This window comes from Pimephales promelas, chromosome 25 (assembly GCF_988280905.1).
Source record: "Pimephales promelas chromosome 25, fPimPro1.hap1.1, whole genome shotgun sequence".
Lineage (NCBI taxonomy): Eukaryota > Metazoa > Chordata > Actinopteri > Cypriniformes > Leuciscidae > Pimephales > Pimephales promelas.
In genome coordinates this window covers 17,820,827-17,880,575 of record NC_142793.1, presented here as the reverse complement: position 1 = coordinate 17,880,575, position 59,749 = coordinate 17,820,827, and the positions used below count along the sequence as shown (strand labels likewise).

General features: G+C 37.9%; 1 protein-coding gene across 1 annotated transcript; it reads left to right on the top strand.

Moving 5' to 3' along the window:
• Window positions 1-32,833: 32,833 nt before the first annotated feature.
• On the top strand, window positions 32,834-58,855 carry LOC120495531 (solute carrier family 23 member 2). The gene is made up of 12 exons (XM_039695157.2): window positions 32,834-33,033; window positions 38,850-39,005; window positions 42,513-42,670; window positions 44,225-44,396; window positions 46,466-46,647; window positions 47,884-48,001; window positions 48,830-48,986; window positions 50,838-51,091; window positions 52,852-53,016; window positions 53,137-53,245; window positions 56,585-56,680; window positions 57,376-58,855. Exons 1-12 carry the CDS (start codon window positions 32,959-32,961, stop codon window positions 57,558-57,560), a joined length of 1,827 nt encoding a protein of 608 aa, XP_039551091.2. The 5' UTR covers window positions 32,834-32,958; the 3' UTR covers window positions 57,561-58,855.
• Window positions 58,856-59,749: the final 894 nt, after the last annotated feature.

The window sequence follows — 59,749 nt, the reverse complement described above, 5'->3', positions numbered from 1 at the left end:
CACGGATACACACCTACAGTACAGATTGTGATGCAGATTTACATTCTCGCCACGTCTTTGTCTTTCTAATTCTTTTTCCAGTGCTGTGACACAGTCATTTCAGCTCGCCCACTCAGCACACAAACTCAGCCAGACACAGGAAGTGAGTTAAGACTCACTCAGATCACAGGAGCTCAGACCTGCCTTGTGAGTGGCTGCAATCCAGGAAATGATTAATATGTCTCATGGTTCAGAAACAAGAACAGTGGAGTGAGGGAGAGAACTGGGTTAAAGAAGAAGTGTGAAGTGAAGAAACCTGCAAAACAGTTCAAGGTGCCTGCAAATGAGGACACTGTACTCCAAAGTACACCAAAAAGGACACTGATCCGGTAGGAAACTCAAGTTGTTCATCTGACCCTCTGTGACCTTTAACAGCACACATTCATTTTAACACAACTGAATGTGACCAATTTAGATTAAATTCACATCACTTCAGTCTGACAGCATCTCTAGCTTATATCATCTGTCCTCCGTCTCTCGCTAGTACGACAGCAGGTTGACTCACCGCTGCAGTGCTTCACTTTGCGACGCGGTTGCTAAGCAAACCCGGGAGATAAATAAATAAAGGAAGTGAGTGAGTGAGTGAGTGAATGAGTGAATGAGAGAGAGAGCGAGAGCGAAGGCAGGGCTTGTGCTGCGCATGAATGAGTGTGCACTCCGGGTTTCTGAATGGATCGGCCTCTGTTTGAATGAACGCTGCCAGATAGGTAGAGCATGTCATTTAGCCTACAGAGAGGACTGCGTTTAGACGTGTAGAGGCAGGGTTTATTGTCTTTACAAATATGTTATTATACAGGCAAAGGTACAACCGTGATATTTATGATTACATATCACTACGCACATACCTGACCTGGATGAAACCTGGGTCATATTTCACACTAAACTCAAAAAGAAGAATAAATATATATAATTAAATTTTTTTGCACCATATTTGTGACAATTAAGTACATTTTACTATAAATTTTTTGATTAATATAATTAATATGATTAATATAATGTAAATATTTAAATATATTACCAGAATTTTATTTAGATTACAAAATAAATTTAAATTTCATAAATTACTAATTATATAATTAATATAAAAATATATAATTATAATTATATAATAAAAATATATAATAAATATTAGGGCTGTGCAAAGATTAATTGCGAATAATCGTATCCAAAATAAAAGTTTGCGTTTACATAGTATATGTGTGTGTGCTGTGTATAACTATTTTGTATATATAAATACACACACATGCATGTATATATTTAAAAAAAAATGTGTTATTCATATATAAAATATTTATATATAATATAAATTATCTATTTATATAGAGTAACATGCAAATACATGCCTGCATACGTGTATACGAAATAATTATACACAGCACACACACATATATTTTGTAAACACAAACTTTTATTTTGGATGCGATTAATCGCAATTAATTTTTTGCACAGCCCTAAGAAATATATAATATTAAAAAAATGAAATAAATATTAATGTATTAAAAGGCAAAATAAATAAAGTTGGTCCTAATACCAGAACTAATTTTCTTTATCCTAATACTATTGATTTTGTGATGACATTTAGTCTCAGTTTAGAGATGTGTGTTACATATACAGTCTGTTAGAACACTGTGTTCTCTCTGAAGATTGACACCAGAGTGAAAGCTAAGAACAGGAAACACATTGCAATCGATATTTCCTTTTAGCCCTGTCCTTTCTACCTTTAATGGAGACTCGGCAAACACCAAAACGGATACACTTCTGTATAATTTAAGGCACTTCAGCAATGCTTCGTCTACGTAGCCCACGACTCTTATTGGACTTGATGCGCAAAACCATATTTTAAAAAAATGACATCCTCAATGACATAAAAACATGCAAGCGGAGGTGAAGTAACAACAGACATAAATTCAAACAAACACCAAACAAACTAGTTTTGCAACACACACACACGCACAAACTAAGAATGAAACTTCACACTGGCCCTAAATGACTCACTCACATCCTAGTCATAGTAACATCCTCATAAACAAACTCAAACAAACACATGTAGAGACACTGAGCCGCAACAGGAAGCTAGCTAGCGCTGAGAACAACCACCACTTTTTCTCCTTTCAGGACGCCAGCAATTGTGAAACCCAACACTGCACAAACCTCCTCCCCTCCACATGCCAAAACACTGAGATTATAGCAGGCCTATTTCTGTTTCAACTAAAGCACCACCAGCCCGTATCTCCGACGTTCCAGCTTCCCATCGAGTCAGATGCCTGTGTGCTGGTATTTACTAGCGTAACAGTTCTGCTTCCTGTCTTGCACAAACACACACACAGAGAAGGCAGACACTCTTGTGCTAAACTGACCACCACCTGCCCAAGCATGACCTTACCCTTTGAGCGAAGTGGTGTTAAATTGCTCTGACCTCTCATTCAACCAGTCTGAAATTCACTTGGGGCAAAGGCGAGCCTAACGTCCTTCTCCATTGTTTTTCCTCTCAGGTTTATTGCTGCCGTCAGGATATTGCCATCATAATACTCTGATGGGTTTGTCCCATTGCCCATCAGCTCATTCCCAAAAAAGTAGCTTGATTGTAGTTGAACTACTTTAAATTAGGATTATCTTAGTTCGCCAAGTGAAACATTCAAAGTCCCCAACAAAATGTAGACACTGATCTATAAATGATATTATTTAGATCAGTGGTTACATTTATTTGGGATGTTACTTTGAAAGTGTCACTTGTCAAACTAAGCTAATCCTTATTTAAAGTAGTTCAACTAAAATCAAGCTAGGTTTTCTAATACGCAAGTCACAAAAAGTAGCTAACATTGAAGCTATTATTGGGGCAATGTGTTCTTAAACACTATAGGCTAACTATATACACTATTATTGTGTATTAAGTAGTGTATTAATATATAGCGTATGTAGTATATATACACAATTTTTGGTCTCTTATGCAAGGTTGCCTTCATTTGATCATAAATTTCAGTGAAATATGCCTATATAATAGGCGAAAATAGTATGTGAGTCGAGTATAAATTCATAGTATTCATAAAACAGTTGGCGAAAAAGTACCTGGGTGACCTACTACTTCTGGTGAGATTTTGAAATGCGCATTCGATCGACACGTGGAGAGAGGATTTGTGAATGACAGAGAAGCGATGTATGTAGTAAGTCCGAATTACATTCATACTTGACACGTTCATACTAGTACTTTTTTAACGGTCGCAGAGTAAGTTTCAAACTAAATGTTGTATTAATATAGTAGGTCTATAGGATTTCGGATGCAGCACAAGTGTCGACCAATTCATGGTTTTGCCTCACACAGAGTGAGAGAACGTCCGCTCTTCTGTTTGATCCAATCCTCTAATCCCTTTAACAGAGCCCTGACTTCCTCTCCTCAGGGACACAGGATGAGATGGGCTCTGGAGAGTGGGGGTTTTGCACCTGTTCAGTTCCCCCAACATTCCCTCCCTCTTTAAAATAATGTCAAACTCTTGGGTTCTACTACTTTCCCCTTTGTGCTTTGGTTAGAAATTCAAGACCACTTAAGCTATTAAAATGCATAAACATTGTCCGCATCCAAAATCGCATTCCCTACTATATAGCTGGCAAAAAACGATCTCACAGCTGTGATGTCATTTCCGAGACGCGAAACAATTTATTTTCGAAGTTGAGTGAATAAAATGCAAGGTAATGTGAAAAAAATCAAGGTAAATATCACAATTATTTATTGTATGTATTTCGAATGCATACAATTTTAGCTTTGAAATTAGCTTTAGCAAGATTTTGCTATTTCTTACCAAAAAATTTAAAAATGTCATTTCCGCAACCTTCATTTCCAGGTTAGGTTGCCTTTAGACATAATACATGGCGGAAATGACACTCAAAGTGGGAATTTTGATTACTTTCAGAAAGTTCACGGTTGAACTATAGTGTTTAGTCACTTACACAATGAAAACTTTGCAGTAAAACACGTTTGCTCTCAAGAAAGGCTGTCATTTGGGAAATGTCCAAGGGCGTCACAAGTCGGCCTCACTGCCGATAATGTCCATGTATGCTTGTTTGAGCAGTGTGTTGGTTTCTCGCTCAACAGCAGGCCATCAATCTCAACAAAGGGGGTTATGGGGCCCCTGAGTCAAGCTGTGGAAAATAGATGAAGTTGGGGTCAAAAAACGGCCGGGCGCCCCCCCAAAATCACCATACTTGTCACCCCACCCAACACCCTGCCCCCCCACCTGCACGACACAGGCTGAATAACAAATTTCACGCTGTCTGAGGAGGGAGGTTGAGAGCAGATTGTGTGTGAGGAGGAGGCTGGGAAGTGGGGGCCACCATTGAAAGGTGTTAAATGATAGTAAAATGGTGGGATTAAGGTAGGACAATGCCAAGCAGTAATCCCCTTTTCCACAATAACCCCCCTCTATCCATTTCCCTTGTTCCAGTCCTCTGCTCTCTTTCTTTCTCTCACCCTTTGCTCCTCTCGGGGGTCTCTTATAATGCATAGGGAGAGAACGATGAAAAAGAGAAAGAGCGACACGGAACAAAGACCAAAGACATCGAATCAGGAGAGCGTTCCCGAATTTACAGAGTGTGTCATGTTTGCAAGTGGGCTTTAGTCTGAGAACTTGAATATCCATAAATGTTTACACACGCAATTGCGGATTTTGAAGGCCACGGTGACTTGAAAGAGTGACTCTTGATTATTGTGATGAATGCAGGAAGGTCAAGGGTTGGGAATTCCTAAGTGATGAGCACAGTTGTTGTTCTTGTCAAGTCCCTTTCAAAGAAGCAGTGGAAGGGTTTGGAGGGCAGCGAGGTTGACAGCCGGGTCAAAAGGTCACCTTTGAGTTTCAAGTTAAAAAATCCAAAGAGAGATTCGAAGAGATAAGGGCAAACCGTTCCTGCGGAACATCCAGCATTACAGATCTGATGAGAACGTGACCGTGGAAGAGGAATAAACGCTTGAACTTTGAGTCATTTACATCTTTGACAAATATTCCAATGATCCTTCATACAAAAAAGACTAAAATAGCTGATTGAGCAATACAGATCTTAAAATATTTAAATAATGCTCTTACTCCTTACCTAAATGAATGACTGAATTTATTTATTTACCAACTAAATAAATAAATAAATATTATCTCCCACATAACAACATATTCCAAAGTCTTGGGCTGCCATGAAAAATGGCCTAATTTCATTTATTTGGCCTCATTTATTTTTATTTGTTTGTTTGCTTTTTGGAAATTTATTTCCTCGAAAAATAACTATATATTCTAAAGCCTTTGGATAACATAAAATAGCATAAATTTTTTTTATAAGCAAACAAACACAAATAAAAATAAATAATTAAAAATGTAAAATTCCAAAAGAGTATAACTCTAAGGATGCCCTGAAAATAACCTACATTTATTTATTTTTTTAAATAAAAATAATAAAATTTCCAAATAATATATCACTAACCTTGGCTTGCCAACATAAGTCTTGGTTTAATTTGCCAGTTAGCCCACATGAGCATCTTTCAAAATGTCATAAATGACTGAATCATATTTTCAAGTTGTTTTGCATGTTATGTATTTAAACCCTTTTAGTGCATGTCTTTGCGTTTGTACACTTGTATGTTTTGTGTTTATTGCTCGGTGCAAAGGAGTGGAATGAATTGGCAGACATGTTGTAAACCTGTTGCTGAAAGGTATGCCAGCTGCTCACCAAATCGCACTCCTATCTGGGGTTCATGAAGGGGGCATGGATGAGAGAAGTGTAACAGAGGACAGATATGAGAACACACCTTCATCTACCCTCTGAGCGGCGCTGACAACCCTGGTCACTGGGTCATTTGACTGGAACATTTTATTAAGTGTTTTTCTTTTACAGACAGAGTCCCGGTAAACATCAGATAGGTGTCAATGCATTAGTGCTGATCCTTTCACAAACTTCCTGATTGAACATACAGTGACCAGAAAAATATCTGTAAAACATACTTTTACTTACACGTTTGTTTGTTAGGTTTTGGAATCATAAAACAATATTTACACAACCATTCATAAGTTTGGGGTCAGTATTTTTTTTTAAGAGAAAGAAATAAGGCCTGGTTTCAAAGACAGGATTAGGCCTTAGTTATATTAGGACATTTAAGTAGCTTTTATAAATGTGCCCTAGTAGTTATACAGGTGTGCATCTTGAGACAACACAATGGCAGACCAATTTTAAGATGTCAGTTGATTTAAAGGGGTGAAGAACTAAGAAATCAAATTTTCCTTGAGCTTTTGACATCTAAGAGGTCATCAGATAAGAATATCCTGTAAGTTTCAGAACTGAAAACGTCCTTGTTAGTCCAATAAAACCTTTTATTGACACCAGCCTCCGTTTTTGAAAGTGGGGAACTATCAAAGAGGGTAAAACACCACCCCCCGCAGAAGAAGAAGATCAACGCGGCCGGTTTAGCCCCGCCCACGATTCGCGCATTACACGCATAGCAAAATAACATAGATGCCTACCTCGTGATGACAACATCGAGCTTCCGAGCAATACAAAATATTGTGCAGTGCCTGGTTGTGGAAGAAGATAGTCACTGGATAAGCTTCCTCTGGATTCCAATATGACTACATGGATAAACTTTATTTTTAATGACGTTCCAGCTGATGAAGGTAAAACATCGTCGTCTGTTCGCTTCATTACACTGAGGATTGTTTTGTTAACAAGACTGGATTTGCAGACCGATTAAGATTAAAGAACGGTGCTGTGCCGTCTATATTCAATCTGACAGGAATGGAGCAACACACGGACTTTGGGTCGAACATGTATGGGCGAATCATTCCGGTTGCCATTTTACGACATTGGACGTCTTCAAAACAGTTTCCCCAAAGTGCATCGACGGGTGAGTTGAAACTCATTATAATAGGCAAAACTGTTCTCTACTCACAGCAGTGGGCGTTTACTTCCAAGTCTTCAGTGCGAGAGACGCCCATAAAAACCTAGCGTTTTTCTGTTAGGCTCAAAACTAGGGTACAAAATAGCCTATTACTTATTCATGTTGATGTTTTTGAATGCAAAAACGAAGCGAACGACCTCAGACAACAATATAATCAAATTTAAAAAGCCAGTTCATGACCCCTTTAAGTTAAAACTAAGTTAAACATGCATTTTAGTCTGAGGCTAGCTTAAGCCTTGTCTGTGAAACTGAGGGTAACTCAATTCAGGAAGTCAATTGAAACAGTAAAGACATTTATAATCGTACAAAAGATTTATATTTCATATGTTTCATATATGTTTGTCTTTTGAACTTTCATGGTCCTACATCAACTGTTTTTAACATTGATAACTGAGCATCAAATCAGCATGATTTCTGTTCATGTGACACTGAAGACTACAGCAATGATGCATCACAGGAAAAAAAATGCATTTTAAAATACATTAAAACAGTTTTCACAATTTTCTTTTTTTTTTTTCTTTTTTTTTTACAATATTCAAATTAACAAATAGAAATAAATGCAGCCTAAGTGAGCATAAGGGACTTTATATTAAATTTACCCACCCCAATTTTTTTTAACATTCATGCATTGGCAGATACTTTTATCCAAAGCGACTTGAATTGCATTGAAGTGACACATTTACATTCTTATCAGTTCTTGCTTTCACTGGGAATTGAACCCATGAACACTTCACTCTGTTTGAGCCCTGCTGAAAAAAACAATAGAAACCATTACAGAAATTGTAATGGTTTCCACTACAAAACCATTACAAACCATCAGCCGTTAACCATTAAAACCATTACAAAATGGTGTCCATTACGTAGTGTGTTTTGGGCCATATTCTATTAGGATGTATTGGTTTGTTTAGGTTTCCATTACACATTTGTATTGGTAATGATATATTTAATGGTTTCCTTTAGAGTTTATATTGGTTCTGATTTGTAATGGTTTCCATTACAAACATGTATTGGTCATGATCTGAACATATTTAATGGATTCCATTACAAATTTGTATTGGTCATGATTTGAACATATTTAATGGTTTCCATTACAAATTTGTATTGGTCATGATTTTAACATATTTAATGGTTTCCATTACAAATTTGTATTGGTCATGATTTGAACTTATTTAATGGTTTCCATTACAAATGTGTATTGGTCATGATTTGAATATATTTAATGGTTAGGACAACCTATGTGTGTGGGTCAGGTTTTGACCTGATCACTCCCGACAAGAGCTGTTAAACCTGAAATCACATGGGACCAATGTTTTGACCAATGGCTATGACCAGTTTTTAAAAACTGTATCTAGCCTATTAATCATGTGTAGCCTACATTAAATCATTATTATCAAACCAAAGGAAACACTAAATTTATTGGAATCCTAATGGCTCATAATGGTGTCCAGTAGATGCCAACATGTAACCTATAATTTTCAAAGGTGTTCTATTGGTCCTTAATGGTATCCAACAGAAAACATATACCACCAATAGAAGAAAGCAAATTACCAATAGAGAATTACTTGGACCATCACAGTTTCAATTAAAACCAATACAGAGAAAAAGACAAAACATGCCACCAATAGAAGAAAGCAAATTACCAATAGAGACCTACTAGGACCATTACAGTTTCCATTAAAACCAATACATTTCCCTTTATAACCATTAAAACCATTAGGAATTCTGTAATGGTTTCTATTGTTTTTTTCAGCAGGGAGCTGCAGGAAAGCTTCTAGTTGTCAAATTGACCCCATACATTCAGTAACATCCACAAAACCAGTCATATTTTATAAAACGTTTTCTACATTACTTAAAGGCTTTGAACAGAAACACTTCTTGTAGTGCAAAGAGCACTGAAAGGTGGTAAGGAAGTGGAAAGACTGAAGGCTGGGGGTGTTGAGAGGGTGGCAACAACACTGTAGCTGTCACCACAGCATCTGTGAGCCAGTTCCATGTTGTGTGTGTGTGTGTGTGTGTGTGTGTGTGAGCCCACAGTCACGAGCTCGTTGCAAAGAAAATCCAGCTGTCTCACAAATCTAATACACAGGCAATACTTACACAATACACACACACTTTTGCTATAAACTTCCCATCAGCACAAAGTAAAACAGTGCTCAACTCTCCACTATATAACCAGTACTGCCACCACATTAACAGATTAACAGGCGTTCACCTACATTTATTTGGGGCCTCTATGAGCCCTCATGACCTTAGAGACAGAACAAATACGAAGCAAAATGAGGCTTTTTACGACACTCCAGACAGGATACAGCCACACCACCTCCTCCGGATATCATAAAACTACGAGAACAGGCAACTAAAAGTTGACTGGCGTTTATGTTTGTGCATTGTGCGGTTTATTTAGTCCGACCTTGTGGAAAATGTGTATATGACGTGGGCACTAATGAGAAGGAGAGGTGCCGTTGTCTGGCATATAGCTGTGAGGTCAATAAAAGCGAGTGTCCAGTGCTAATCATCTAAGGCAGGAAGGAAGGACAGAGGGGACGCATTAGTGTGGTATAGGCCCTCTTGGACGGAGTGTTTTGACTGTTTAATGAAGTAGAGGAGGGTTGGGTGAAGCTGTTACAAGGCAAAAACCACAGGAGCCTCTACAAAGACCTCCACATAAACGCCACTACAGTCTTTATGGCAGTTAATGGACATACAAGAATGTTTTCGCCGGAGATGAGGGGAGTGGGACGGGTTTCCTCTGTAATAAACAACTGTTAGCCAACAATTTCCAGTCTGGTGGCAATAACAGACCTGCTACACAGGAACAAAGACAGAGTGAATAATTCGAAAGAGTGTATGATTAAAAGAACAAGTGCGGTTGCCGTCTTTAGCTGCAGTTTTAATTTCAAGCTATTGATCAGGTGACCAGAAGCTGAAGTAGTAACTGATAGTGACACACACACACACACACTCAAAAGAGTCGTTATTTATAAGAAATGAATACTTGAATTTAATAAGAATGCATTCAATTGATCAGAAGTGACAGTAAAGACTTTTATAATGTTACACAGCATTTCAAATTCAAATAGATGATGTTGTTGAACTTTCAATTCACCAAAGATGCCTGAAAAAGAAAGTTTCGACAAAAAATATGAAGCTGCAAACATTGATAATAATAAGAAATGTTTCTTGAGTACCAAATCAGTATGTAGAGGAGGGCGAATGATCATGTATTTTAATTATAATAATAATACGTTATAATATAAACAAAATATTTCATTTCCAGTACTGAAATGTATGGCAGCCTCAGTGTTGCCAATGCCAAGTCTGCAGTTTTCCAGCAGAATTAGGCTACTTTTACACTGTTACCCTGCCCGGATCACGACCGGCTAGTTTTGGTCACGATTCGGCTAGTTTTGATTAGCATTTAGGCAGGTTTTGTTGTGCAGACCTGGCAACCCAGGTTTAACACTGTTTTTATGTACCATGGTAGTACAGCTGATTTTTTTGTGTGTACTTTTTCATATTTACTTTACAAAAATTACATAGCAAAAATACATAGCTTCCTACTTTTACCAAACTTGTCCAGTACTATGTCCTTGTCCAGTCAGCATGCCCCACACTGTTTGCTAATAGGTTTGAACATGTTACTGGGAAGGTAAACTTTAAAATACCTTTTCCGTGTGCCTGATCTGAGCCAGCTTTTGTTTTCTCAACCAAACATCTCAACCTATATTTATAAAATCACAAAATGAACTTCCGATCAACTCCAGTGGGCAACGTCACACTTGGCCAAAACGAAAACAGTAGCTCCCAAGCATATCAATTATGCCCAAACACAAGTCTCAGATGTTTTGGCGGAGGTCACAGGCAGTCCAGGCAGGCTTCTGTAGAGTGATTGATGACAGAAAACCAGCCATCGGTTGCATAAGCTGGACACACAGCCCTTACCCCCATTAACAAAGAAAACAGGGATCCAATTTCCACATTAACACCAGAGTGCATTTGAGATGGAGCCTGGAGTTGTTAAAAGCCAGATCTGCTTGAATTAGATTAGATCATTGCCACAATGCTGTTTTTTGTTTTAGGAAATGACCATGACTCAGTTTTATTTGTCTAAATATTAAGATGAAGTTGATCACTTATATACATCCGCTCAAAAACATCAGATGATTACATATGTTTGAATAAGGTATTTGTTTAACAGGGAGTGGTGACAGGTTTGGTCTTGTAGGTGTTGGTTCTAAGCCCACAATCACAACAATCAGGTTTTCCAGAGAAGCATTGGCACACCTTCACAAACAGGTGCTGTCACGTTTTTTTTCCGCAATGGCGGTTTGGTCACATGACGGAGGTCTTTTCAGGTCTAATCATCTGAGCCGGATTCCTTCACGGAGGAAATGACCCTGCAGTGTGTTATGGGAAAACCTTGACTTGACTTGCTGATTCCACATCTTCAACATCATGTTATACAGTAAATCTTTTTAAAAATGATTAAAATAACATAATCTGGATTTTATACATCAATATGCATTTGCTTTCTTTTTTTATATTTCATGCTGATCTCATGAAATTGCGAATGTATGACACGCCAATTCGTATTTCCATTTTTGGCATGCCTATCAAAACGCATAATCGCTTTTCAGCGTTTGTTTATGAACGCCGTTGACTTAACGTTACATTACTGTATATATAAATATATGACCTACCTCAACCCCGTCCCTAAACCTACCCGTCACTGGGGTTAATACCATTTATGAGTCTCCCCCTACCATCCTAGGAAAAAAAATATCGCTCCCCAGATGTAGATCCACATTTTGCTTCGTTTCGCTCGGACATTTAACGGCATGTACATTCACGCGGAATCACTCGGACATTTAACGGCGTAGACATACACGCGGGTAGCTCAAAATGCGTATAGATAACATGCCACTTGACTACACTGGTTCCTCTATTTGTTTTTGCTTCACTAATAGAAGCGACGTTATTAGTTCTAAGGTAAAAAAATTTTTTTTCATGATTTGTTATCACAACTTTTTTTTCTTTTGTCAAATCAACTTAAATAGTTAATGTGGTTCAGATAACATATTTGGATTTTCTGTTGATTAAATCAATCTCCTTCAATCAATTTCAATGAACTTAAAATTTTGAGGTAACTAACTACCGTTTTTAAGTTGAACCAACAATTTTTTTACAGTGTCGATTACACCATTTGCACTCAATGTTTTTGAACCAGAAAAGAGTTATTTTCTTTGAGAATCAGTCTACAATAAACGCACTGCCTAATTCGCCCTTAGACTCAGTAGCGTTGTTGCACGAAACTCTAGAGTAAAGTATTTTCATCAGAAGAATGCAAGAACCATTAACACAATGAACCGAATGACACAAACCGCATTTTCGAATTCATTGTGGGCAGATATATTTCTGGTCACATTGCTCCTAGTTTGGACACCAATGTAAAAAGAAATATCTGTTCATCAGGGTTTTTTTTTTGTGTGTGTGTGTGTGTGTATCAAGGCCTGCAGGACACAACCATACAGTCATAGCACTGCTACATTTTTCCCCGTTCGTCCTTGTGAGAGCTATCGTTTCAGGCAACAAAATGAGAGCATGAACAGTTTGACATGATCTAAAAATAAAACCTCCTAGAGAATGTTTCTCTCTCACGCTTCTCTCTGCTTCCTCATCATCTGTACAAATGGCATCATGAGATATAAAGAGGAGGCCAGATATAACTGCTAATGTTTTGTGTCGAGGTCCACATGACCACCCGATAAATGGCGCTATTCATTAGCTTTCACAGTGAGGGAAGATCCTACTTTACAACTGCAGACAGGCTTTTACTGCTTCAGAGGGTTTGGTCTTGGATGACCCCTATTTAGGTTTCATTGTGTTACATCAATGCTTAACAGTGAGCTGATCTTTTGTGAGAGGTGATTCATTGGTTTAGAGATTATTAATGAATTACTGTGAACATCTTACACATTAAGTCATTTGTCAACAAGTTACAAATGAAGAGAGTCGCAATGAATGAATTCAGCAACCCCGACTGAGGCAATTTCCTTCTAAATAACAAAACAAATGGCACACCTAATCTTCCTGTCAGGGCGTCATTTGACCCTTCATTCAAGGGTCAAACCTTCGGCTCCTCCCATAAACGCGGACGGACACATACTTCTCCCTCAGCATAGGCTAATTATATCCTGTTGTAAAAATTCCACTGTGTTCTGGTTGCACCTTGTTGGCTGAGAGTCCTCAAGACGGGCGTATTAAAGACAAGTTCAAAAGGTTGCTCCTGAGGGGAAGCGTCACACCTGATAAGGAATAGATGCAGGGCACACAGGTCACTTTGAACCTTTTCATCTGGGTAGGAGGTAAAGAGGTTTGAACTTGACGACCACACAAGTGACAGTACAGCGCATTCTTTCAGTCGGTGCCAGTCTAATTGGTGACAATATAATTAGCCATTCAAAACTGAATGTTTTCGTCAGTTGATACTTCTGTTTTTTTCCGCTTTAACTCTTCTATCTTCCTGTTGCTGAGCTAAGAATGCATTAAAGTCAAATTATGCAAGAATTACCTTCACTCAACCATGAGAGAGGGAAGCAGTAAGCCGAGCTGTTTAAATATTAATGAGTTTAAAACAGCCGTGCCGTGCTCAGTAAACTGTTCAGGTCTTTTCCTTTCAGTGTTGCACAAAGGGTGTCGAATCATCCACCCTGCCCCCTGCACAAGATAAAGCAGATCACAGATACCTCGTTGACCAAATGATACAAATAATAAGAACATACTGAGAATTTATAAGTGGTTTAAAACAGAAAACTAACTAAATAAATAAATGTACATGAATTCATCAATTTTGATCAATTATTAGTAATACATTTGTCTTACGCTCCAATTGATTGAAATTGGTTTTGTAGACACATGAATGTGCTTGAAATCAAAATGTCACAAATACTATACTAAAATACTAAAAAAAAAGTAGGGCTGTCAAACGATTAATCACGATTAATCGCATCCAAAATAAAAGTTTGTGTTTACATAATATATGTGAGTGCACTGTGTATAATTATTTTATTTATATAAATACACACACATGCTTGTATATATATAAGAAATATTTTCATGTATATACTGTATATAGATATATTTTATATATAAATAATTTTTTTTCTAAATATACATGCATGTGTGTGCATTTATATATATACAAAATAATTATACATAGTGCACCCACATATATTATGTAAGCACAAACTTTTATTTTGGATGCGATTAATCGTGATTAATCGTTTGACAGCTCTAAAAAAAGTAATCCAAAAACTAAAATGTATTACTTTTTCACTTTTCTTATATAGTATATGTATATATATATAATCATAAAAACAAAACATGTTCACTTTTTAATAATGCATTTGTGTTTTATATATATATGTGTGTGTTTATTTTATTTAGCTATGTTTTGTTGCTGTATTACATTTATTTATGATCATTTGAGCCCATTTCCCCTTCAATTATTATTACTGTAAGTGCATATATATCGGTTACAGTAATAATAATTTAAGTGCTCAAATTTGGGGGATTTATGGGCTAAATATGACCCTGAAATTTCTGTGAGAAAGACTGCCTTGGTTAATGAGTTACTTTTGGCGTGTAAAGCAGTTGTATAGTCCTCTAATGCGATTTTGATATAGCGCATAAGGTTACAGCGCATAACATGGGTGTCTACAGTGGATTAGCAGTCATATCAGTAGGAAGAGTGCTAAACCAGAGTTCAGGATGTGGTCTGTGGCTGTTGGTGACGAAGGGAGGGCTTGGGTTGAACTGTTTGACAAGGAGGAAGGAACTCATGCTCAGATGACACCATAACAAAACTTATGACACCATGTGGCTACTGCCAGTCACTGCTCCACTGGGAGCCGTTTACTCCCTTTCATGCTAAACAAAACTCCCTCAGCCTTGATCCAACAACGGTTTCCCATTACCCACCAGCTTCTATACCCATATTGGACAAAAAAGAAGGTTTACTTCTAAAAGGGACACCACAAAAAGTTTAATGGTTCATCTTGTGTGCAGAAATTGAACATTTGTCACCGCAGAGCAGAACATCCTGTTCCTTCACACAAGAGTCACTGGATTATCGTGTTACGTTTATTAAAAGTGGCACATTTGGGACACGAATAGGGATTTGGGAAGATGTTTACACTCTCAGGAAAAAAGGTACAAATCTGTCACTGGGGCTCAGTGGCGGTTCTACTTTGAATTACACCCAGGGCGAGACCCCCTTCGAGCGCCGCCCCCCCCCCCCCCCCAAACCAACCAACCAACCAAAAAAAAAAAAAAACCACCCCAAAAATAAAATCTCATTCCGTTCATTATTCACAGTGAATAGAATCCAGTTCTTTTGCTAGATTAATCTAACTTTAAAGGGAGGAAGTAACCATTAGCGCATTGGTTATTGCCTTGAATTATGTGCATGGCACACTTTTAGTTATGACTTGTTAAAGTATACTTTGTCACTAAATGGAGTTTTTAAAAGTAAAATCGTCAGAGAGACACTTAGGCCTATTTTGTAACACAATACTTATCTCTTAAATAATTTTGAACAGCTATCATATTAACAACTATCCAAACTGTTATAGACCTAAAATAGCTTTTGTAGCCCATATGTCACTCTTAAAATGTCAGAGAAAAGGACAGAATCAGAGATTATTTAGAAAATAGAAAATTGTACTTTGCATATTATAGGCTACTATAAAAACACATAAAGTTGATCATTATGTAAATTATTTTCATTTCATGAATATAGTGACCAACATGATCACAGAATCTTGTTCAAAAAGCCTAATACACAATGAAATCAATTCACCAAGTTAATAACATTAAAGATTTGTTTTTAAGGAGTGTCTTTTATCTTACCTACTAAACTTAAAAAAAAGGTTAACACAAAAGATTTTAAAAAAATATAAACCTCATATTTCAGCATTCAATCATCTCTATAAAAAGAATGAGTCAATAAAGATATATTCCTGACATTTATAATGCACAGTAGCTGATCTTTTAATAGTAAAATTCAGTCCGATTTTCCCATGGCTGTCGTTGCTATACAACCATGCACTCGCGCTCTCCACAATGGCAAAGAAGTTTTAGTAGCTAATGTATTTCCACCACAGAAAAACGCTTGCTGAAGCTCTGCTAAAAGAGTTATTTACGGAGAAGAGAAAAAAAAACAAGTGTTTGGGTGCACGTGCACTCCCATACTGAAAAGATTATGAGCGCGCCTCCCGCGAGCGCGTAATGAGCGCGTTTCCCGTGCGCCTAATCGCCTATTTGAAATAACGACCTCAAGCGCGCAAAAGACGCGATACGTGAACTAATCAAGAGACCCCCTTGATATCGCTTCTGTGCACGGCACCTTCTCCGCAAGCAGGGGCGCCATTGCCAATAATTGAATTGAAATGATAAAAAATAGAAAACCTTCGCGGGACAGAGGATTTTTTTTAACTGCTCGTGCCGCCCCCCATGTGACATGAAGAGATGCCGCCCCGGGCGACTGCCCGGTTCGCCCGTGCCTAGAACCGCTACTGCTGGGGCTGTACCTTTTCAAAAGGTATGCCTTTGTATCTAAAGGGTGCATATTGGTACCTTAATGGTACTTATTAGCACATAAATGTCCATATTAGCACCTAAAATGTACGTATTAGCACCTAAAATGTACATATTAGCAAATAAATGTCCATATTAGCACCTAAATGTACATGTTGACACCTAAAATGTACATATTAGCACCTAAAATGTACATATTAGAACCTACATATTGGCACCTAAAATGTACATATTAGCAAATAAATGTCCATATTAGCACCTAAAATGTACATATTGGCACCTACAATGTACATATTGGCACCTAAATGTACATATTAGCGCCTAAAATGTACATATTAGCACCTAAAATGTACATATTAGCAAATAAATGTCCATATTAGCACCTAAATGTACATGTTGACACCTAAAATGTACATATTAGCACCTAAAATGTACATATTAGCACCTAAAATGTACATATTAGAACCTAGATATTGGCACCAAAAATGTACATATTAGCAAATAAATGTCCATATTAGCACCTAAAATGTACATATTAGCACCTACAATGTACATATTGGCACCTAAATGTACATATTAGCACCTAAATGTACATATTGGCACCTAAAATGTACATAATGGCACCTAAAATGTACATATTAGCAAAAAAAATTTCCATATTAGCACCTAAATGTACATATTGGCACCTAAATGTACATATTAGAACCTAAATGTACATATTAGCATCTGTCCTAAAATATACATATTAGCACCTGTCCTAAACTGTACATTAGCACCTAAAATGGACAAAAGTTTACCTTTTGAAAAGGTACAGCCCCAGTGACAGATTTGTACCTTTTTTTCTGAGAGTGTTCCTCACTCTCTGATTTAGTAACCTGTGATAGAAAAACAACAACAACAAAGCAAGAAGAATCAGTGTGACATCTGCACATATGCTAAGAGTTTCTCTGGAGCCCATGCATTATTGACTCCTTTTGAAACTTTGGCCTAGTACACAATGAAAACACTTCAATCTTTAACAAGAGTACCATTGTGGTGACTGTATTTGGGGAAGCTGACATGTTTTTTGCCTTCACTGAGTCAAGGATCCATGGTTGTTCGTCTCTAAGACGCAATGGGGCGTGAAACAGCATTGGGTGCACCTGAGCGGACAGGAGGTGACGTGCCAGTCTCATGTCGCACTTCTGAGATGAGATATGCCATGGTAAGACTTGCAGATGAGCTTTGTGTTTGTAGCAGTGATCGCTAGAGAGGTGCGTGCCGAAGCCTTTCATCCTGTCGGGAAACAACACCAAACAAGTAGTTGAATCCTTCCTTGTAGTATCAGACGAACTCATATCTTGGAATCTGGTTGATCACAGATTGTCCAAGCAGAATTGCATGAAAGTCCTTGTCCACAGTTACCATATTTTTTTTTTTCCATACTATGGAAGTCAACAAAGTTGAGGGTGAGGAAATGATGACCTACTTTTCATTTTGGGGTGAACTGACCCTTTAACTTTGTTTCTTAAAATTTAAACTTTAAATCTCACTTTCACAACTTTATTTCTTATAATCACGTCTGTATATCTCACAATAGTGACACTATTCCTCAAAATTACTGCTTTTTTCTCATAATTGTAACTTTATTTCTCATAATAGCACCTGTATATCTCACAAAATGAGATTTTACTAACAAAATTGCAGATGTTTCTCATAATTGCAACTTTATATCTAGCATTATAACTTTATATTACCCAACTTTGATTATGTTTCTCATAATTGCAATTTTATATCCCACATTGTGACTTTAAAGTCCTAAACTGCAACTTTGATTCTCTCGCATGCGTTTCCTTATAATTACAATGCTTATGCCACAGTTTGACTTTATATCACACACTTTTTCATTTTATAAAAACATGTAAAAATCTATATTTTAAATTTTAACTTGCATGAGCTCATCCTCAGGGTTTTTTTAATATACAAATATTAAAGTGTGTTGCGTATACGTGTTATGTGTAGGACATGTCAGGTAAAAAAATCCTTTCTCAGCAGAATCAGCACTTGTGTGAACCCAGACAGAGAGCCGATCAATACGTTCGGCCGCTGGAAGTAGATCCACTGGGCTAAAACCAAATAGAAAACATCCTTCCTGAATCATTAAATCCTTTCCACTGATAGTGACTTAAACTGGAGTTGGCATGGACACATCATCATTTAATTAAACAGGCTTCTCCCAGATCATGAGGCAGCTGGAAGAAGATAAGCTAGCGAATACAAGAGACTTAGTCATTCAGCCAAAGCATGAACAAATTGGCCAAATATACTGGACTACCTCATTTGTGTTTACATCAGCATGAAGAATGAGTAAACATCACAACACACTAAGAATGAATTAAATATGGCTGTAGCCACATTGGACATTAAAATTCTGATGAATCCTTCAGGTTGACTTGTGTTCATTCGATCTCGCTTTAAATCCTTAGAAAATTCTGACATCATAGGCAAGGGAGCTGCATTTGAATCCGTTCCCCCAATATTCCCCTCATCTGCTTCATTTTTGATAAGATGATTTCATACCGAAATATTTTATGAGCCCGGGAGCCCCCTCATGAGATGTCTATACACGTGTCATGACATCATACTGGATAATGCACACTAAGCTCCCACCACTTACCAAATGCACATTAATAATGTAAAACATTTTTGCATTTTAAAACATCATGTCATTGCATGCTTCCATGCCCGCTCTTTCTTCTCAGACTAAACAAATTGGTTCACGAGAAAAACATCGACAATGATGTACTAAAAACGGAAACGTTTTCGCATTTTTCGCATATACGAACTAAAAAAACGCAGCATGCTAGTGTTTATTAATTAATTAGTGTTCATTTTTAAAGACAGTTTCACACGTTTTGGCTCTTTTGGCCTTCCATAGTTGGCGATGTCACTGAGCCAATAGACTGAACACATAATAGGGATGACGTCACATGATGATTTTTACAAATTCGCATTTTTGTAATCTGTTTGTGAGACAACAACATTGGCTCAACCAATGGCATGGGTATGGGGCGGGGCTATCGGGTTTTTTGACCAATGGGAGCAGATCAAAGTGTTTTTTTCTTTTTTTTTTTAAACCTGTTTAAACAGTATTTTTGTAGTTTTGTTTGGTCGGCACATAAATTACATATTTCACTAGCAAGTTTCAATAAAACAATTATGCTTTTACTACAGTAATCAGAGTCTGACTATAGGCGTTTTGTTGTAAAAACACACTAACCACAAATTTACCTTTTTTTTTTTTACTACAATAACATAAAAAAGACAATAATATAGTACCCTGTTAATTGTCTTGATTTGTACTAGATAGATTGGACAAACGATTATTTCTATTTGCTTGGGTGTTCTGTGTGGTTTAAAAAATCACAGCAGACATTCTTTTGCATTAGCTTCTAACACAACAAACTCAGGTGTAAGTTTAGTGTTACTGTGTGTTCCTTTCACTTTCAGATGACTCACATCACATTCCCACATTCTGAAACACAGGAGATTAGAAAGAGAGTGTGAGGTTTTATTCTTAGTCTGGGCTCAGTGTTCCTGTCACTGGCTGGCCTGGAGGATTTTGAGGCCTCAGCCACCTCATGCCCGCCTACAACTTCACTTTCATGTGTGACTTCTGCTAGAGAAACAGAAACCATGCCAACCATCATCATCATCATCACAGAATCAAGAACAATCCTGAACTTTATCTGACCAGATGACCCTCTTTTCGTTTCTGGAAATGATGGATAGAGATAAAATGAAGTGTGTGGCGTCAATGCAACTTCTGGTCTTTGTTTTGGATGTGTGAGGGAAATATTGCACCTCTCTAGTGAAACGTGCATCAAACGCATTCCTTCAATCCGCTATTGACCAGCTGGCGCCGCAAACACCTTGGTTCCCCCTCAGCCCATCTGTTCCCACACCTTTCCAGTATTCCTTATTTTCTGGACCTCTGGATTGTTGTAAACATTGTGGAGTGGAGGGATTTATATTTTTTTGAGGTGGAACGAAAAAAAATTATATATATATACAGAAGTTACCGAAGATCAAATGAAAATGAAGATCTTTGTTTTCATTTTGCTCAGTATAGCGCTAACTGGTTAAGAAAATCACTTTCTATTAATTAGAACAATATGTCACAATAATAACACCATATGTTTGATCAGCCTTCAAGACAGGGAAATATTCTTGTATGTCACCAGCACTTAAGCAGATATAAAAAAAATATATAAATATTTTCAGTTAGCCTTAGGTTAGCACGCGAATAGCTTAGCCTATTAGCTTAGCATAGAGCTAACAAAAACTGAGGGAGGTGAAGAGACCGAGCATTGTTAAATGAGATGGTCTAGCCTACGGAGGATTGCTCGTTGCTTTACAACTGTCACAGCTGCTAAATTTAGCAATATTTGCATCTATTACTATGAAAGTGAGAAAGTGCAACTTGCAATATGGTGGTTCTAAATAAAAGAGCCAATCTCCTATTTGCGTATTAGCTGCCATTATAGTAGCTTCGAGTCCTAACAGTCAATGTTCTGAGGCGTGCGCTTAACACTGCACGTATGCATTAGCTTGGTCCAGCCTGAAGTGCAGTTTTTTGTCATGATTCAAGTGAGTAGAAACAAGATTTTTGAGACAGTTTTGTCCGATTTCATTGGTGATTTCGAATATGAAATTTACTCTTACGCTTGGCAAAGAGTATTCCCCATTGAAAGAGATGGGAGCTGCACTTGTATGCCGAGAGACACCGACTAATTAAAGGGACTTTGATCTTTGGAAGACAACTAAGTGTTTTTATTTATTTATCTATTTATCATTAGATATTCAAGTAAGTTGATACCCAATACATATATTTACAATTGTAATCTGTCAATTTTTAAAATAAAAAAATCCTGTGTTCATCGGCACACATATAAAATCTTTGCTAGGCCGCGAAGGATCCACCAATTGTATTCCTCATTACCCGGGAAACAAAGGACTCATTTCAAGGCCACATTTGAGGACAGCCTTCATCACACCGCTATGACGCAATCAGTCTTCGAATGCAACCTTCGAAGAATTTAGCCTCTGAATTGGAACGCAGCTGTTTCTGGTTTGCTTTTGTTTGATCTAGTAACTTAGAAAATACAACTGAACTGTTATGCAACTTCTAAAATGCTTCCTGGCATGTTTATGTGCCACTTTACTGGCTACTTTATTCTTAAAATGCAGTCCCTTTCCAACCAGCCTCCCAAGATGATTCCAGATGATTCAACTCTTCTGCTGTCAACACATCGTCCTCAAACTCCTTCTAACTTTGCTAACAATACGACTCATGACTCAAAATGAGGCGTGACAACCGGAAAGCAGCAAGATGCTAAAAAGAGCAAACAGAGTGGGTGCTGGAAGAAATGCCCCACTTTGAAAAAAAGAAGAAAGGAGAAAAGATATGAAAGACGCATCGAGACTCCCTTCAAATACGTAATACTGAGTGAAAAAGGATGGAACGGGAATAGGGAGGAGGGAAGAGGGGGTTGACTGATTCATCCGGTTTCATAGGCAATTTATTTTGGTTCAGTGGAATAACAAACTCTCGAGGGGGAACCTGAGGAGAGGGAGCGAACATAATACAGGCCAGATATGGCTGATGACGTCAAAGCGGAAGAGAGCTGGAGTCTCCATCTCAAACAAAGTAGGACAAAATACAGGGATACGCAGTTTGACTGTGTCAGAAGTGACATCCTTGAGGAATCCCTTTCAAGCCAGGCCATGTCAGTCCTATTTCCAAGCGAACAAAAGAGTTCATTAATAATAATAAGCATACTCTTTGAGAGGACAAATGGAAGTGGAAACAAATTGACAAGAGGTCAGAGTTTAAGTTATCTCTGATTATTATGTCAATAGACAACAATTCAATAGATACAACATCCAATCAGCGTTCCTCTTTTATAAAAAGAAACAGTTTGCTTTTGACGGCGCAGTGCGGATACCTATGGTGGCTCGTGATGATTGGCGGCTGTGACTGTTCACAGGTTTTGATCTTTTTGAAGGGAATGTGGGAGGGTTATGAAATAACCCACCGCCCATAGATAAACACTAGGAGGGATTCTCAGGCAGTTATGCAAGACATTAATCATCCTGGCATGATTCATTTTGTCTCTCTCTCCTCACACTCCCCCGTTCGAAATCTTCTTCCGTTATTTTTTATTATTTTTTTATGAGATGGAGGGGGTGCTGACCTCATTTTCAAAGAGATGCTATTCTTGGTCAGTGGATAGACCAGTCAAATGCACGCTCAGCAAGAGTAGGGAGGGTTTGTCTGTCCTCATGCACCATTGATGATTCTGATCATAATGAAGCATTTACAGGCCAACCAAATGGTGAAACATCACAGTAGGACTCCAGTGGTACTCAAGTGTCTATTCTCAAAATAAATAAACACGCAAATTAACGTTAATCATGAATCCAAATATGTAAAATAATGGTACTGTTCAAAAGTTAGACTTCTTTCAAGAACATGGCTTTGGTAAAATATCTACTAGCCTGCTACTATAGAAATCATTTCAATAGGATGTTATATTTGAAGAAAACAAACAAACAGACTAAAGTTACTTTTGAATATCTGTCATTGTAGAAAGTCTTGTGATATAGCACAGTAGTTGAAAGAGTTGAAAGACACTGCTTTATGACATCATCGATGCTATATTGGATGGATGCATCTATGGATCCATTCCTGAAAGAGTTTTTGCAATCGATTTGCGCAATGTCACATAAAATTATGCTAGTTTGTCTCTTGGAGTTTGTACACTTGTTCCATACTTGTCTTTCCTGACAACTACAGCGTTAAAAAAATAAAAATCAGATTGCACCTAGTTCTCTGTGCTCCTGAATCAATGACATCATCGTGCATACGTCAAACCCGAACCACTGCACTGGAATGTGCTCTGCCCCCCCTTTTCACAAAACGACATGTCCTAATAAAAAAGCTTGCGTATGGAAAGACTTTCCACATTTTTCCCAGTACTATCCTACAATGGTTTGAAACGTTTTCAGCCAATATAAACCCACATCTTCTCTGAATTGTGCTTCAAATCCATTTTTGCACACCAGCGTTTTCCCACAATTCGTGGGATTTTTGGCAGAACGAGAGCACGTCTGTATTCCATTGCAACTTTGCCTTTGTACTGCGGTGCCTTTGCAATGACGTCATAAGCTCCCTCTTCTTCCTCACCGCGGATGAAGATGGGGGTGTGGATGAATGAAGCTGTGCTCGTCCTCACTCGCCGTCCTTCATCTTAGTGATGCCCATTTTTTACTATACACCCAACCCCCCCTCCACACACACACACCCCAGTGCAGGCTGGGAATGTGAATAAAGAGGAAATTATGTGAATGAATCAGCAGCCATTCTTAATCTCATCTCTTCTTTATATCTCTTCTCTTCCTCCCTCCCTCTTTCCTTCCATCATCTCAGTGAGTGAGAGAGAGAGAGAGAGAGAGAGAGAGAGAGGCTGTTGCCGTGCAGATTATGAGCTGTAATCCTCAGGCAGGGTGAGTGTGGATGACAGAGTTCCCTTACCCCCCTTCCTCTACTTCTATGGGAGGCTGGATGTTTCAAGCTTCCACATGTAGTGGTGACAGAAGCCACTAATACCTCCAGCATCCCTCCCTCCCTGAGCCACAGCCGCAGTGTGGAAGCTGCCGGTCTCTGAGCTTCAGCATCCATTCAGGAAAAAGTCAGCAGGAGGGGGGAAGGGGAAGTTAAAATACCGCAGCATGCGTGAGAGTCGCATTGTGAATGGAAAGGTTGTGTGCCATTCACAAGTCACACTCACAGGATACATAAATTAATCTTCTATACTGTGTATATATATATATATATATATATATATATATATATATATATTTGTATATGTATATGTACAAGTTACATATAGGCCAAAAGTTAGGAACAATTGTGATTTTTTTTAAATGTTTTTGAAAGTTGAAAGTAGTTTCTTATGCTCACCAAGACTGCTTTATTTTGATCTGTCAGATAAAACAGTAAAATTTTGAACATCATTGTTCAAAACAGTTTATTCTGTTTAATATTTTTGTAGAAACCATGACACATTTTTCAGCATTTCAGAAGTTCAAAAGAACAGCATTTATTTGTAACAGAAATCCTTTGTTTATAATAATAATAATAATAATAATAGTAAATATGAACATTTGACAGACAAAGAGGCAAGCAATCTGCTTATTATAACAATCAAACAAGCAGAAAAGCCGATGGAGACAAATAACTACAAATAATTAACATGAGAAGTCAATTATTAGAATCAGAGAAAACATAAATTTCGATAAAGTAAATATGTAACATAAATACTGAAAAAGTGGAAGACAGAGAAGCAGAGGAAAATGGTTATTTACTGAGCATGGTCCAGATGAGTTTTAAGTTAAAATTTGGAGGTTAGGGGTGGCACAAATATTAGGGGGCAGCTTATTCCTTAGCTTAGGGCCTATACACGCTATAACACTACCACTCACAGTTGAGAGTTTTTACTTGGGTACGACAAGCAAATTGTCATTGCTAGATTTAACGGTCCGGACAGGAACATATTGTTGCACTAACTCAGCAAGGTATTGGGGTGCAGGGCCATGACAGGCTTTTTAGGCCCCGTTTAAACGAAGGGAAAACGCAGATATTTCCCTGCGGATTGGCCTCTCGTTTACACGAAAACCCCGTTTTTATCACAGAAAACGATTATTTCTAAAAACTCCGGCCAAAGTGGAGATTTCTGAAAATGCTGGTTATGTGTTGTCGTGTGAACTGGGAGAAACGGCGTTTAAGTTGTTTCTTGTCGATTCTGAGGATTGTGATTGGCTTGCATGGCTTTATCCTTCTCCCTACACTGCCGCCAATAGGTTTGGCATAGTTATGATGACGCTCGACGGCGTATTTATGTGGGCGTGTGAATGATGTTATTTTTGAAAACGGAGAAGAGGAAAATATTTGTTTTGCTAAATACCCAGCTTTGTGTAAACGTGGCCTTAATCTAAGGCCTTGTCCACAAGGACAGGGGTTTTATAACCGTGGCTTTTTTTACGCCTCTCGTTTACACGAAAACCCCGTTTTTATCACAGAAAACGATTATTTCTAAAAACCCCGGCCAAAGTGGAGATTTCTGAAAACGCTGGTTATGTGTTGTCGTGTGAACTGGTAGAAATGGCGTTTTAGGTTGTTTCTTGTCGATTCTGAGGATTCTGATTGGCTTGCATGGCTTTATCCATCTCCCTACACTGCCACCAATAGGTTTGGCATAGTTATGATGACGCTCGACGGCGTATTTATGCGGGTGTGTGAACGATGTTATTTTTGAAAACGGAGAAGGGGAAAATATTCGTTTTGCTAAATACTCAGCTTTGTGTAAACGTGGCCTTAATCTAAGGCCTTGTCCACACGGAGGATTTCCAATCAACAGGATTTCAGTTTTGCTAGCATTAAGCTGCAAGAAGTCATCAGACATCTATGTTTTAAGTTCCTGAAGGCAAAGGTTAGACAAGACAACATCTTATTATGTTCTCTAAACCTAGCTTGGATAAAAAAAAAAACTCTAGCTGTACAGAAACAACTGAGACTATTCACACAACAACAACAAAAACCAAGATATATAAAAAATACATATATTGCCCCATCACCAAGTACGGCGATTTCCAAAAAAGGCGAGTCATAAAGTGATTTAACTTGGATGTAATGTAACACAGATGTACTGAAATCTATTGTATCTTCGAGAAGTCATACTGAGACTTGAACAAATCAGGCATTCTTGCTGCATGAAGCAATATAAATCCAGCCATCCACTGTATGATTCATAACAAGCAAATAAATCAGAGGAAAGGATATCGGTACACCTCGTTTTTTTGTCACCCTCAAACCTTCTTTTTCTGTGTATCTTTGACATTAAAATGGCATGAGTTCCTTTATAAATCGACACAGAGTAATAGAAATGTCATTTAGGGCACAGTTGGTGGCAGGGATGACATCATCCCTCACTAATCCCGCGTCCTCTCAGCATGTCATTAAAAGCCAGTGGCTATAGTGACCCTTCCGTGTCACTATTGACTGTCCACTCTGTGTTCACAGGAAGCTAATTGGCCTGATTCGGTTGAACAGACATGTTATCAGTCTCTTCCTGTTGGACATGTAACTGTTCTAGAGATTAAGAACAGATGCAGAGGCCATTGTGGTGACCTCCTGAAAGACAGAATGGTGTTGTTTCAGCACTTTCTAGGCTAAACTGGACCATGAACCAACCAAATCTTGAGCCCTAAACATGATGTTAAATATTCACCAGGTGTGATCAAGTGCAAATCCTAATGTTTAAGCATTCATGTGACAGGAGTCATATTTCTCCTTTGGGTTCATTTTATTCATTACAGTGAGCTGTGAGAATTCATTCATGGGTTACCATGGATATTTCTGCCCCAAGGTTGATGATGTCAGGAGTTTGCTGTGGTGCATAAGATGATACATGCTGCCATCTGCTGGACAGACTGCAGTATAGGATTCAAAAAAGGGTCGTTTAACAGTTGGAGGACATTGAAAACAGTAAAAATTGAAAAAGAATAAATGTTAGCCCTGTAAAGACTGGCATATGAAATATAGACAGAAAACAAATATATGTGTTATTATTATTCAAGTAGAACAGTTTATTGAACATGTAGACAAATATTTAAAAAAATAAAATAAATTGGGTGTACATGTGTTCCCTATAAGTCACACATATTGTCTTTCACTTCGGAGCCGAGCTTCTGTTTGACTTCAGTTCTACAAGACTACAACATTAAAGACACTTCAGATTCTAACAAGGGTTACATTAGTAACCAAGATGTTTTTTTGTTGAGGATCATATTCGCTGGGCCTTAATGGCTTATACAGTATGATATAATGTTTACAGGATCCTGAAGACAACCACTCAAGACTTCTGAGAAATGAAAGAGAAAAATACCTCTAGAGTCTGCGAGAGCGGGGCCAGAAGATGACTCAATGTTGGACAACATGGTTAACGACTTAGGAATGGAAACGGATATGAGTATTGAGAGTAAGGCTAGTTCAAGATCTACAAACTCCAAGCCTGCGTCTGGAGCAAGGCGACAATGGTCAGGGGTTTGAAGATTCATCAAGGGAAAATGAAATGCTTGAGGGAAAAGGGACAAGGGCCTCGCATTGATCAGTACTTCTTACGAAGTCAGTCGAGTGAAATCCAGCGACAGCCCAGCAAACACAGAACGTTCCGCTATAACGTTCCCGAATGGTCCCATGAGGTAATTTTTTTTGGGAACCAAACAAGAAGTAGGTTATTTTTAGGTTCCATTTTTATAATGTAAGGAGAACGTTCCGGGAACGTAAGATGGCTCTTAGAAGGTCGGTTTAGTTGGCGCCATGACCAAGTACTTTAGCATTGTAAGGCAAGCGTAACATAACCAATAAGTTGCCACCTGTTCTAGCAAAACTTTACACACAGAAGGCAACATTCCTCCACCCAGACGAGCAACCACCAAGAAAAGGTGTTAAAACCAATTCTCACCCAGGACAACTGGAAGCAGCTGTAGATGAGGCATATGAGAGAAAGAAACTGCGGTATGCTCATCTGGCCACTGAAGCAGAACAGCGAGGATGGAGAGTCCAGGTTTATCCAGTGGAAGTGGGTTGTTGAGGATTTGTGGCACACTCTACAACCCGGTTCCTCAGAGACGTCAGATTCAGTGGCCAAGAGTTGTGTCACACAGAACTTTGCTGAAGCAACAGAGAGGAGCAGCAAATGGCTGTGGTTGAGACGGAAATATTCTGGCTGGCTGTGTAAAGGCCGCCACGCTACGGTTTTATAGAATTCTTGAAAAACTTGAAGAATCTGTTTGTATTTTTGTATAGTTTGCATAGTAATTACAATCATTACGTTCCTGTGTAGGCTATATTGCGTTGCGTGAATGAGGGTTGGTGTGTGGGCAGATATTGTGTTTTGCGTTAGTAGGCTATGCCATACTGAACCGTTGCCACTGAACCTGCTTTAAAGCGTTAGTTCACCCAAAAATGAAAATTAAGTCATTAATTACTCACCCCCATGCTGTACCAACCCCGTAAGACCTTCGTTCATCTTCGGAACACAAATGAAGATATTTTTGATTAAATTTGAGAGCTGTCTCACTACCACATTGGCTGCCTAAGGGACTGGCCGTTGACGGCCCAGAAAGTCAATGAAGAAAATGTTTAAATATTCCATGTGACTACAGTGGCTCAACTATAAGTTTATCAAGCGACGAGAATACTTTTTGTGCGAAAAAACAAACAAAAATAACAACTTTATTCGACTATTCCTTTTCTTCCTTGTTGGCCTGAAACGAGACTTCCATAGATTTCCACGACGCATGCGCGAGAACTGAACTGAAGTAGTTGAAGGAGATCGCAATTCTCGCGCATGCGTCGTGGAAATCTATTGAAGTCTCGTTTCAGGCCAACAAGGAAGAAAAGGAATAGTCAAATAAAGTCGTTATTTTTGTTTGTTTTTTCGCACAAAAAGTATTCTCGTCGCTTGATAAACATATAGTTGAGCCACTGTAGTCACATGGAATATTTAAACATTTTCTGCATTGACTTTCTGGGCCGTCAAGTGTCATTTCCTTAGGAGCCTATGTGGTAGTTATACAGCTCTCAAATTTAATCAAAAATATCATGGGGGTGAGTAATTAATGACTTTATTTTCATTTTTGGGTGAACTAACCCTTTAACAAAGACAGTGGGGCTCGACAGCCTAGTCAAACGGGTTGACACGTATGGTTTGGTTGCGGAGAGATGGGAAACGGAGGGGGGTGACTCTGGGACGCCAGAGTCACTGTCGAGCCCTCTCGAGGTGTCGTGGGAAAGTGCCCACTTGAAGAGTCTAGAGATGTCCCGTACTCGGCTCAATCCAGACAGTTATCGTGCTAGTCTACTGGGCAGACCACACTGTAGTTGCAGCCGTTGCGTGTGCTGACGCACCAAGTACACTGCAGCCGTTTACGCCAGACAGAAGTAGATTCACATCACCATATGGAAAGAAGCATAGGTTAATGTAAAGCTACGTCTTGCTTTGTGCTTATCTTGGCAAAAGCCGAGTACAAATCAGCATGAAGTTTTAACATCTACTGTACTCTCGTGTAATGGAAATCATGGAAATGTCATAACTCATAGTTATGATACAAAGTTTAGGATACTGTGGCCTGCATAATGTCACCACATGCAAACAACTCGGCCGCAAACAAGAAATAAATCAACTGAAATCACATTATGTTTATCATTAAGTATAGTATTCTCTCATTCCTTTTACTTGAGTTCACAGACTTCATAAGAGATCCCCCAAGACGTCCTTTTGCTTTGGGGCCTCTAAACAGCATCACAGCTTGTATGGAAAGTCTGACCATTCTTGGCCAGTTATGAGAAAACAAAAAGATCCCATTGGTTTTAGGGGAAATGGAATGAAACAGGAGGAATATGTTTGGTCTTATTTGATATGTTAAAGTTCTTCTTAAATCACATTGATCTCCACTGTGTATCTTTGAGAAGTTTTTTTATGTGAACGGATAAAATCTACAACATCATTCCTTTTGTTTTAATTGTATGTGTTTGTATGTTAAAATATCCCAGTTATATATCCCCAAATATCAAAAAGAACCATATATATATATATATATATATTTGTGTGTGTGTGTGTGTGTGTGTGTGTGTGTGTGTGAATGTCACATTACAGTCTATATATAGCATTGACACAACTATAATCAGTCAGTCAAACCATGTGAGGTTCATGTGAGACAATTTACATCTAATTCGCATTTTCTGTCCATGAACAGTGCATCGATAAGGCATGATTCCAGATGACATGCTTAAATGACAGAATGTTTGTATTGGCTGTGTTTCTGCCACATCAGAATAAATTGATTTGACTCCCTCTTTATGGGTCTGAACTCACGAATTTGTTCTACTCAAAGGCCACTCTGTTTTGCTCAAACAATCGCCTCACGAGACCATATCACTGGATTGCAAAAGGTTACGGTGGGCAATTTTCTTTGTGTGTGTGTGTCCCAAGATTGTGTTTGAATTTAAGCTAATTCGAATGAGTATTTTTATTATTATTATTAGCAAGGAGGTATTATTAAATTGATCAAAATGACAGTAAAGACATTTATAATACATTTCTATTTCAAATTGAACTTTCGAAATGTATTATATTAATATATTCCACAAATATATTAAGCAGCACATTGATAATGATGTACACAGAAATAAAAAAGAAATGTTAAAATAAGCAATGTTTCGAGCAGCAAGTAATCAAATTTTAAATTGTAATAATATTTCAAAATATTAATTGTTTTACTGTATTTTGAATCCAATAAATGCACCCTTGGTGAGTATGTGAGTCTTGTTTTGAAAACATTTGAAAAAAATCTTATATTTCAAATGACCTTAAACCTTGAACTGATTCATATATAATATAATATAATATAATATAATATAATATAATATAATATAATATAATATAATATAATATAATATAATATAATATAATATAATTTAAAAAGGGAAATCGGGAAAAGAGAAAAAAGAAAAAAAGAAACCATTTGCAATAATTAACAAAGGCTTGAGAGTTACCACTTTTAAGAACTTATAAGGTATAAAAATAAAAAAAAAAACTTTTGTATATTTAGACATTTGTCCAGCTGTTCGACGTAGGGGGTTGGTGACCATGTTTGAAAAAGCAAAAGACACAAACAGAAAAATTCCAGGCGAAAAGTTACGCTAGTCACATTTCAGCATCTATAATAGGATTCTGACCCTGTCAGCCAAGCTAGTGTCACCTTTCACCCAGATTGTGATGATTCTATAAGTTCTCTTTGAAAATCTATCGATTGTAACTATTTTGTTTGGTTGATGACTGATGAGGGGGGCAGGATGAAAAAAGAGGTCACAGAGATTAATTGATTCTTTTATGTATCAATCCAACAGACAAATGCAAAGCCATAATGACAAGACTGCTTGAAGAGAGCTGCTCCGACACACTATTAATCAATTATAATTGTGAAAGTGAGAAGGCATTTAGAGCAAATAGGGTCAGAGCTGACATCATGAAATTGACAGTTCATGTAATGATGATTTCACAAAACCGACATTAATTTCCATGCTGGTCTAGGCTGATTCATGCTGGTTTATAGTCCAGACAGGCACTGCCATGTTCCTGACAAGTAAATCTTGACAAGACTATAACTAGCATAGTATTTCTGGTGAAGTTAGTTAAAGGAATAGTTCACATACAAATGAAAATTCTGTCATCATTTACTCACCCTCAAGTTGTTTCAAACCTGGATCTCTTGCTTCTGCTGAACACCAAAAAAAGATATGTTGAAGAATGTTGGTAACCAAACAGTTGATGGATCCCATTGACTTCCATAGTATTTTTATATCTATGGAAGTCAATGGGGTTCATCAACTGGTTACTGACATTCTTCAAAATATCTTTATCAGTTATTATCAGTGGTCTTGTACAGTATGTCTTCCATTTTCTCAATTGCTCCCACAGTTGATTTTTTTCACACCAAGCTGCTTGCATATTGTAGATTCACTCTTCCCAGCCTGGTGCAGGTCTACAATTTTCTTCCTGGTGTCCTTGGACAGCTCTTTGGTCTTGGCCATGGTTGAGTTTGGAGCGTGACTGTTTGAGGCTGTGGACAGGTGGCTTTCATACAGATAATGGAGAAGAGAAGAGCTCCTTAAAGAAGAAGTTACAGGTCTGTGAGAGCCAGAAATCTTGCTGGTTTATGGGTGACCAAATACTTATTTTGTGATTTCCTGTATTTTTTTCTCTCATTTTGTCTCTCATAGTTGAAGTGTACCTATGATTAAAATGACAGACCTTTCTCATTATTCTAAGTAGGCAAACTTCCACAATCAGTGGCTGACTAATTATTTGTTGGCCCCACTGTATATATTCGGTTCTTGATAAACACAGGGTTAATTCCTTCTGTTTCTGCTTTACAAAGTGTCTTTACCAGACTGGAGCATAAATTTTGATTTGCACCGCTCTAGTCAGCATGTCTCCTCCTTATGCTCAGTCAGGGTTGGTTTGATCTGACTAAAATCAACACAAACACTGGGAGCACTCGTGTGGTCTTGGGCCCTATCATTGGCCGTATAGCGGACAGGCACATGACTCCAAAACCCTCAGACAAGCTGCCGATTACATAAATGCTCCAAAAGTTCAAGGCGCATGTAAAACACAGCTGTGGTTTCCTTGACGACCAGCAGACTGCAAAGGCCAGTGTCTCTCTTTCTCTCTCTGAACTTATCAGAAGTGTGGCCGGTGTCTCTCTCCAAAACATACAGGTCAGCTATGCATCTCACACAACAGGACCAAAAGCTTGACATTGTGTTAAGAAACCAGGGAGCCACAGACTCAACTTTTGAAGTAAGTGCCAAAAATGCTCTAAAGAAAAATAGCTCAATTCTGAGAAAAACAAGTTTTATCAATTGCTGCTTGTTTTTCTTCATCACATGTGATTTTATAAAAAGCCTTGTTTTAGTTACAAGCGTCAACACATGGGTATCACTTTACTGTAAGTTTTCATTTGTTAACATTAGTTAATGTATTAACTAACTTAACTTGAAATGTTTACTCATTAACTATGAGCAATATATCTATGATAACTATAGTTAATAAATATACAGGTGTTCATTGTTCATGTTAGTTCACAGAAATACAACTTTTGATTTTTAATAATGTATTAGTAAATGTTGAAATTAACATTAACAAAGATGCAGTAGAAACGCAGTTCATTGTTAGTTAATGTTAACGAATGTGAAACAATTTGGAGTCATGTGGTGAATTATGTGTTAAAAGAAGTTAATATATTTGTGATTTATGCTTTTTGAATAATGAGATCAAAATGTTTTGTAACAGAATGCAACTGTTCAAACTGGATTCCAAATTTCTTAGGATCATTTTCAAATCATCATAACCATTTTTTCATAGTGGAATTCTGCAGCACTAACATGAGTAATCTGAGAAGTTAATAAGACATCATTTGTGGTCTTGAGAGACCATATGAATGCTGGGCTTGTTTAGGTCAAATTTAGCCAATGGTTCAGTGAAATTCTTGTTGCCACCACATTATGTATTATTAATATGCTTTCAGGGCCAGTAACAGACATAACCACAAAATCAGAAAAAAATCAAATGCAATGAAACTGCATATGAAGTTCAGTTTTAAACAATTAAGTCTGATTCCAATATGATGTAAGAATAAAAGATGAACTGTCAGAAGTGTAATTAATGAACACACTAGAAAGATTATTTTCCTTATCAGTATTGCGACACTAGTATATATTAAGAACGTTCTCTAAATATTCAGTGTTGGTTCTGGGAATGTGAAAAATGTCCAGTTTTCTTGACGTTAGAGGAATGTTTTAAAAGGTATAATGTTCCTCAAACGTTCTCTAAACATAATTTCGATTAAAATCGATTAAAAATTCAGCATGATAGTAATGTTGATTTCTAACATTCCAAGAGCATAAAAATGTCCAGTTTCCTGTATATTACTAAACAGAAAGTCTTAAAGACTCAAGAGTATTAAAGTGTTAAAATTTGAACACTGTTAAAGTTAATGTGTTATTGTTGATTGAGTGATTACTGAGCATTATTGAAGACACCTGATGATAACAAGCAGAATCACTGAAGAAGAAAACTCAAATTTCAAGTCACCATTATGGAGATCAGTATTTGGTTTAATTGGGCAGTTGACCTTTTCATGTTTAACTTTAGATTTTGTTTGGCTGGTGTACATAAGAATAATAATAAATTTATTTATAGAGCGCTTTCCATCAAAGTGCTGCACAACAAGATAAAATACATGAGTTATTTTAAGATACATGAGTTATGAGCCAGATGAACAAAGAGAAAATGTGATATCACTGTGCTGGTTATGTTAACATAATCATTATTTCACAATAATATGACCTGAATCACTCAATTAGTCCTAAACTCTGACATAGATGTATATTGGTCATTATCATGTCCAAGTAATTAAAATCCGCATAAAATCTCCATTTTTCAACATTATCCAAAAGATTTCTTAAAATAACACCAGAGTTAACACCTGTAACTTTTCAACCTTCATAATATATTTCCAAGTCTCTTGTGATGGTACATCGACTTACAATAGGTTGAATGACACGTCTGCCATAGCCTGACGGGGTCTGAAGCGTTTTTAATTGTACTTTTAAACTTCGGGTGTTCAGGCCAGGGCTATCATGGTTGTCAACAAATGCACATGCATGTAAGATGACAGAGTTTACGACAGTAGTAGAGGACAATACTGTTTCCCAACTGTATGGGGACCCTGAGAGTAAAAGTTACCTGGTGTTACTTTAAAAGTTGTTCTGATCAAAAGTCGTTGAAATTGGAATCTTGTTTGAACACACAGACATCAATAATCAGCCTGTGATTCACGACAATGGTGACAATAATAAAGCATGTTGCCACCAATCAAAACTCATTCATAGCTCCCATCATACATTGGATGAATAAATTATGATCTGAATTGTCTAAGGCAGTGTTTCCCAACCCTGTTCCTGGCGGCACACCAACACTGCGCGTATTCTTTGTCACCCTCATCAAACACACCTGATTCAACTCATCAGCACATAATCAGATGGGTTAATGAGCTGATGAGTTGAATCAGGTGTGTTTGATTATGGAGACAAAGTGTTGGTGTGCCGCCAGGAACAGGGTTGGGAAACACTGGTCTAAGGAATATTCTTATTGTCACCATTGTTGAGATTTATACACTGAATCTATGTTTGTGTGTGCCTGAAAGAGATCATTTTTTAACAGAACAACTTTTAAGAAATCATTTAGATTATATTGAACAACCTGGAATTTATGGTTGAATCACTTTGAATCTGTAATGACCAATATGCATTCTAATCAGAGATTAGGACTACTTCAGTTCAGTGATTCAGGTCATATGATTGTGATATAATGATTACATCATAACATAACCAACACCATCAGAACACCTTCTGTCATTACTCATGTACAGCAGACAAACAAAATCTTTAAGTTAAACATGTAAAGGTCAACTGCCCAACTAAACCAAACACTGATCTCCATAATCGTGACTAAAATATGAGTTTTCTTCTTCAGTGATTCTGCTTGTTATCATGAGGTGTCTTCAATAATGCTCAATCATCACTCAATCAATAACTTAAATAGCATATTAACTTTAACACTCTTCAGTGTTAATTTAACACTCAAATTTTAACACTTTAACACTCTTGAGTTTTTGCTGTGTAGTAACATTCAGAAAACTGGATATTTTATGTTCTTGGAATGTTAGAAATCAACATTACTATCATGTTGAATTTTTAATTGAAAATTATGTTTAAAGAACGTTTGAGGAACATTATACCTTTTAGAACACTTTCCTCAATTAAGAAAACTGGACATTATTCACGTTCACCAACACTGAATATTTAGAGAACATTCTTATAACAAAATTCTGTCAGCTGATAGCCTACTATTTTGGGGGCTTCTTTCATAAAAGAAAGCATTATTATAAAATATAGCATAACAGATATGAATATGTTTAGCTCTTGTCAATTTGTTTCATATGTTGTGGAGGGAAAGGCTGATAAAGACCAGAGTAATTTAATTAGGTTACAGACTGAAAACAGATTTAGAAAGGCCAAATGGCTTTGGGGGAAACAGTGGGACACCATCTTGTTGTTAGATAAACACACTACTTACTTCCTTAAATGCAAAACATAGCCTAGTAGACACCATAGTCCAACAATAAACTCCTCCCTCTACCAGCTTTTAATATTTTTCAGATATAGGCCATGGGTTTTATGAAGGATCAGTCACTATGTGGAATTTCATGTCATGAGCAACTACATCATTGATTAAACATTTATACAACGATCATATCTGCAAAACTAAACAAAGCGTTAGTCAAAAATAGAGCATAACAACACAGCCTGGTTTAGAGGCACTGTGAATTATGTTACTTATACAGTATGTAGTCTACTTAAATTAGTAGCCTATTATAAGCTTACTTATATATATATATATATATATATATATATAACTTACAATTTGTACAGAATTGCCTTCACGTGAAATTGGAATCGACTTCAGAAGTGGAAAGTCTCCGAGTCCGATTGCACGTGAAGACAGAATTTGTGTTCTTGACAGAGTCAGCGGTGCCTAATAACGTGAATGAAATACCCACCAACTACCACTACGAGGCGGCAGCGAAGCGTGAATGTATCCATACCCTATGACGGATTTGATTGGACGTGACTAGCTGCTGGTACAAACAGCTTCAGAGCTTGAAACAGAAGCATGGTTGTGAACGAAACAAGAGCTGAATGGATTTAAATGCCACACATACAGTACGCAAAAATGATAATCTTCTTGAGAAAGCAAACTGGAGAGTTTTATAGTAAGTGATATTTGGTTTCAACACCCACCGTGTCGATATGAACCAGAAGGTAACGTTATTCTACCTTTCAGAAAAGCCTCAGTCGAGTGCCTGAGTCGGCGTTGCTCAGGTAAACATGTGTAATACTAACGTTAATTCGTTAAAAAAAAAAAAAAAATAGTTGCGCTTATGCCAAATTCAACCCCTGGGCCTCAACCAAAAGGGAGTGACCAGTAACTTGTGTATTTTCACCAGATGGGGTTGAATACAGTGAAGTCATATATCCCAGTTTATCTTCACATTAAAACAACTGTCAACACAAAGTTTATGTTGCAACCCAGAGTTGCTTTCCAAGAACTGTCATCACATGTAACTATGGTATGTCTGCAGAAATATGTTGATTGATACAATCCTGTAAAATCATTCTGACATGTGTATGACATTAATTTAGGTATTAAAAAAGTATTGAAAAAAGTAACTATCAAAATCCGAGTGGCTGGCTGGTTTAGCTAGCTTTTATTTCTTTTGATTTATTGTTCAGACATTCCATCCTGTTACCTAGCTAGCCTGCCAAGTCTGTTTATTTGTTAATCTGTTTGTTTCAAGCTTCAACTAGTTTCAATGACTGTCAGTACAAATGTCTGTCTATCTATCTACCTGTTAGTCAGTCTATCTGTCTGTATATCAGTGTTTCTGTCTGTCAGCCTATCTATCATCTGTCTGTCTGTTAGTTCACTCAAAGCGGAAAATTAATCTGTCATCTTTTGTTTTTTTAAATCCATATGTCTTCCTAGGAAAACACAAAAAGATTGTTATTTAGACATCATCAGTCACCGTTTACTGTTTTTGCATCTTTTTCCTGCATTCACTAACAGAGAATGGTGACTGACACTGTCATTCTGCCAAAATTGTTCTTTTGTGTTCCACAGAACAAAGAGGTTTGGAACGACATGAGCTGAGTAAATGATGACAGAAGTTTCATATTTTGTGAACTATTCCTTAAGACATCATCAATCTCACTATACCTCATAATGACTTTTTCGTTCACGCACGGATGAATCATTATTCCTTCATTTTAAAGAAATGCTATGTATTGAAATTGACCTGAGGCTAGGTAGCTTATGAAAAGAACATACTCCTTAAAATCATTCATACACACATATGCGCTGGACCGAATCGAGTTAAATCAAGTCACTTGTTTACTGTATCCCCCGTGAGGTGCTCTGGCCTGGTTTTTCTTAACTGCAGATTAACCACAGAACAAACACTGTTTAAAAGGCCCATTATTTGGCTGCATGCATGCACATCTGAATTAACTTCTCAATGAGCATGAAGCGAAAGGAAAAGGGGTAATCGGGAAACTCATTGACTTGAACTCATTGACTCATTGACTTGAGGAGAGTTATGAAGATAACATAGACGATGAGACAGGAATTCATTCATGTCTAGTGTGTTCTTCTGAAAATGAACCAGGGGTGTTTTCTTCTAGTACGCACAGAGCCTTCCCAAAAGAATTGGCATGACATATTTAAGAAGAAGAATTTTCTAAAATAAAACTAATGGATAAAGTTTGACAAAATGGTCACTTATGAGGTTCTATAACTGTTAAGATGCTGCTTCGAAGCTATGTAGAGAATAAAGCAGCTCCCTAGGTTCTGGAACCAAGATTTTCTCTGAACATTAAAGGTCTCCATTATCTTGTTTCTCGAAAGGATTCAGTGGTTACTGCCCTTTGCTCTCCTAATGAACCTCAATGATGAGTGTCTTTGAATATGCTGTAAATAATCCCCACCTCCCTCAGATTTCAGATGGTAGCAATGACCCTGAGAAAAACGTTATTACTGAAGCCCATGCTGACAGTTTGGAAGAGGGCCTGGACCCAAGGCCCAACGGGAACCTTATCTACTCCATCAATGATCGCCCGCCCTGGTACCTTTGCATTCTTCTGGGTTTCCAGGTGAGACACAACATGCAACAGATCTCTAGTGGCAGGCTTTCGAGAAAGGCGGCTTATCTCCACCACACGTAAAGACCTCTGCACTCATCTCTTCTTAAGCGAACAGGTCTCTCTTGATTTTGACCTTTAATGGCCTTTTAAGGGTTAACTGAGCTTGAGGGTATAGTTCTCCTCAGTGCATGCAAAGAAAAAGGTCTGTAAATATCTGGATGGTAGAGTTGACTTGAAGGGGTTGAGCAGAGTGACTAAAGATAAGCTTGACTCCTTAATACCCAGGAATGTTGCACTAAAGCTTGGTAGCATCTGATATTTCGCAGATCCGCTTATTTTACGTATCATATTGTTGTAGATTAAATATAATGTGGATAACAGTGAATAAACTTTTTTTTTGTCAGGTTAGATACTGATTTTTAATCATTCAAACCCCTTCATCCAAACCTCTTAAATTAATCATTGTCGGTTGCTCATACCTGGCATGTTTGTATTTTTTATTGTGTGTTTGTAGGGGAGCGCGAGGCACAACGTCTATTTTCATCTCTATTTTTTGTGTTGATTTAAAATTAGACAAATCTGATATTATTTTAATCTTCGCTAACTTGCAGAAGACACTAGCATGGGTTTAAACCCCAGTTGGGGCATGTTGTCACACTGCGTTACAATGTGCCCCTATTAGAACTATGCTATTATATTCTATACTTTTATGAATTCTATTGCGAAAACATAAGAAACGTGTAAATAAAGACTGAGAGTCAATGTTCAGAAATTATTAATAATTATTTTGTTTTGAACTATACTGTAGCTGTGTTTTCGGGTTTGTTGTCAAACTCAAAAATTAGTTTATTTTTAATTATTAAAAAATGCCATTATTTTATATGAAAAAGTTAATAATTGTATTTTATTAAGAAAATATTTTGGTTTGACTTCTTTCAGATTGCATTTTAAGCTGTCACATGGTGATGTTACAATGTGCCCCTCACATGGGGCATGTTGTCACATTTCACTTCCATTCTTTCAGGGTAAATGAAGAAAAAAGTATACACTGCATTAATAAAACAAAACCACATAATTGTACTAGACATGTGGAAAATTAATATGGGGAAAAATAAATACTCTAAACCCTAAGTAGATTTACACAAACTGAGAAAGTCAAAAAGCGTTACGTTGTGCCCCGCTCTCCCCTAGTTCTAATTGAATCCTCGTCTAATGCCCAATGGGTTGTGGGTTATATTACATATTGAGTGTGCATGGATCTTAACTAACCATTATTTTAACGAAAATAGTAGACCACTGCGTATCTTTGGAATATTCTCTTCAACATGCTATGATTTGGGACATACTATTTTTAATTTCGAATACTATTTATGACGGAAAGTATTTGAATGGTACACTGCAAGTCTGCTAGTCACCTTGCTGGTGCTTAAAATAGAAATTTTTTTGGTACATCACACAGTTTAGGTGTAAGTTCTTGATGAATTGCTTTACTATTACTTTCTAATAGCTTTTCCTGCTATAGGGCTGGAAATATATAATATATATATTAAGACCAAGATGTCAATATATATATTATGATCTGAATTTGCAGTTTACAAGCTCTCAATTTGATTAATTTGATTTGATTTTAGTATGAGTCTTTTGGGGTATATTTCAGTTACACTTTGCAGTTTGCTTACATACCTTAAAGGGATAGTTCATGAAAATATTTTACAAGATGTCAATGGTATTCAAAACTGTTTGTTTACCAACATTCTTCAACATTCTTTTGTGTTCTGCAGAAGAAAGTCATACAGGTTTGGAATGACATGACGTCAGAAAAATATGACAGATGATGAATTTAAATTCTTGTGTGAACTATCACTTTAAGGTTCATTCCAGCCAAGAACAAAAACTATAATGCTAACTACAATACTAGCGGACGATGACGTTATGCTTTTTAAGCGTGCACCACAGCTTTAGTTCATTAACTGAAAAAACGTTCCTCTGTGCTAAAATCCATAACTTTTTGTCTGCATGGTCTGGAGATGATCTGGTTCAATTTTGGTGAGAATCGGAGCAACGGTCTAGGAGGAGTTCGAAAAAGTAGCTTTTTGTAATGATTAAAAAGGGCAGACAAATTATCATGACAGAAATGACGTTATAGAGTGCAATCGAGCCAGGGAATAAGAGGACAAATTGTGATTCTAGCCAAAAGTTATTAGCATAAACATAAGTGAAACTTTGGACATTTGGTGGAGCTAGATGGATTGAGTTGGAGACTCCAAATTTGCTATGAAGACTTTTCAGGCTGACCTCTATCAGTGTACCAAATTTCATAACTTTCCCGCAAGCGGTTCTATGGGCTGCCATAGACTCCCAGTCGGAATAATAATAATAATAGGAACGGGAACAGATACAATAGTTGCCTTCGGAGCTTGGCCCCTTAAAAAAAAGAGTTGTGGTTATCATTCTTGGTGTGGACAGGAGTTCACAGTTTCCATGTTGAAAATGGTCTCTTTCATTCCAAATTCCAATTCCAAAGAGTGGAGAGTGATTCGATTCCAATTCTCATTAAAAACGAATGACTTCTGGTTGCTTTGACGCTGCTAAACATCATCGTCAGCTTAAGCGCCTTAAGGCTTCACTGCCACTCTTGACTGTGTTATTCCTTATTATATGCTTCTGATGTTTAGGGTGAGGGGAATATGAGCCAAAGCATTCCACTTACTCGTCCTGATGACACACGGAGATCAAAGGCAACTGGGTGGGGGGAGAGAAAGGGCAGCAAGGTACACAGGGGACTCGCATTGACATGTGAGGTAAGATGATGTGCTGAGCATAAAGAGGAGGACAAAGAAGAAGTCTAACTCCTCCAGCATGCTCGCTTTCATCTCTCCGGTGTCATGGAGGGGAGGAAAAGGCAGGGAGAGACCTGGTATTTCATGTCAGCGCAGACTCCCTAGCCCCCAGACGTTTCTGCTTTCATTACCGGTGTTTTTACGCTAATGCACGTCCCTCTTGGGTTATGAAATTTTAAATTCAATTTTCAACTGTTTTACCCGCTCTGCTCTACTTGACCTCTGGGGGAAGGCAGCTGTGAAAGCATAAACGTGAATGGCCAAAAAACAATAAAACAACAGGAATTTAAGTGTGGATTACTCGAAACATCAAAACTTCTTATTTCCATACCTCACCTGCTGTGTAAATAGTCTTCCGTGCACCATATCTGTATCCGCACCGTAATCTCCTGTCAAAGCTGCTGAGCGTTCTGGCAAGTTGAATTTTTCTGAGTCTGACAAATTTATGAAGCTTACTGGTGAGAGTAAAGAGGTGCTATCAATTCACAACAGATAGGCTAACATCTGTCTTCCATTTCTCACACGTCTCCCTGGCTCAGTCAGGCCGGATTTAAGATTTGCTACATTTTTTGTGATCATCTGTCTTCGATTGTGTCTCGTCCCGCATAACAAGTTGTTTGCGATGAACCTAAGTCATCCATGGTAGCTCTTGATACCCATTTCTTGCGTCACACAGCATTACATACTGGCATTTGGTGGCATCCTGGCCATTCCTCTCATCCTGGCTGAGCCGTTGTGCATCAAAGAGAACAACGCTGCCAAAAGTCAACTCATCTCTACCATCTTCTTCGTCTCGGGCCTGTGCACCTTGCTACAGACCACGTTCGGGACCAGGTACGGGGGTCAACATTCCTCAATACACTGCCTGAAAAAAAAATGACTTCACTCTTAAAAATTTCACGAATGTTAAAGCTTCCATAAAGATTTAAAGTTCTGTCATAATTTACTCAGCCTTATGTCGTTCCAAACCCATAAGGAAATCGTAAAGATTATCGATATGAATCGAGCGGTTTACTCCAGTGTCTGTAGAGAATCGCTTTATATGATGAACAGGCTTTTCCACAAATAAACATTCATTCATCTGTAAGGCTGGAAGCTCAAGCTGCTATTTTGAACCAGGCAGCTGAAGGATGACGTGTATAATTCATATTTTTATCTGACTCCATTAAAGTTGTTCTTATTCTTTAACCTCTTATTATTTAAAGGTAAAAGTCTTTCTTAGAACTGATGGAAAACGCAGGATTTAACCTGAACGTTTAGAATAGATAACGAAATTTATAATCACTTTAGCTTTTAACATAATCAGTGATAAAATGACAGAATCTTAAAGCATGCAAATTTATTTATTAAGTTACATGTTTAAATACGTATATATAGACAGTAGAATGGAACAACACACTGTATTTGATGTTTTTTTATGTTTGCTGATCAATGTTTATATGTGAATAAAAGCCTAAATTCAATCTGTTCCACATATAAAGCGATCAAGTCTCTTCAGAAATGTTTTATGGATTAGTTTTACAATCTCTTTATGAACTTTTTGAAACATCACAATGGTAGTTGCGTAGCTGCCAATGGAGGGACAGAAAACTCTCAGATTTCAACAATAAAATTTTCATTTGTGGGTGAACAATCCCTTTAACGTCCAAGGAATCTTTGCAATGAACAAAATGGTTCTTTATAGTGGAAAAAAGTGAGTTATTACAATCTTCTTTGTACTAAGAAAATAATGGTTCTTTGAGGAACCTTTCAGAGAATAAAACATTTTATTCTAGCTTCATGCATTTAAAAAAATTTTTTTAAATCAACAACCGAATAAATTATATTTTAAAAAAAATGACATTTTGAACAAAAAGCTGAGAAGATTTAAAACGATGATCAAAACATAGATCCAGCAGATCTCATCAATTAACACCGTGTAATCATAAGTGTGCATAAGCAATGCTTTGATCCTTGTTGTTTCTGCATCTTCTCCTATGTTTTGATCCAGAGATACTGTACTATATGAGAAGATGTGTAATAGAGCCCCCTTAATGCATAATAGTGAAAACATGCATTGCCAGAAAATTCTGTGCACATTAGTACAAAACATAGTACTGGTTTTGTCCATACAATGAAAATGAACAACATTGAACACTGACTGAGAAAAACATCTGTAGTGATGTGATGTTCCACAGAAAAAAGAAGTTTGGAATGACATGAGAGTGAATAAATAATAACAGAATTTCAGCTGGGACTTTTGCATTTATTTGATCCTTTTTGTACCCCATAATTCAGTGAAAACAATACATCTATGTTTTGTGTGACTCCTGCCAATGTTTTTATTATTTAACTGACAATCTATAAAATAGCCTCAGAGCAAAACAAGTGTTCTTTATGACTTCCCAGGTTGCCGATCCTCCAAGGGGGGACATTCACCTTCATCACCCCGACCTTGGCTATCCTTGCCCTCCCCAAGTGGAGATGCCCAGACATGAGTGCCACAGTTCAAACGAACACCACTAATTCTGCAGCCCCCCTCGTGGATGGCGACGAGGTGTGGAAGGTCCGCATCCGCGAGGTACTGTAGGAAATATTATGTCAAACCTGAACCTAATTGCATGATTTGAAACAAGTGTGTCTGTTCTTATCTGTGAGTCATGTGTCAAAAGGAAATGTGTGTCAAGAGCAAAAGAAATGATGACAGATTGACGAGAATGATCCACTATGTGGAAAGTAAGCACATACATTTCAGTGACTTTATGAGACTCACAAATCATTACGAAACATCCAAGCTGAAATCGTTGGAATCTTTGTGAGCGAATTCAATCCTCGTGGTGATACTCTCAAAGATCTTTTAAAGACATTGTAAATGGCAAAAACTCCACAAGAATGTAATATAAGAAAACATTGTTGATATGTATACGCAGTAGACTAAAACCGTTGTATATGTGTTCAATTAAACATCATTAAACCAGTTTGATCTCATTTATATTAAATGCCTCTAAGGATTTTCAACTCTAAAAAGGTTTGATTTAAAAGCTGTCAGGGAAATTTGTACAAAAAATTGAAGAATGCTCTTATACCTGTAAATGAATACTAATGAGATCATGTTGAACTATTGAGTGTTGACTGTAAAATTCAAGAATTTTTTGTTACTTTAATAATTTGACCTTGTAAAGTCTCAGATGTGAAGAGCAGCTTTTGTATCTTACATCTAAATGACCAGGTATTTTTAATCAAAGGCATTTTTAAGCTTTAAAATTAGTCTTAATATTCTTTTTAAATTGTCGGAACATGGGCTTTAAAGTTACACCGCTCTATAGGGTAATTAAAATCTGTAAAATAAATGGAGAATGGAATTAATGCATATAACAACCTTAATGAGGTGAGCCCAGTTCTAAATCAGGGAGTTCATTATTGTTATCACTTTGAAAATGTCAAGGTCTTATACAGTATATGAGATGTTGTACTAGTCAATCAAGATTCGCTCAGGAAGAGAAACGTCTCGGTGACATATGGGAACGGAGACGTAGGTCATGACTAACCAATAGGAATCTCGATAGAGTGCCAATTTACTTAGAGTGAATCTAAAACAAGCCAATGGACAGGGACAGCCCGAAGGGTAGGATCATAGACTGACATAGGGTACTGATCATAGACTGTAAAAAATATGGACAAAGCATCTGTGACGTCACCCATTGACTCTCTGAAGAACGGGTTTGAGGTTGTTCATGGGGGGGTATGGGCGGCGCCATACTGGAAAATCTTAGGAAATACAAAATACAAAAGTTTCAGAAAGGATACAGAGTTCGTATGATGTGTTTTGTCAGATAATGACCGAGACGTCAAATTCACTCGGCGGAGCCCGTTATCAGCTGTCAATCAAAGTTAACCGCCCTTATTTGTCATACATTTTTAACTCTTACGAGTTAGAAAAAAATTCACCCCCCTCACAGTTGTCAGGCATGCGGAACATATTGAAGATTACAATAAAAGTCCATGGGACCAAACTGTAAACATATGAATTTATGCTGTGAAAACGGATATTTTAACATGACGTCTATGGATATTTGCTCTCTTTTGGCACCGGCCTCTAGCGGATTTGAGATGTATTGCAGTTTTTCACACTTCCGGGTAGGCTTCATCTTTCAGATTAGAATGTTACCGCTTGGTACTGATATGCTCGACCCTCGAACGCAAAGCGCAGAAACGGTCTGTGTCAAGGAAGAATCGAGACTTGAAAGTATGCATCCTTCAAGCCGATCGCTGCAAACCAATCTCGGGAATGGATGCATTCGAAAATGCATTTCTGCACACGAAGTAAATTGGCTCTTGAAGAAGAAGAATTGCTTGAATGCAAAAGGGATTTTAAAAGAATATAATAGAACAGAATAGTATAGTATAAATTGAACAGGCAGGAGATAACCAGGGAATAAAACTCTCAACAAAACGTTAATGACGCAAAACACAGAACTCGGGCAACTTGGGAATACTTAAATTAAAGGCAGAGAAATCGAGTTAAAACGGGACATGTGCACAGCTAATTAACAAACTAACTAGGAAAACAGACAGGCAGGGAAAACCGAACCTCAATGAACGCACCTTGTTTTCAAAGAACATTCAGAAATTTTTCTTCACATTCCGTAGATCCAAGGGGCTATTCTTGTGGCCTCAATGCTTCAGCTTGTCCTGGGCCTGTCGGGTCTCGTGGGGCTCGTGCTGAGGTTCATCGGGCCGCTGGCCATTGCTCCCACTATCAACCTCATCGGACTGTCACTATTCATTCAGGCTGGGCAGAAGTCAGGTGCTCACTGGGGAATTGCTGCTCTGTGAGTTACTGCAGAATTATGTGTAATTTCGAGAGCCGAGTTACTAATCTGTGTTTCTAATTGTGTATTTCTTATTGTGTGTGGCTCTCGCAACGCAAGGCCCCTTTAAAAACAAAACACCCTCATGGTTCAGTATTTATCTGTACAGATCAACCCTCTTCAGTGTTTTCATTTAAATGATAAAACATCGCTCAGATCCTTTGTTGAAAAGAAACGCTGTTCATTACTCATCCCCAAGCATCCCAAAGAGAATACATTAATCCTGCCATCGGTTTGAGCGTCTCGCCCCTCAGACGCTCCCTGTCCAGGTGCCTCAGTGTAAACAAAGGTTTAAGGCACATATGTGTGTGAAACCCATGAGGTCACAGAGGGACCATCTCCTCTTAAGCCCTGTAAATAAGATTTAGGTTATGGCAGCATTTATTAGTGTTCAAGACAAAAGATGCCTGTTTGTTTGTTTGAACAAATGACATGTTGATTTTTGTGTGTTTTTGCTGATATACAATTGTCTCAGAAAAAAAGGTACAAAAGCTGTCACTGGGGCGGTACCTTTTCAAAAGGTACACTTTTGTACCTAAAGGGTGCATGTTGGTACCATTAAGGTACCAATATGCACCCTTTAGGTACAAAAGTGTACCTTTTGAAAAGGTACCGCCCCAGTGACAGCTTTTGTACCTTTTTTTCTGAGAGTGAATAATTTGAAGTTCGTTGTTGTCAGCTACTTAAAAAAAAAATCAAAGCAGATGCTATTTATGAGGATTTTTAATTCAGTATCAAATTTAATCCAATCCTTATTCATAATCCTCTTCTTCATTCTCGTCCAGTCCTTAATCTGATCCTCACTAATCTCAAATCTTACCTACAGCATATACAATATGGCAACCTTTGTTGTTAAAGTGGACCAGTTGAATTAGAGTAAAAAAACCTGAATCATTTGCACATTCAAAGTATGGTTTAGTCAAAAATGGATTATTGACCTTTTATTCTTGAAGAGAAGATTATACGTTTAAAGCAGTCCAATCAGGGTTTACACGTGGCAGACACTTGGAAAGAATTTAATTTTGCTTTGCTGGACCTACAAATTCAAGCAACTAGAATAACTTTCGAATCTCGAATGATGTTTTTATAAGATGTTATTTTATACGGAAACAAAGATAGAGATTTTTACTATTTGTAAATTGTATAGATCTGAGCATATTACTATTCTAACGCTGATATCTTGTCATCTTTCTACAGAACTGTTTGCCTGATCCTTCTATTCTCCCAGTATTTGAGCAAAGTTAACCTTCCTCTCATTGCTTATAAGGACAAGAAGTGGAAAGTCTTCCAGTACCCTCTCTTCAAACTCTTTTCTGTGAGTGTATTTTTAATTATAATTATGTCTTTATTAAATAATTATGTAGGTATAGCTATCATGGGATTGGAAGGTCTGAGGCTAGTAGAGAAAATGTTACTGCATTGCTATTTAAATTGTCATTACAAATGTATAATAGCATAACAGTTTGAGGTTGGCACAGCTACTAGAAAATTCTCAGTTTGAGCCTGCGCAGTCGCTCAGACATCATACAGGAAGTGCAATAATCGGGCTTCAGTCTTCTCCGTTGAAATCAATGGTGTCGCTGTGTCCTTTTCTTTTACTGTCTATGACTTGAACGCACCATTAGACCCTGACGTAGGAGCTAAATTAGTTCCCCTAAACGGAGTTCCTTGAACTAAAATCATTTCTCGTGCAAACCTGACAAAATCCTGTTACTTCTGCCAATAGTTCTAGAAATTATTAAAGGATTCCTTCGTTGTGAAACTACTGATAACAGATAAGATAATAGATGTAATCTGTCACATGATGGTTTTGAAGTAACAACATCTAAAATACAGCTCTGTCTATGACAATCTTGTCAAAGGAGTTGTGGGATGAGTTCAAATAAATTAAAAAAAAATAGTTTCAAGCTTTACTCTGGGCAAAAGCAAGAAATGCCCCAGGCCTGATGTTTCCCTTGTCACATTTTACATGCTACAGATACGGATTACAAAAAGATTCCTAGCATTACTATTCTGACATTAATTGACATGAGCGAGATAATAAATCCAGCCAAGTTCAAAAACAAGAAATTGTACATTGTGAAGTCCATGACAAGGACACGTAGTAAGCCAAATGTTTCTGTTTGTTGTATTTAATGTACAGGCTTTATTTGGGATGTGTGGAGCCTGGCTGGTGTGTTTCCTGCTGACATATTTTAATGCCCTGCCCTCATCCCCGAATGAGTACGGATACATGGCCAGAACTGACATCAATCTCAATGCAGTAAAAAGTGCTGCATGGTTTTATGTGCCTTATCCAGGTGAGCCACCATCAAACAGCTATACAGCAAATAACATGGGCTTTTATTTGCAACCCTGCAGTTTTTTTAAATAATTTTTGCTTATGAAGCAATCTGAAGATCAGTGTACACATTGCCTGGCTATTAATACCTTTAAGATTTTTAAACGAAAAGGAAACGATACTTGTTATCGAGAAATGCTTTTGGCTGTCTGAAATTGCGGCATTTCCTTAAATAGGGCACTATTTAAGGGGACAGCCATTTTTACTGGTGTCCGAAACCATAGTGGATGTTATTGAGTGCACTCATTCAATCCCAGAATGCATAGCAATAACGAATGTACAACCATGCTGAACAGCTAGAGCAGTGTTTCCCTACCCTGCTCCTGGAGGCACACCAACAGTGCACATTTTGGATGTTTTCCTCATCTGACCCATATATTTGGGGTCTTGGACTCTCTACCAATGAGCTGATGAGTTGGAAGCGTTGGAAAATGTGTAGGGTTGGTGTACCTCCTAGTAACAGGATTGTAAAATACTGAGCTAAAGAATACCCATAACTAATTTTGGCGGTCACGTTGAATCAATTCTGGCATCTGACCAGAAGAAGACAGCTGAATCATCCGCGGGCATCCAACCACTGGTCCAATGTGGGTACAGCGTAATAACATACAGGTATAAATTCCTTTTTACATGATTATTAAATTGTTAAATTAAAGTTTATACATGCTAGTTTCCATGACAGAGTTCAAAATACATATTATTGCTACTAAAGCGCTGTCAGACAGCTGTTTTTAAGACATGTCTGTAAAAAAAAGGAGCTATCTTAAATGGTAGTGTTTCTTTCATAATCCAGATGCGATAAGAGAGATACATATGGTCTGAGGGCATTGGTGATAACGTGACATGAATGGGGTTCCTCTAGTCTAATTCATCCTGAAGAACATTTAGGGACTGTCCATCACTAGGAACCATAGTTTTCTTTGCTAGGGTCAATTCTCACTCATAAAGGTGTGGTGTATTATTTTCTATGACAGTCAGGCTTTTAAGCCCTCGCTCGTTTCAGCGCGCTACCCACTCAGGTCTTTTCAGCCATTCTGTTGTATTAAGAAATGCATTCAACACCAATCGGTCCTCTGCTAGGAATCAGCTAGCACATATATGTATTTGAAATAGCTTTAAGGTTTCCATCGTTAGATAAAGCCTATCACCCAGGGGCTTAAATGTGGTAATGTGGTATTTTAAACATCAAATAGCTAATACAGGTTTGACTGCATCAGTGTCTGAATGTTAGTGAGGACAGTCAGTCATTTCACTTGACCCACTTAAATCCCTTGAGACATGTATGTGCTCCGGGCTGATATATAAGAATAACTAAACATGGGCCTCATATTACTGTGTATTTTTTGTCAAAGAGTGTTTCTACTGTGTTCTACTACTGTGTTTATTATCCTTTTTGCTTTATATATATATATATATATATATATATATATATATATATATATATATATATATATAAAGTCAGACAAAATGGTATTGGCTGAAAATCTGACGCAAATTTGAATGGGAGTCAAAGCAAACATACCTTCATAACACCATAACAAACTATTCAAACTTTGCTTCCTTGTGTCAATAGACAAAATGAAAGCAACAACACAAAGGTTACTTTTGGTTAAGTTTCTCCACCTTAAATGGTTTTCCTTGTAACTTCATAATCTTTTTATGCTTCCAACCATACTTTGTTTTTTACTCTCAACATTCCAATGTAAAACTCGCCCTTACATATTCCTTTCATGTTTTACATCATAAAGTATACTAAGGAACTTCTTATTATCCGTAAAGAGCATTTCCTCATCTATTAACTCTTTTACAGGACAGTGGGGTTTACCCACTGTGAGCTTGTCGTCTGTACTGGGCATGATGGCTGGGGTGCTGGCCTCAACAATGGAGTCCATTGGAGACTATTATGCATGCGCCCGTCTCTCTGGTGCGCCTCCACCTCCCACGCATGCTATTAACCGCGGCATTGCGGTGGAAGGCGTGGGCTGCATCTTGGCTGCCCTGTGGGGTAGTGGTAATGGAACCACCTCCTACAGTCAGAATATCGCCGCTCTGGGAATTACAAGGGTAGGATTTCTCTGTTTATTTACAACAACTAGGACAACAATAATAACTAGAACTATCTTTATTGTTATATTGTTATATTTCAGCACTTTTATATTACTATTCAACTAAAACATTGACTACCTAGGCTTCTTGAAGTCACACATTAGTAATCCATACTCAATTTTATTTTATATAGTGCTTGTCACAATACACAATTATCTCAAGCAGCTTTACAGAAAATCATTATGTTACTGTTTATACGATTTTAATATCACAAATCGAGGGCTTGGAGCCAGAGCGGCGTAAGTGGCTTTTGACAAACTTTACAGGAGAGACAAAAATATACAATTAAACCACAAATATTGCAACCACAGGCATACTTACATGAATGGGCATTTAAGTAAAAAATGTTTGGCATATTAACACAATGAACATGTTTGCTTAATTCAATACAGTTTAATCTCAGATAGGCAACATTGGATAGAGCTCATTGAGACCTTTATTTTGATATAAAGAACTCATATTTGCCCAAAATGCCACTTACGCCCCTCTGGCTCCAAGCCCTCGAAATATGCTTTATATGGATTCAACAGATTAGAGATGTGTGAACCTATAATAAACATTTTGTGAAAATATATACAATCAAGCAGATTTGCTATATTCTATAGATCACTTTATTAGAGTGTACTGTATGTATGAGAATAAATTGGGATCAAGCTTTATATCACATCAAAATGCTGTTGAGACTTGCTATATAGTAAAATCGCTTATCGTGGGAATGCTGTATGTATGCGGATAAAGTTGGATATACATATAGTAAAGTACACTATATTTGAGAATGATAATGTGATAATGTGATCACATGCTATGAACATTAAACTTTAATGTAGGCATACTTCAAAATGAAACTAATTTCAGATGAAGTTTGATATCTTCTTAATATTAATATTGCCATTTGGATTTGTGTTCTTAATAATAATATCACCAGAAATACTGTATGAGGCCATGCTGCATGTTTTTTTTTTTCACGTTACAAATATTTACATACATTTTTGCTCATACGTTTCCCTGCCTACATCTTGGACAATCTGCATGTGCATTAAAAAACGTCATAAAATACGGACATTATAAGTCTGCTCAGGTCATTGGTTCAGAGTTAATTAATTTGTCTGTTACTTCTTTGAACAGTAGCTAGGTGTCAGTATGAGCAATGCTGAATGAAGCTTAGAGTAATTGGTGATGCAATGGGCTGCAATGTCTTAATGGTTCAGGAAGCGTCATTTTGCCATCTCTATCTTTTGTGATCTTTCCTGTGCATGAGTTTTGAGTAATAAAGGTGCCCCCTGTTCTCAAACATCCTGCACTTCCTGGAAATTATTTCGGCTTGTGAGCATCCTCTACACATTTAGGTCTTCCCCTCTCAGGATAATTGAGGGTTTTATCCACATCTATCACCAACAGCTGCAAGCCATCATTAATGCTCAAGGAGGCAACACATGACATGAGATTAATGTCATTTTTGAGGAATGCTTAAACATCTGTTGCTGAATGCTTTTATCTATTTTTTGTTTTTTGTTTTTTTTCCCAAGTGGTGTTTAAATGTTATCAGGCCATTTTTCTTAATGTAATGCATCTTTGTTTCATGGGAGTGACAATTATTACATTCCTGCACATTTGTAAATGTTTTCCTTTTTTTTTTTTTGGTTTGTTTGGTTTGGATTTCATGACAGTATTTTGGATGATTTATATTTTTGATGGCTTATCCATAAATTGTGTGCCAGGTTGGCAGCAGATTGGTGCTTCAGACCGCTGGGCTTCTTATGATCATCTTGGGACTCTTTGGTAAATTCAGTGCAGTCTTTATAACTATTCCAGACCCGGTCATTGGTGGAATGTTCCTCATCATGTTTGGCATGGTAGCAGCAGTGGGCATTTCCAATCTGCAGGTATACTTCATAGAGAATTGTCAAAATTTCATTTTCATTGTTATAAAATCAGGGCGACTTCATCTAATAAAATACATACTAAGAGTTTGTTTCTTTTGTATTTCATTTCTTTCCTTGCAGTATGTGGACTTGAATTCCTCCAGGAATCTCCTAATTCTTGGCTTCTCGACCTTCAGTGGGCTTGTGCTCCCAACCTGGTTCCATTCAAATCCAGGCATGATAAACACAGGTGAATGTAACATTGAAGCATACACTCATCTAAAGGATTATTAGGAACACCATACTAATACTGTGTTTGACCCCCTTTCGCCCTCAGAACTGCCTTAATTCTATGTGGCATTGATTCAACAAGGTGCTGAAAGCATTCTTTAGAATTGTTTGCCAATGTTAATAGGATAGCATCTTGCAGTTGATGGAGATTTGTGGGACGCACATCCAGGGCACGAAGCTCCCGTTCCACCACATCTCAAAGATGCTCTATTGGGTTGAGATCTGGTGACTGTGGGGGCCATTTTAGTACAGTAAACTCATTGTCATGTTCAAGAAACCAATTTGAAATGATTCAAGCTTTGTGACATGGTGCATTATCCTGCTGGAAGTAGCCATCAGAGGATGGGTACATGGTGGCCATAAAGGGATGGACATGGTCAGAAACAATGCTCAGGTAGCCCATGGCATTTAAACGATGTCCAATTGTCACAAAGTGTGCCAAGAAAACATCCCCCACACCATTACACCACCACCAGTAGCCTGCACAGTGGTAACAAGGCATGATGGGTCCATGTTCTCATTCTGTTTACGCCAAATTCTGACTGTCTCTACAGAAATCGAGAACCATCAGGCAACATTTTTCCAGTTTTCAACTGTCCAATTTTGTTGAGCTCTTGCAAATTGTAGCCTCTTTTTCCTATTTGTAGTGGAGATGAGTGGTACCCCGTGGGGTCTTCTGCTGTTGTAGCTCATCCGCCTCAAGGTTGTGCGTGTTGTGGCTTCACAAATGCTTTGCTGCATACCACGGTTGTAACGAGTGGTTATTTCAGTCAAAGTTGCTCTTCTATTAATTTTAATCAGTCGGCCCATTCTCCTCTGACCTCTAGCATCAACAGGCATTTTCGCCAACAGGACTGCCACATACTGGATGTTTTTCCCTTTTCACACCATTCTTTGTAAACCCTAGAAATGGTTGCGCATGAAAATCCCAGTAACTGAGCAGATTGTGAAATACTCAGACCAGCCGGTCTGGCACCAACAACCAACAACCACGCTCCAAATTGCTTAAATCACCTTTCTTTTCCATTCTGACATTCAGTTTGGAGTTCAGGAGATTGTTTGGACCAAGACCAGACCCCTAAATGCATTGAAGCAACTGCCATGTGGTTGATTAGATCATTTCAGTTATGAGAAATTGAACAGGTGTTCCTAACAATCCTTTAGGTGAGTGTCTACAAAATAACATCAGCATCACCTAAAATATGCAGCATTTAACCCACTAGCAAACATCTTTCGTTTGTTAGAAAAAGTTAGACAGCTAACTTTTTGGCCAATTTGAGACCTAGATTCTCGAGATGTTCGAGTAATATGATCCTGTGTTCATTGAGCTCTGAGTGTGATCGAGCTAGAATCAGCCAATCGTCCAAGTAGTTCAAAACTCGCATGCCCTGAAGTTTCAGGGGTGCGAGAGCCGAGTCCATGCACATTGTAAATTTAGGGGGTGCTAGGGACAGGCCGAACGTTAGGACTGTGTATTGATATGCCTGGCCCTCGAAGGAATCTCAAGAATCGCCTGTGACGTGGCGCTATTTGTATTTGGAAATACGCGTCCTTCAGATCTATTGACATAAACCAGTCCCCTTGGCAAATCTGTTTTCCATTTTTCAATTTTCCTGGTTGTGAACATTCTGAACTGGCGTTTCTCAAGCATTTTATTCAGCTGTCTTAGATCTAAAACGGGTCTGAGGCCCCGTCTTTTTTTGGTTCCAGAAAATATCTGCTGTATAGGCCCCCTTCGCTCTGAGCTTGAGATAAAGGCTCTATTGCCCCTTTGCTCAATAGTTTCCCTATTTCGGCTCGAAGTAGATGGGCTACTTCGGTTTTTACCGTAGTTTTGACCCGTGCCATGTAGCGGCAGGGGCGTTGAGCGAACTGCAGCGAATAGCTTCTTTTTACAATGTTCAACTCCCATTCTGATATCCCGGGAAGCTTTGCCCATGCATTTGCATGAATAGCTAGGGGTATACTGGGCTCTGGCCACAATATAGTGGCGACAAGAGAGCTTTGGTGTGCTGTAATGTGTTTGCAGCATTTGAGGTGTGGGGCACGCCGATCGTGCCGGGCAGCCTGGCCACGCTCTATTCCCTGATAGCAGTTTGCCGAGAGAGAGCGAGCAGGGCGAGCCTCGTGGGGCTTAACATGTTTGTGAGTGAACCCTCTGTCCCGCGCCCACATTTACTGCATTAAAAACACCGTCGACCTGAGCTGACTGGATATGTGTTGGTTTCGTTTTTACAGAAACCGTGGGACATGTAGTGTGTAGTGTGTTTGAACCGATTTTAATTGTGCGAGCCCTGTACTGTGGCGAGCTGTGTTTGTGTGTAGAAATGAACACTGGACTGTGGGCATTTTTATTACACTCATAACACCATCGGCTGTGGTCGGAATACTAGAAAATTACACTGTTTATGTGATTTATCTGGGTCGCCGCAGAAACAGCATTTCTGTGCAGGCAAGTGGGCGGCGGTACCAGCTCGTTTACTGCAAAATACACTGGAACAGTCGCATTTTCTGGAACTGAACGAGCGAAAAGTTTCAGTGGAAGTCTGGCCATGGCGAGACTTAAACACCGTTGTTTTCCTAGGAGGGCTAGGATGACTTTGAGGCCTCGGGCTTTATCTCAATCTTTTACCGGGCCCCACACAGAGGAGGGTGGCGGGCGGCAGGCGGCGGGCAGCAGAGTGAGAGTATGGTCTCTGTTCCCGGGCTTGATGGCGCTGTGGCGGGTCACTCAGTGCAAGTGGCAGATCTCGAGCTTATCCGTAGTGGTGAGAAGCATTGTCTGGACTCCTGAGGTTAGGGCGACTTATCTGACAATCCTCTTTACAAGTCTCCGTTTGACTCTGCTGTAATCTCCTCCCTTTGCTTCAGCAAAAACCTTCCATGTGAAAACCAGCATTCCCCCTTAGACATTTGGGCTAGTACAACCTTTCGATGAACTTTGTTCTGAACTTTATCCTGAGTGTTGGGTTAACACTGCTTAAAATTTGGGGGGCTAATCAACATAAGTCTTGTAGTGCTTCATCAGGGGCTCTTTTAAGCAGTTTCTTGCTAGGTTTTCAGGAATTAGCATTTTTTAAGCTCACACACTGAACTCCTGACCAACGCTCGCTATGTTGGTCTCATCAGATAGACGTTAATTGGTCCTAGAATATTTACCCTATTAAGACATAATAATAAGATATCTTATAACAAGAGTTTTTACCCCCTTCTGTTGATTTGCATGTATACATGCATTGGGCATCTGTCACTGTCCGCCCAGCTCTTTGTGACGTGAGTGGTTTGTATCTGTCAACAGGCATAAAAGAATTGGATCAGCTCATTATGATTCTCTTCACCACCCACATGTTCATTGGTGGATTCTTTGGATTTGTTTTGGACAACACAATACCAGGTAAGTTGTAAAAAGCATGACTTTTGGGCGTGTAAATCTGCAGGGGCACGCAGTTGTCAAAAGGTATAGCTAGCGTGCTGTTACCCCTTTGAACGGGCTTGTTTCAACTCTTCGGAAGCCATATGGAACACTGTTAATTGAAACAGTCTCTGGGAAACAAAAATGGTTACAGACATCACTGCAAAATTGTTTCCAAAAGGTCATTTTTGCAGTCATGTCATAGAACAAATTTTAGTTTCCCAGAGACCGTTTCAATTAACAGTTCTTGAAAGAAAAATTTTTTTAAAGAACATTTTAGCAATCTACAGAATCTTTTTCCACTTTAAAGAACATTTTGTGCAATGGGAAGATTGGATGGATGTTAAGGCCCGTTCACACCAAGACCGATAACTTGTTAGTGTCCACACCAATAGGATAATTTTTGTACACTTTAAATGCTTAAGCTCTTTAAGATTCTGATTGACTGTTAATGGAAACAAAATCTTTATTGTTAACCTTATAGTTATCGTCCTTGGTGTGAACAGGCCTTTAAAGCTTCTTCATAGAAGAGTTCAGATCTAATTGGCATATAACATGACTGAAATCTATTTAAATGAATGTTTGGATTATGAAAAGATTTAAATATCTGCCTTTTCTTCTACTTGTGTCAAAGTATTGTTAATATAATTGATAAAAATTCATGTCTTTTTCCTTAGGAACAGAAGAAGAAAGAGGAATAAAGAGCTGGAGGAAGGTTGATGTTGGATCTAAAATACACATGACCGATCATTCCTGTTACAATCTGCCTTTCTGCACAAACTTTATTCACAGGTTCAAATTGCTCCACTACCTCCCATTTCTCCCATCACTTGAGTCACAGGAACTGGGAACGCACCTGTAGCACTGTAGCTTTCTGTGGTGAGGCTTGGTTTTTCCATTGTTTTTTTGTTTTTTTGATTACATTCCAGGCAATCCACCTTATTCTGCTCTAAACACTCCGGTTGTCAACTTCCGTTCCGTTTCGAGTCTGGTCTAGCCTATGCTTTTTTGCCATGTGTAGATTGTGTCATTTTCACATCGCTAAACTAAATCGAAAAAAACCTTAATCAAATGTGATCTGATCACGTTATTTTTTATTAAATCACAGATAAAAACAAAATGAACGTTTTTGTTGACTAAGTAAAAAGAAATCGCTAGTTTATACCACTAACAAGGCTCAAAATAGCCCCACACTAACACAGTAACATAATGAGGCTCCATACATGCAAAACTAAGCATTGAGAACTTTGTAAGTGTACAGACCGTTTAATAAGAAGATACTTTATGAAGACAGTTCACTTCGCGTATACAGGCAGGAGCCATCTTAGAAAATAGTCTCGATAAGTCAAACCACGAACGTCGTGCTGAGTGATCTGAACTGTATGAAGTTCAGCGAACTTCTGAACTGTATGAACGGCGTTCGGGGATCGACTTATCGAGACTTTTTTAAGATGGCTCCTGTCTGTATATGCGAAGTGAACTGTCTTCATAAAGTATCTTCTTATTAAACGGTCTGTACACTTACAAAGTTCTCAATGCTTCGTTTTGCATGTAGGGACCCTCATTATGTTACTGTGTTAGTGTGGGGCTATTTTGAGCCTTGTTAGTGGTATAAACTAGCGATTTCTTTTTACTTAGTCAATGCCCCCATTTACTAGCATTATACGCTAAACAGTTTACATTCGATTATCATGAAAACAAATCTCAGAGAACGGTTCACTATGTACCGATGTTTTATTAGACCAAAGGTTCATTGTTCGCCAGAGTTCTCTTTTAATAAATCAAATAAACCCCATTTGCGTCAATGGAATCTGGATCCACTCGCTGTTTGTAGGGGATAAAATAACACCTCAGGGCTGTGGCGGGCTTGCTTAAATCAGGATTTAAGCAAGAATATTTTATGCTACCTCTACCGAAAATTAAATATTATTCAAATGCAAATCTGACGATATCTTCAGTACTGTTTTGCACACTTGTGCATGTAAATGACGGTGTGCCAAAAATAGACAAAAGCAACAAGTCCTTTCAAGCTGATTCTTTAGATCAAAGACAAGCAGGCCTATGAATAAATACATTAATCTGTGCTTGTTTTCCTTGAAATGAACAATGCCTTTCACGTTTACATGTGTAACCAAATAAATATCTTGTTGACTTATATTCCTATTCATTTTATTTTGATCTTAATTTGTTCAAATGTATGAACAAAAAATCAAATTTGCTTTAACATGGCCTTACATAAAGCAAAAAAAAAATATATATATATATATATATATATATATATATATATATATATATATATATATATTGTCATAACTTATGGATCATATAATTTTAACAGTGTGTATATACACTCACCTAAAGGATTATTTGGAACACCTTTTCAATTTCTCAGTAATGCAATTATCTAATCAACCAATCACATGGCAGTTGCTTCAATGCATTTAGGGGTGTGGTCCTGTTCAAGTCAAACTCCTGAACTCCACACTGAATGTCAGTTTTGAATGTATTTTTTGGACCCAAAGTTTTTCATAAGTATCTTATTTTATGTTCACAGGTTTCTTATGACATGAGGGTGAGTAAATAATGTTAGAATTTTTAAATGATTTGGTCAACTGTTCCTTTAGACACTAAGAAAAGTCTAGAAATGAGATCTAGTAGGGAAAAACATTGAAAACAAACTGACTTTAAAGCGTTAGATAACTAACAAGATTTTAGACACTGGTCACTAGAGGATCTGGACTACTCGGCACCACAATATTTTGCTCACTTACCTAAGAGCCGCCTTTTTTCTTTGACGTATGACAGTTGCGTCAAAGTATCAGTAAACAGAAAGACCGACATCGGCATGACATTTCAGTTGTGCCAAATGAAATTACCGCTCTGCCAGGTCTCATTCCATTTCATGCAACAACAGTTGTTTTAACTGTCTGAGGCCACCCTTGACTAAACAAGTAAAACACAAATAACCAATTTTTAAAGTCACTCTCAGTTAATTACAAATTTGCATCTGTAACATTCCATGGAACAAGTTCAGTTTTATACGCCACTTTT

Bases quoted from the DNA above. Each gene is read 5' to 3' on its own strand.
- LOC120495531 (XM_039695157.2), top strand. From the start codon at position 32,959: ATGCATCTCACACAACAGGACCAAAAGCTTGACATTGTGTTAAGAAAC. The intron at 44,397-46,465 runs GTACTGTAGGAA...CACATTCCGTAG, and splicing joins GGAAGGTCCGCATCCGCGAG to ATCCAAGGGGCTATTCTTGT. The intron at 46,648-47,883 runs GTGAGTTACTGC...ATCTTTCTACAG, and splicing joins CACTGGGGAATTGCTGCTCT to AACTGTTTGCCTGATCCTTC.